Source organism: Melospiza georgiana, chromosome Z, assembly GCF_028018845.1.
Source record: "Melospiza georgiana isolate bMelGeo1 chromosome Z, bMelGeo1.pri, whole genome shotgun sequence".
Lineage (NCBI taxonomy): Eukaryota > Metazoa > Chordata > Aves > Passeriformes > Passerellidae > Melospiza > Melospiza georgiana.
In genome coordinates this window covers 5,912,792-5,984,880 of record NC_080465.1, presented here as the reverse complement: position 1 = coordinate 5,984,880, position 72,089 = coordinate 5,912,792, and the positions used below count along the sequence as shown (strand labels likewise).

General features: G+C 46.4%; 1 protein-coding gene across 1 annotated transcript; it reads right to left on the bottom strand.

Moving 5' to 3' along the window:
* Positions 1 to 49,522: 49,522 nt before the first annotated feature.
* LOC131095723 (serine/threonine-protein kinase PAK 3-like) lies at positions 49,523 to 63,754 on the bottom strand. Its single transcript, XM_058043782.1, has 11 exons — positions 63,647 to 63,754; positions 62,303 to 62,434; positions 58,892 to 59,029; positions 58,031 to 58,310; positions 56,157 to 56,220; positions 55,421 to 55,469; positions 54,536 to 54,648; positions 53,755 to 53,872; positions 52,965 to 53,064; positions 51,521 to 51,717; positions 49,523 to 49,783 (listed from the first exon to the last, which is right to left on the bottom strand). The coding sequence occupies exons 1-11, from the start codon at positions 63,752 to 63,754 to the stop codon at positions 49,523 to 49,525; spliced, it is 1,560 nt and encodes a 519-aa protein (XP_057899765.1).
* Positions 63,755 to 72,089: the final 8,335 nt, after the last annotated feature.

The window sequence follows — 72,089 nt, the reverse complement described above, 5'->3', positions numbered from 1 at the left end:
AGGCAGCAGCAGAATCTTTTGGCAGTAATACAGGGGAGAGGGAACCCAAATTTCAGGGGGCGTTACAGGAATGGTCGGGGTAGGAGACCAGTTACCCAGGGCTTAAGCCTGAATCAATGTGCATATTGTAAGCGGGAGGGGCATTGGAAGTGAAATTTCCAAAGTTTGAATAACCAGTTTGACCAGGGCAGTCAGTTCCAGCAGACTACCAAGGAGATGGTCCTGGGGGAGTATACCAGCTGACTAGACGTAGAAGCGGTAGAACAAGTTAAGGAACCTGTTATAAATATACATTTAGGGCATAAAGAGGTCAGATTTCTAATAGATACGGGAGCTACTTTTTCTGTATTGAATGATTTGCAAGGACAAATTGGGGACAAGGAAACGACAATAGTTGGCGCTACAGGGAAAGAGGAAAAACGGCCTTTCCTGCAACCCCTAGATTTGTGTTTTGGAAATAAGGTCATGACACACGAATTCTTATATGTACCTGAGTGTCCAATTCTGCTTTTAGGGAGAGATTTGCTAGCAAAACTTGATGTGGTAATAACCTTTGAAAATGGAGAGCTTATAATGAAAATACCTGAATCAAAGATGGGACAGATATTAATGATCAAAGAAAAACCTGTTCCCTCTATCCCTAGGGAGGTAGAAGATGCAGTGATTCCCTCTGTATGGGAGATAGATATACCAGGGAAATCTAAATTGGCACAACCAGTGCATGTAGAGTTAAAAGAAGGGGCAAGGGCTGTACAAGTCAAAAAGTATCCCATACAACCAGAAGCACGGCAAGGAATAGTAAAGACTATTGAGAAATTGTCGAAATACCAAATTTTAGAAGAATGTGAATCAGAATTTAATACACCAGTATTTCCAGTAAAGAAGCCAAATGGTGAATATAGATTAGTGCAGGATTTGAGAGCAACAAATAAAATAACAAAGGACATTTATCCAGTGGTAACAAATCATTATACATTACTAACATCCGTAAAGGAGATATATAAATGGTTTACCGTAATTGATTAAAAGATGCCATTTTCTGCATCCCCCTTGACAAAGAAAGTAGGAAACGATTGCCTTTGAGTGGGAAAACCCAGGGAACGGAAGAAAGACCCAGCTCACCTGGACACGATTACCACAAGGCTACAAGAACTCGCCGACCCTATTTGGAAACCACCTGGCAAAGGAACTGGAAATTTGGACTGAAAATGGGCAAGTACCACGTGACCAATACTTATTGTTGCAGTATGTTGATGATATACTAATAGCTACAGAAGAAAGAGTCACCTGTATAAAGGTAACCATTGAGATTTTAAATTCACTGGGGATTGGAGGCTATAAAGTATCCAGAGGAAAGGCACAAATCGCACAACAGACTGTGATTTACCTGGGATGTGAAATTTCACAAGGGCAATGAAAACTAGGTACTAATCGTATCCAAGCTATTTGTGCTATTCCAGAGCCCCAGAATTTACATGAGCTGCGAGTCTTCCTCGGGATGGTGGGATGGTGTCGCTTGTGGATCATGGACTATGGACTGATTGCGAAACCCCTGTATGAAGCTCAGAAGACACAGTCATTCACCTGGGGCAAACAACAGAAAGAAGCCTCCCTAAAATTAAAGGAAGCACTGACAACTGCTCCAGCACTAGGGTTACCTGATCTGTCTAAAGATTTTCAGCTGTTTGTACATGAAAGGCTGGGCCTAGCATCGGAGTCCTGACCCAATGTCTGGGAAGCTGGAAAAGGCCGGTGGGCTACTTTTCCAAACAACTTGACAACATAAGTGCCGGGTGGCCCCCATGTCTGCGGGCAGTCGCAGCTATTGTCATCCTGATACAAGAAGCCAGGAAACTTACTATGGGAAGGCACATAGATGTCTATGTACCACACATGGTAACCACTGTCTTAGAACAAAAGGGGAGCCATTGGCTATCTCCCAGCAGGATGATGAAATTCCAGGTAGTCCTGACTGAGCAGGATGATGTCACATTAAAAACAACTAACCTTTTGAATCCAGCTTTGTTCCTAGGTACCACAACTGAAGAAGGCCCATTAGAACACGACTGTATAGAAGTAATAGAGTTGACCTATTCAGCAAGAGAAGACCTGAAAGACGTCCCACTAGAGCAGCCGGAGTGGGAGCTGTTTACAGATGGGAGCAGCTTTGTGAAAAATGGAATCAGATACGCTGGATATGCGGTACCAACAGTCAATACAGCAGTGGAGGCAAAGGCATTACCACCAAATACATCTGCCCAGAAGGCAGAACTGGTTTCTTTAACCAGGGCACTCGAATTAAGTGAAGGGAAAAAGGTAAATATCTGGACTGACACAAAATATGCCTTTGGAGAGTGGTGCATGTACACGGAGCACGGTGGAAAGAAAGAGGACTGTTATCTTCTTGGGGTACGCACATTAAACATCAGGATGCAGTCCTGCAATTGATAAAGGCAGTACAAAAACCTGAACAAGTGGCAATCATACACTGCAAAGCACACCAATCAGGAAACTCCAAAATCTGTGAGGGAAATCAAAAGGCAGACTGGGCAGCCTGACAGGTTGCTCGAGAGGTACAAACAACAATGGCATTGATACCTTTGAAGCTTAATGTATCCCAATTCAATTTGCCTCCAAAACCAAAATGTTCAGTAGAAGATGAGAGACTGGCACCTTTGCTAAATGCACATAAGAATTCAGAGGGATGGTATGTAACTGCACAAGGACAAATAGTGGTACCCCCCTTGATAATGAGAGAGGTTCTACAAATTAAACATAACGAATGTCACTGGGGAACAGAGGCATTGGTAAAATTGCTAAAGCAGAGTTTAATTTCGGTACGGATGTTAACAATGGAAAAATCAGTAATGTCAAAATGTGATATCTGCTTGAAAAACAACCCAGTGGCCAGGCGACAGGCACAGCTAGGAAGAATTTGGATAGGAACAGAGCCAGGAGACTATTGGCAGGTAGATTTTGTAGAACTACCAAGGACTCGAGAATACAAATACCTGTTAGTGGGGGTTGACACATTCTCTGGGTGGCCAGAAGCCCTTCCCTGTCGCACAAAGCAAGCAAAGGAAACAGTTAAGCAGCTACTACAGGAGATTATTCCCAGGTTTGGGGTACCCCTAGGGGTATCATCAGATAGGGGACCCCATTTCATAGCTAAAGTAGTAAGAGAGGTAAGTAGATTGCTGGGGATAAATTGGGACCTCCACACACCGTGGAGACCCCAGTCAAGTGGACAGGTAGAGAGGATGAATCAGACAGTAAAAAGGCAAATCAGTAAAATATGCCAAGAAGCCAAATTGCAGTGGCCCCAGCCTTTGCCAATAGCAGTGTTGAGGATTCGGATAAAGCCTAGGAGTGGGATGTCAGTCAGTCCTTATGAGATATTGTATGGGAAACCATATGAATCTCCTGAGCCTAACCCTAATGTACAAGTCACAGGAAAGCAGGAAGTGTATAATTATGTTCTGTCTCTTGGGAAAACTTTAGCTCGGCTCCAGAGTATCCTTGTGTGGAATAGACGACTGACTCTCGAGAACCCAGTCCATAACATACATCCAGGAGACGAGGTGTACATCAAGAACCGGAACAAGTAACCGCTGAAAGAAAAGTGGAGTGGACCCATCAGGTATTACTGACCACCTTTACAGCAGTCAAAGTAGCCGGCGTGGAACCCTGGATCCACTATACCCGAGTGAAGAAAATCCATCCTGGATCACAGACTGTATAAACTCTGGAATGAACAAAGGCTGCAGATAAGATGTGTCTAATTGCTTTCACAATGCTATCAGTAATTGTGCTAGCGTTATGGTTATTATTATCTTTAGGATGTGGAATGCAAAATGATCAACCAACCACTCTTCATTCTAGAATGAAGAGAGAGGTACAAACAGAAACACAGGTGATAAAGGTTTCTAATGCAGTTCGGGCTGAGAATGTAATGATCGATTAGTCAAAGATTTTGCCAAAATGCAAAACACTAGCCGAATAACTGCCTGTCTGTCAATACCAAAGGCAGCAGGAGACCCAGTAAATTGGGGAATCATAACATCAAAACTCCCTGAAATACAAAAGAACAAAACAATTACATGTAAACAGGTACCCGAATCGAGGCAAATTACAGAAACAACTCTGGTATGGGAATGTGAGGCCAAGGATAAGAAAGATCAGATAGAACCTTGGGACAGTGCGTGGTCTGTGAGTATTCTTCAAAGATTCCAATATATGGCAAACACCCCTTGGTGTATTAAGTGGGAAGGCCCCGAGAATGAAACAGATCCAGCAATAATGAACACTGACACTAGTAGCAGCATGAGGGCAGACAAAGTAAATTGGTGGGCATGTAACAAAACTTACGACTGCACTTCAGATGATGAAGAGATAAAACAGATGCCACCCCTGGCAACAGCCCTACAAATTGGTTGTGCTTGCAGAGGGATCAAACAAAACAAGGCAGAGTGAATTATAAAGTAGTTATAGGGTGTACCAGGATTACAACCCAAGGTCCAGGACAATTTATAAGTGCAGCAAGTGATGGTACCTGGACAACACATCTGCCTGTAGACCGGAAAGTAAAGGAGATTACTTTAGGCCTGCCAACCTTATGCCCAATTTGGAAAAAGTCCCCATTTAATGGAAAACATGAACTTCTGCAGATAAGAGCAAGAAGAGAAGTTCTAGACAATGAAAATCCAGATGACACTTGGCAAGAACCCTTTAATGGAGTGAAATTTGGATGGGCCCTAGAGTCATTGCTTGGTCCTATAGCAAACTATAAGAGCAGAGAGATGCTGTACAAACTTACAGGTCAGGTAGGTAGACTGGCAAGAGTCACCCGGGAAGGATTTAAAGAATTAAATATACAATTCCAAGCCACCACAAAAATGACTTTACAAAATCGATTGGCCCTAGATATGTTACTCCTGAAAGAGCATGGAGTATGTGGATTTTTAAAGGGACAAGTTGATCATTGCTGCGTTCATATCCCAAATGTAACTGCAGATGTAGAATATGACATCAATCAGTTGAAACAAATAGATCATGGAGCACAAGAAGAGCAAAAGGACTTGGCTACAAGCTGGTTAGGAAAAATCTTTAAAGGATTAGGGTGGAATGTGAGTTCATGGATTAAATCTATAATTGAGAGTGTGATAATCTTACTAATTGTATTCTTAGCAATTTGGTTAGTTTACAGTATCTTAAAGGGAGAGATACAGAAGAAAACAACCTGGAACCTGAGGATAATGAAGGCACTAACACGAGATCCACACCCACCATCTTCTGGTTCTCCAGTTCGTAACAGCATCCACAACAACGTTTACATCAACCCTGGATTTGAAGAACCAAGTACAAACTGAAGAATAAAGGACTGTATCAAGTGAAAACATTTACACCTATAGCGAAGTGAAAATGCTTTCAAAGGGGGGAGAATGATAGTGGAGCCCTGGAAAAAGTTAAAGATTGAATCTAAAATGTTAGGCTTTGTGCTTTCCCAGATCAACTGCACCTGCGTAAGCAGTATGATAAATTATATAATTGTTAGATGTGATGACTGTTTAGTAATTAAATGTAATTATTATATAACCATAAGAAGAATAGTGAGAAGCTATGTTGGAAATTCAGAGAGGGGCAAATTTAAGTATACAATAGAACAATATAAGTTTAATAATTAACATGAAATGTATGTAGTGATAGAGTATAAAACATGATCATTTCAGATGTATGGTCGGAGTCAGATTTGGGTTGAATATACCCCGATTCCCAGAGCTCTTAATAAAAAGCGCCGCATATAATCGCTCCGTGATTATGTGTTTTTGAACGCTAACACCCTGACATTGAGACTGGGGCTGTGACACCTCCACCCCTACCCTGGCAGTGTGCTCCCCCAACTTTCACCATATTCCAAGCCATGTCTGGTTCCCCGCTGTGCCCCCCCTGAACATGAGAGCTCTTTGCTACTTGTGAGAAAAAGTGCAGGGAGAGAAAGAGTGAAAAAATTCTCAACACCAGTATCTCTGCTAGCAAAAGGCAGGATATCTCTGTTAGTATTACAAGACAAACAGTCTCCAGTCACCCTGAAATTCCTCTGAAACAGTCTGTAATTTACAAGGTTGTGAGGGAGGAAAATAACAGTGATAATTCTAGTGATTCTGAACAAGAAGTTAACCTATTACATACTGATCCCACAAAAACAGAAAGAAAATCTACTTTTCCTGCTTTTGATTCAAGAAATAATTCAAAAAGGCTGACCAATTTGGGTAAGATGAGATGTAAAGTCATACAAGATAAAACCATCTCCCAAGTGATCCCAACTTATTACCTCCAGGGGCACTATGCAAATTAACAAATTCCAAATTAATTTATTTTTAAAAAAACTTTTACCATGAATACATTCACATAGGAAATGTATTCACAACAAAAGCAAGACTTTTTAATTATAGGCAAGGACAGTAAGAAAATCCTTCGACTTTCAATTTTTCCAACTGTTGTCTCAGCAAATTATAATGAAGAGCTGATGATTTCAGCTCTTACTTACAATGCTCCAATGGTAATTGAATCAAAACCAGCAATAGCTATCACTATTGCATTACCAATGAGTAGAAATAAGCAAGTTGTATGCTGAGAAATGCCTTTTGAGAGTTCTGGCCCGGTGCCTAATGTCCTTCGGATAAAACATGTCAGCAATGAACGGCCAGAGCTGACGTGCAGTCTAATTCACCTTGGTCAAACTGTTCATATTGCAGGTATGCTGGACACAGGGGCCGACATCACTGTGATTTCTCGTGCATCCTGGCTGTGCAATTGGAATTTGGTGACACCCACGGGTGCTCTCACAGGTGTTGGAGGAGCTATCTTGTGTCTGCAAAGTGAATTCATGATTACTGTTACAGGTCCCAAGGCAAGGACAGCAGCCATCCGTCCCTTCATGGTGCAGAAGCCCATCCCAGTACAGGGGAGAGACGTGTGTCCCAGTGGGGAGCAAAGATAGAAGTGGGGGTTTGACAAAAACCTCAGCAATGCCTGCCACTCTGAAATTATCATGGAAAACCAATCAGCCAATTTGGATTGATCAACGGTTGAGCAGAAAAAATTGAATATTCTCAAAAAATTAGTGAGTGAACAACTGCAAAAAGGCCACATCAGACCTACAAACAGTCCCTGGAATTCCCCAGTTTTTGTCATTCATAAGGCAACTTTTGATTCCTGAAGATTGCTCCATGACCTGAGGAAGATCAACAAGATCATAGAGGACATGGGGCCTCTGCAACCTGGACTTCCCTCTCTTTTGATGATTCCACAGGATTGGCCTCTTGTCATCTCTAGATGCTGACAGAGAGAAAAACAGACAACTTTCCCAGGCATTGTCCTAGGGAAGTTGTGAGAATGCTCAGAGAAAGAATTAAAACAATTATTATCTTAATCTCTGCACCTGATATTTGCGAACATGTGGAATGTTTGTACATGTTTATGGAAAGATATTTTACCAGAAGATGTTGTTCCTCATTAACCACTGGTATGAGGGGCATTCAGGTTCTGGGTGAACAACCTTGTCTATAAATATGTGAAGTTCCTAATAAATCTCACTTTATGCCCTCTGATCAAAGGAATCAATGTCACCTTTCTTCATCTGTTCCTAACTCAACAACAACAGTGTATCATAGGGAAACCTAGTCTTAAGTAAGAACTATGTGTAAGGTTTCATGGTGTCAAGTTTATTGATTTGAGTATAATGTAAGTACTAATAGAATAAGGGGTGGATAATGTCTTAGGTTGGAAAATGTGTCTGGGAGTATGTATTCTATTGTTGTCTGTTAGAGATAGGGCAATTATCTTCTGCTAATTGGGCCACCTGTTAAAACCAGGTGGGGCAGATTTCTTCATCTCTTCCACAACCAATCCTCCCTCCAGAAAATATACTTCTGTTAGTGGGCCACTGAATCTCACTGCATGATGAAAAAATTACATCATCCCATTGGGAGATGCTCTACCCAGGGGAAGGACCCAAGCATTCCTACCTGGATATTATCTGAGATTTGGAACACCACGGCAGCCTTTTCCCACTAGATTCCCAGAAGAGCAGCTATTTTTCCACTAGATTTTCAGCAGAAGACCAAGCGCATCTACATGACCACTGGACATTCAGAGGAAGACAAAACCCTTCTACAGGATCACTGCTTTAAAAGAACTGTTAGCGTTAAAAAACACATAATCACGGAGCGATTATATGCGGCGCTTTTTATTAAGAGCTCTGGGAATCGGGGTATATTCAACCCAAATCTGACTCCGACCATACATCTGAAATGATCATGTTTTATACTCTATCACTACATACATTTCATGTTAATTATTAAACTTATATTGTTCTATTGTATACTTAAATTTGCCCCTCTCTGAATTTCCAACATAGCTTCTCACTATTCTTCTTATGGTTATATAATAATTACATTTAATTACTAAACAGTCATCACATCTAACAATTATATAATTTATCATACTGCTTACGCAGGTGCAGTTGATCTGGGAAAGCACAAAGCCTAACATTTTAGATTCAATCTTTAACTTTTTCCAGGGCTCCACTATCATTCTCCCCCCTTTGAAAGCATTTTCACTTCGCTATAGGTGTAAATGTTTTCACTTGATACAGTCCTTTATTCTTCAGTTTGTACTTGGTTCTTCAAATCCAGGGTTGATGTAAACGTTGTTGTGGATGCTGTTACGAACTGGAGAACCAGAAGATGGTGGGTGTGGATCTCGTGTTAGTGCCTTCATTATCCTCAGGTTCCAGGTTGTTTTCTTCTGTATCTCTCCCTTTAAGATACTGTAAACTAACCAAATTGCTAAGAATACAATTAGTAAGATTATCACACTCTCAATTATAGATTTAATCCATGAACTCACATTCCACCCTAATCCTTTAAAGATTTTTCCTAACCAGCTTGTAGCCAAGTCCTTTTGCTCTTCTTGTGCTCCATGATCTATTTGTTTCAACTGATTGATGTCATATTCTACATCTGCAGTTACATTTGGGATATGAACGCAGCAATGATCAACTTGTCCCTTTAAAAATCCACATACTCCATGCTCTTTCAGGAGTAACATATCTAGGGCCAATCGATTTTGTAAAGTCATTTTTGTGGTGGCTTGGAATTGTATATTTAATTCTTTAAATCCTTCCCGGGTGACTCTTGCCAGTCTACCTACCTGACCTGTAAGTTTGTACAGCATCTCTCTGCTCTTATAGTTTGCTATAGGACCAAGCAATGACTCTAGGGCCCATCCAAATTTCACTCCATTAAAGGGTTCTTGCCAAGTGTCATCTGGATTTTCATTGTCTAGAACTTCTCTTCTTGCTCTTATCTGCAGAAGTTCATGTTTTCCATTAAATGGGGACTTTTTCCAAATTGGGCATAAGGTTGGCAGGCCTAAAGTAATCTCCTTTACTTTCCGGTCTACAGGCAGATGTGTTGTCCAGGTACCATCACTTGCTGCACTTATAAATTGTCCTGGACCTTGGGTTGTAATCCTGGTACACCCTATAACTACTTTATAATTCACTCTGCCTTGTTTTGTTTGATCCCTCTGCAAGCACAACCAATTTGTAGGGCTGTTGCCAGGGGTGGCATCTGTTTTATCTCTTCATCATCTGAAGTGCAGTCGTAAGTTTTGTTACATGCCCACCAATTTACTTTGTCTGCCCTCGTTCTGCTACTAGTGTCAGTGTTCATTATTGCTGGATCTGTTTCATTCTCGGGGCCTTCCCACTTAATACACCAAGGGGTGTTTGCCATATATTGGAATCTTTGAAGAATACTCACAGACCACGCACTGTCCCAAGGTTCTATCTGATCTTTCTTATCCTTGGCCTCACATTCCCATACCAGAGTTGTTTCTGTAATTTGCCTCGATTCGGGTACCTGTTTACATGTAATTGTTTTGTTCTTTTGTATTTCAGGGAGTTTTGATGTTATGATTCCCCAATTTACTGGGTCTCCTGCTGCCTTTGGTATTGACAGACAGGCAGTTATTCGGCTAGTGTTTTGCATTTTGGCAAAATCTTTGACTAATCCGATCATTACATTCTCAGCCCGAACTGCATTAGAAACCTCTATCACCTGTGTTTCCGTTTGTACCTCTCTCTTCATTCTAGAATGAAGAGTGGTTGGTTGATCATTTTGCGTTCCACATCCTAAAGATAATAATAACCATAACGTTAGCACAATTACTGATAGCATTCTGAAAGCGACTAAACACATCGTATCTGCAGCCTTTGTTCATTCCAGAGTTTATACAGTCTGTGATCCAGGATGGACTTTCTTCACTCGCGTATAGTGGATCCAGGGTTCCACGCCGGCTACTTTGACTGCTGTAAAGGTGTTCAGTAGTACCTGATGGGGTTCACTCCACTTTTCTTTCAGCGGTTCCTCGTTCCAGTTCTTGATGTACACCTCGTCTCCTGGATGTATGTTATGGACTGGGTTCTCGAGAGTCAGTGGTCTATTCCACACAAGGATACTCCGGAGCCGAGCGCATATCCAGCGTATCTGCTTCCATTTTCCACAAAGCTGCTCCCATCTGTAAACAGCTCCCACTCCGGCTGCTCTAGTGGGACGTCTTTCAGGTCTTCTCTTGCTGAATAGGTCTACTCTATTATTTCTATACAGTCGTGTTCTAATGGGCCTTCTTTTGTTGTGGTACCTAGGAACAAAGCTGGATTCAAAAGGTTAGTTGTTTTTAATGTGACATCATCCTGCTCAGTCAGGACTACCTGGAATTTCATCATCCTGCTGGGAGATAGCCAATGGCTCCCCTTTTGTTCTAAGACAGCGGTTACCATGTGTGGTACATAGACATCTATGTGTCTTCCCATAGTACGTTTCCTGGCTTCTTGTATCAGGATGACAATAGCTGCGACTGCCCGCAGACATGGGGGCCACCCGGCACTTATGTTGTCAAGTTGTTTGGAAAAGTAGCCCACCGGCCTTTTCCAGCTTCCCAGACATTGGGTCAGGACTCCTAGTGCTAGGCGCAGCCTTTCATATACAAACAGCTGAAAATCTTTAGACAGATCAGGTAACCCTAGTGCTGGAGCAGTTGTCAGTGCTTCCTTTAATTTTAGGGAGGCTTCTTTCTGTTGTTTGCCCCAAGTGAATTGCTGCATCTTCTGAGCTTCATACAGGGGTTTCGCAATCAGTCCATAGTCCATGATCCACAAGCGACACCATCCTGCCATCCCGAGGAAGACTCGCAGCTCATGTAAATTCTGGGGCTCTGGAATAGCACAAATAGCTTGGATACAATCACTACCTAGTTTTTGTTGCCCTTGTCAAATTTCACATCCCAGGTGAATCACAGTCTGTAGCTATTAGTATATCATCAACATACTGCAAGAGTAAGTATTGGTCTCTTGGTACTTGCCCATTTTTTTCCAAAACTCCAGTTCCTTTGCCAGTTAGTTTCCAAATAGGGTCAGCGAGTTCGTTTCATGTCCAGGTGAGCTGGGTATTTCTTCCGTTCCCTGGGGTTTTCCCACTCAAAGGCAAATCGTTTCCTACTTTCTTTGTCAAGGGGGATGCAGAAAAAGGCATCTTTTAAATCAATTACGGTAAACCATTTATATATCTCCTTTACGGATGTTAGTAATGTATAATGATTTGTTACCACTGGATAAATGTCCTTTGTTATTTTATTTGTTGCTCTCAAATCCTGCACTAATCTATATTCACCATTTGGCTTCTTTACTGGAAATACTGGTGTATTAAATTCTGATTCACATTCTTCTAAAATTTGGTATTTCAACAATTTCTCAATAATCTTTACTATTCCTTGCCGTGCTTCTGGTTGTATGGGATACTTTTTGACTTGTACAGCCCTTGCCCCTTCTTTTAACTCTACATGCACTGGTTGTGCCAATTTAGATTTCCCTGGTATATCTATCTCCCATACAGAGGGAATCACTGCATCTTCTACCTCCCTAGGGATAGAGGGAACAGGTTTTTCTTTGATCATTAATATCTGTCCCGTCTTTGATTCAGGTATTTTCATTATAAGCTCTCCATTTTCAAAGGTTATTACCACATCAAGTTTTGCTAGCATATCTCTCCCTAAAAGCGGAATTGGACACTCAGGTACATATAAGAATTCGTGTGTCATGACCTTATTTCCAAAACACAAATCTAGGGGTTGCAGGAAAGGCCGTTTTTCCTCTTTCCCTGTAGCGCCAACTATTGTCGTTTCCTTGTCCCCAATTTGTCCTTGCAAATCATTCAATACAGAAAAAGTAGCTCCTGTAGCTATTAGAAATCTGACCTCTTTATGCCCTAACTGTATATTTATAACAGCTTCCTCACCTTGTTCTACCGCTTCTATGTCTAGTCAGCTGGTATACTCCCCCAGGACCATCTCCTTGGTAGCCTGCTGGAACTGATTGCCCTGGTCAAACTGGTTTTTCAAACTTTGGAAATTTCACTTCCAATGCCCCTCCCGCTTACAATATGCACATTGATCCAGGCTTAAGCCCTGGGTAACTGGTCTCCTACCCCGACCATTCCTGTTACGTCCCCTGAAATTTGGGTTCCCTTTCCCTTGTATTACTGCCAAAAGATTCTGCTGCTGCCTTTTACTAGCTTATTTTTCCCAATTGTTATATACCTTCCAAGCAACCTCAAGTAACTTATCCAAATTCCTTAATTCTTCCCCTTCTAATTTTTGCAATTTTCTACGAATGTCATCCTGTGATTGGCCCAAGAATATGAGAGCAAGCTGAACCTTTGCTTGCTCTGTATCCGTTTGGAGATCTGTATATTTCCTTGCTACCTCCTTAAGCCTCTCCAAAAACGCATTGGGAGATTCCTTCTTTTCCTGTAGAACCTCATATAGTTTGGACCAATTTATAGTTTTGGGTACAGCGTTCTGAACTCCTATTTGGATCCACTCTTGATATTTCCATAATCTTCTCATATCACACATTAAATTAGGGTCCCAATTTGGATTCTCAGTTGGGAAATTCACATCTAAATTCCCTGTTACCAGCCCATTTCTAATATCTTCTCTTGCCCTCTCTTTGGCTGCCTTAAGTACCATTTCTTTTCCAGTAGAATCCATCAGAGTATCTAATATTACTTGTATGTCATCCCAGTTAGGATTTTGAGTTTTTATAACTATTTTTACTACGCATGCCATTTTATCAGGATTTTCTCTATAAGTTCTGGCTGACTGTTTCCAAATTACTAAGTCTGCCGGGGAAAAAGGCACTTTTACAAATACTGGCCCTTCCACTCCGACACCTTGTCAGAAAGGGGCAATCATAGTCCGTTTTTGTCTCCTTATGCCTTTTCTATGCACAATTGGGGCAAGCTTTGACTGACTCCGGGTTCTGTGGGCTCTTGGGGTCACTGATTCATTACCATTGCTATCTTTTTCACTTGCATATCTCTTTCTCCTTTCCATCACAGTTAGGTTTTGCTCCTCTTCCGAGGAAGAGCGATCGGGTGATGATGGGAGAGGAGGATAAAGAGGGAAAGGTGTACTAGATGAGACAGGCTCAAGACTAGGTGGGTGAGGAGCAGGTAGTGGTATAGGGACAGATGAAACAGGTGGGATAGGGTTAGGTTCTCTTGTTCCTATCGCAGCTACTTGTAAATCAATATCTGTATAATTTTCCTTACTCAATCTTTCTCTTAACGCCTAGTGTTCTAAACAATGTTCCTTACAAATGCCACACTTTGCAGATGTTTTAACCACCAATAATCCACATTCATCCTGCCATTCTGGCTTTCCCCGTGAGTAGAAAAACAGATCAACATATGGTACTTCATCCCATTTTCCTTCTTGTTTACAAAACTACATTAAAAGCAAAATAGTGTTATATTGCAGAGTACCGTATTTTAGCCATTTTTCAACCTTCTCCAAGACATATTCTGGCCACCATGAATTACAATAATCAATCAACTACGTTTTACATAATTCTTCCCCAAAGTTACCCTGTTTCCAATGTGCTAATAAGCACCCCAAAGGAGAATTTCGTGAGATAGGGGTGTTACTGTCCAAAATCCCTTTAAGCTTCTCCATTTCAAATACACCACAAATGCCGAACCCGCAACGCTTTCGCGATTGTCTTACGGAACTGTGCCTAGGCTTGTACCAACAGGAATTCCTTTAGCCCAACCAAGCGTAGCTTTCGCTGCGTCTTTTTTGGGAGGCATCCAAAACCAAACCAAAGTAAAAAGCACCTTATCTTTCTCCCGGGGATGTTTGTGAGCACCAGAAGCGGTCGTGGCCAATGGGCTCCCCAAGAATCCCTCAGTGCCAGCTGGAGTGTGATCGAGCCGCGAACTCGCTCAGCAGCACTCACAAGGGGCCCATCTGGGTCGCCAAAATGTTAGTGTTGAAAAACACATAATCACGGGGGATTATATGCGGCACTTTTTATTAAGAGCTCTGGGTGTCAGGGGTATATTCAACCCAAATCTGACTTCGACCATACATCTGAAATGATCATGTTTTATACTCTATCACTACATAAATTTCATGTTAATTATTAAACTTATATTGTTCTATTGTATACATAAATTTAGCTCCTCTCTGAATTTCCAACATAGTTTCTCACTATTCTTCTTATGGTTATATAATAATTACATTTAATTACTAAACAATGATAACATCTAACAATTATATAATTTATCATACTGCTTACTCAGGTGCAGTTGATCTGGGAAAGCACAAAGCCTAACATTTTAGATTCTATCTTTAACTTTTTCCAGAGCTCCACTATCAAGGATAGAGGCAGGGGCACAACCACAGTCGAAGGGAGGCTAGTGGTGGAGCCAAGAGCAGGGGTGGGGCCAGAGTTTATAACAGAGGAAAGGTGGGCAGGGGCAGGGTACAGGGAATCAATGAGGAGAGGGATCAGAGGAGGAGCCGAAGTGGGATGACGAGGAGTACACCAATGAGAGTGGCCGGAGAGGGTGGTCTTAGAGTAAAATCCAGTGGGGAATGGAGGAACACAGAACTTCCTAGAACTGGGAAGGGAGCCACGGTTGATTGACATTCAAAAAGGAGTGTCCTCCTAAGGCATCCCCGTCCCATTCTCCTTGGGTCCCCTTCTGCACTCTTGTCCCGCACCCACAGGAACTGACGGGTGCCGGCTAGCTGCTCCTCGAGTGACCGGTGGAGACCACAAACCCTGCCACTCCCAGGTTTTCTGCGAGAACCCCCGAGTAGTGGCTCCGTCTGTGACGTGGTGACACAGGCGAGAGCAGGACTGCGAAGCACTGAAGTGAAGGAAGGAGCGGACACACATATGGGTGCCAAGGCGCTTTATTGACCCAGGCAGGGCCAGTAAACGGTGTCAGTGAAATAACTGTTGGGGAGTCACTTATAAAGGGCAAGGGCGTGACAGGAGGAGACATGAGGGAACCAATGAACGAAGCCCAGGCGAGGAGTAAGGAACGAATAAGAATGACACAGGGGAGGGAAAAGGCTCAGGAGACAAATCATATCTTCAGTAAGGGATGATTGACATAGAAAATTCTCAAAATAAAGGGGGGGGTGGTTACAATGATGGACAGGTAACTGGCTGGAGGAATAAACCATTAGGAGGGAGAACATGGGGGAACTGAGGGTCAAACCAAAATCTTAACTTATAAGAAATAACCAACTTTAAAATAAAACCCATGTAGAACACACAATGCTACATCTCTCTCTTTTTTAATTAAACAAGGGAGGGGGACACTGTAAAAAGGACAAAGGCCAGTCCATGGAGAGGCTGCTGTAAAAGGAACAAAAATCACCCACATGTCCGAGTTTGGGCAGTTCAAATATGTCCACGTATCGGTGGACACCTTCTCAGGGGCAGTCTTAGCCTCAGCCCACACTGAAAAAGCGGCAGATGCACAAAACAACTTCCTCAAAAAAAGAGAGAATGTTCCAGTGTTAGATTAGCATTTTGCCTGTTCCAGGAAGGCATTTAATATATGCATGATAAGCAAAAACAGAACAGGAACCAGGTGGAAGTCTAGCACACCGGCTCATTTTAAGAGCTGTAACAAAATGATCATAAAGTTGTTGCTTTGCAATTTGGGGATCCCATCTACCATCAAAACGGATAATGGTAGGCCAGCCAGCTGCAGTGATGCTGCTAGGGCATCTGCCCTGCAGATTCCCTCAGCAATAAACTCAGGGAGGTCAGTGTGTGATCTTACATGCATTACAAAGAAGGGTTGCTCTTGGTGGGAAACCAGGTGTATTAAACATGAGAGCAAGCAATAGATGGCAGGATTGGAGACTTCTTTGAGCACTGCATGTTCTGCCTGGGACACTACGCCTGCTACATAGGCCGAATCGGTTACCAGATTAAAAGGTTGTGGAAGCTTCTCAAAGGCCCTGAAGACTGCATCTAACTCAGCAACTTGTGGAGAACCCTCCACAATCTGAACATCTGCTTCCCACTGCTGAGTCTGAGGGTCCTTCCAAGTAATGACTGACTTGTGGGATCCCCCAGATGCGTCTGTAAAAACTGTCAAGGCTTTGAGTGGGCTGCGACTTTGAATCTCTTTTGGAACCAAATTAAATTCAACATTAAACAATTTGTGGCCTGGATGGTCAATTGAAATTTGGCCAATGTAGCTGTCTAGTGTGAACTGCAAACTCTCATTAGACCGGTATAAATTATCCACTGTGTCCAAAGATATCCTCCCCGTGGATGGCTGGATAGGGACGTGAATGCATGCAAAATCACACCCCACTGACACACGCAGGCAAGCCCTAGCCCTCGTTATCAGCTGAGCCATCAGCTCTTGTGGCTTGGTGATGCTCTTGGACAGTTAGTGACCCAGGAACACCCACTCTATAATTAAGAGGGGGTTGTTTTGGTCTGCGTCCCATTGGAAAATCAGCCCATACAGATGTGGTAGCCTACCCAGGATTATGAAGTCAAAAGGCAGATCCTCACGACACTGGTTGGTGTGTCGACTTGAAATGATGGATTGTACCTTCTCAAGTGCAGCCTTAGCCTCCAAAGTCAGGGCCCTCGGGGAATCCAGGGTCTCCCCCCATTTTAACAAGTTGAAGAGAGGGGATAAATCTTTTGTGGTGAGCCCCAACCAGGGTCTGATCCAGTTTAGGGATCCACAGAGCTGGTGCAAGTCTCTTAGGGTTTTAGGGTTAGTGTGAATAAGGATTTTTTGGGGTGTAATGGTACAGCGGGTGATCTCAAGGCCCAGAACTTACAAGGCAGCAGGCGTTGGACTTTCTCTGAAACTCAAATCCTGCCACTGACAAGGTTGTAATAGTGTCCTCTAAGGTGCGTGCAAGCATGTCGCCATGAGGGGCAGAGATAAGGATATCATCCATTGCAGTGGTTCAGCTTGAGAGAATTGCCCGGGCTAGCCGGCCAGCAACCGCTAGCCACACGGGTAGCACTGGTCCCAATAGCTGTGCTTCAGGACAGCGCCTCAGGCAGTGCCCAGTGTTATGGCTAGGGATGCTGCCAGGTGCGGATGAGACCAAAAGCAGGCTGCGGCAGACAGGAATAAAGAGCGCTCTCTGTTTGGGGCAAGTCCAGGCTTTAATGATGATCCCAAGAAGCCAGCAAGTGAAGAGGAAGAGAGAGGGATTTCATGAACTTATAAAGGGTGGAGAGTACATGGCTGGAACCAGGTCGGGAGTGAATGGTAATCCAGGGAGGAGTGGGGTACATCAGATTGACACAAAGAAAGCACTAATGAAAACAACTTAAGGGAGGGACCCTGGCCCCTGAACCAATCACTCCGAGCCCTAGACAGAAGATTCTGGAGAAAAAGGTGGTGGCAGGGAGTGACTGGCAGGGCACCAGGGTGGGGTGGAGGAAGGGATACATTGGGTTACCGGGGAAACTGGGGAATGGTTTAAAATAGATACAATGGTAGTCATCATAACTGGGGTGACTGGCAGTAACTGGGAAGGGAGGGAGAACCAGGGCAGAACCATTTTAACATAGAGGGGGAATGGAACAAACCAACACAACATAAAATCTCCCCCTTTTTTGTTTAAAAAGAAAAAGAATTGAAAGTTCAAATAGAAGTAAACTGAACTGAACTATTGTCCTCTGAGTCTGGGTATTGGTCGCCGTACCAGGGGTGGCTCCTCGGTGCTGAAGCCCATTGATCTTCTTCTGGAGCCTCAACTTCATAAGATTGTTCCTCTTCCGAGGCCACCACCTGGTTGACACTTGGAGTGAATGTTAATTTGTTCAACAGTCTCTTAACTAAGCTCCAAATAGTGGAAAAGGCAACCAAAACTACAACTAAGATCAGGAGAACTAAAACCACAGTTTTTAAAATCAACCCCACCCAACTGGAAAGGCCCCATCCTTTGAAAATGTCCCCCAGCCAGTCTGTCGTCTCCTTTTTGATGTCATGTACTAGATCTTGCATCTTATTCACGGAGGTGCTCGCGTCCTCGGCCTTAGATGACAAGTTCAAGCAGCAGAGGCCCTCAAACTCCTCACAGTGATGGTTATGTAAAAGGAGCAGGAGCGTTGCCTTCCATGTTTTGGAGCATTGCCTTCCTTGTTTTTTCCTTGTCTGATAGGAGGTCTGACAGAGCGGCTGACGTAAAGTTGGCTTGCTTAGAGACCCAACACTCTAGGTGGGCCAATTCACCTAGAGTCTTGGCTGCAGATATCCAAGGCAAAACAAGGTAACTGCAACCGTTTTTGGCTTTGACCAATGAGTAATTTCCAAGTCACACTCAGGGTTGAAATCTGTGATGTCTCTTTTGGGTCTGGCCAAATTTAGTGTGACGTTTTTTGCTTTCCAGTTCTTAATTTGGGACATGTTGGGCATAATCAGCAACAGCTGTCTGATAGCACAGGGACCTCTGATTAGACGAGAGGGGATGCCTGCCCACGCTCAGTCTCCACAAATTGAAAACACACCTCTGTGTAATGCCAAGTGTCTGCTTCCAGTAGTGGATGGTGCACTTATTTTGGTGACAATCTTGCACCACTGACGGGCGGTATATTCCACTTTGAATTGCGGCACCACCTGGAAGCTTTTATCAGAAGGGTCAGGGGTGAAGGGACGGACAAACTGAAAACAAAGAGAAGCATTGGCGGAGCCGAGCAATTCAAATTCAAGGGGTTCAGAGTCCAAAGGGACCAGCCCTTTGACCCTGTTCCTCCAACCTACCCTGGGGTCAAAACTAGATGGAATGGTGACCCTTTTGGGGCCCAAGGGAGCAAAGGAGGTGGCAAGGGTAGGAGGAAAATCACTAGGAGGGAAAGGAATCCACACAAACCATGATGACATTGGGTCCTCTGCTGAAGTGGTGTCCAAGCATATATGGTCCTGGCTGAGGGCTTGAGGAAGAGTCCACCTTGGGAACTCAGCACATCACTCTGGATGTCCAGAGTTGCCGAGACAACCCTTGGGGGGCTTGGAAGTCCTGGAATGTTTCCAGAAGCGCCTGGTGGCTTGACTTTGACCCTTCGAGGCATGTGCCACCTGTTTGAGGACAAGAGAGTCACTTAGGAATGAGCGGTCTAAGAATGATGTATTTACAGGGTGAAAAATAGATTTTAGGATTTTGGTGCAGGGGGGTTATGGAGACAAGATGGAGGGATCAGGGCGTTTTGTCCTTCTTTCTTCTTCTTGTCATCCATTTTCTGTGGTGATGTTGGCACTTCGGGATTGGTCCTTGGTGAAGGTGCACTTGCTAATATGGGTGAAAGGTATTGGGAAATAAAGGTAAATATTATGTACGTAGTTTTTAGTATAAAAATAGATGACCGCCCAGTGGGAGGTCAGAGTGCCCTTGGCTGCCTTGCTGGTCAGACCTCTGTCGGGCTGAAAAAAAAGTTTATGGATAAGAAATAATAAACAATTTGAAGACTGAAAATCTGAAGAGTCCAGACTGGTCCTTTGAAGTGTGGGCTGTCCCAAGGCCATCCTGCGCGTGTCTGTGCAGACACGAACAGCCATAACGGACAGTCCACCAGATGTTTGTCTTCGGCTGAGGGACGATCCAAGGATCCACAGATGTGGAACGAGGAACCTGAGTGCTGCGATCAGCCGGAAGATGTTGACTGGGAAAGGGGCCATCTGGGTGAGGGTCACTAAAACAACAAGAAATATAATTAAGAAACTGGTCTGAAAATTTCCGGTTTGCCCTGAGGGAAACTTAAAGGAGGTCAAAATATAGGGAAAAGGTCTTCCGCCCCCTTCGCCAACAGACCTCCTCAACCTGCGCCACTACTCCGACCTTAGGTGCCTTCTTTGGGAGGAAGGGCCAGACCCACTTGGATGGAACCCACCTGAGACCCGAGGGAGTGGACACGCAAGTGTATCCCCTCCCCCAGGTGACCAGGTCGAACAGCCCTTCCGTCTTCCAGGTCTCTGGGTCCTTAACTAGGACCGGAGGCCTGGCTTTCAGCTGCAGCTGCTCGTGTTGCCTGAAGTGTTGCCCTATAGGAGGGTTCAGATTATCAAATGAGCAATTTTAAAAATTGATGGTAAAAAGTGCTTTGGCAAGATGGACATGGGGGGACTCCACCTTCACAGCTGTTTGTTGTTGCTCAAGAACCCTCTTAAGGCTCTGGTGGGTCCTCTCCACCATGGCTTGGCCTGTCGGGGAATAGGGGATGCCGGTCTTATGCTCTATTCTCCATTGCTGCAGGAAGCTCCTCAGTTCCCTGGACTTACACGCTGGGCCATTATCAGTTTGGATGACCTTGGGGATACCCAGGACAGCGGAAGCCTGTAGGAGATGTCTTTCGGTGTCAACTGCCCTTTCACCTGTGTGGGCTGAAGCATAGATGGCACCGGAGAAAGTGTCCACAGATACGTGTACATAAGTCAGTCGGTCGAAAGAAGGGACATGTGTTACATCCATTTGGCACACCTCACAACTAGAAAGATCTCTGGGGTTAGCTCCGGAGCTGAGTGATGGGAGCTGATGGGACTGACATTGGGGACATGTAGCCAGAATCGCCTTGGCCTGTTCACATGTAAGTTGGAACTGCCGAACCAGGCCCTGGCTGTTCTGATGGAATTGCTGGTGGCTGATCTTAGCTTGACCAAACAGATCGGGGAGCGGGGCCATTTGGACAGGAGTGGCAAGGGCATCAGCTCTTCAATTACCCTCCGCAATGAACCCCGGCAGATCAATGTGTGACCTGACGTGCATAACAAAGGTTGCTCTCGGTGGGAGACTAATGTAACCAATTTGGAGAGCAAGTTAAACAAGGGGATATTGGACATCCCTTGAAGAACTGCATTTTCTTCCCTGGACACTACACCTGCGACATACGCCGAATCTGTAACTAAATTGAATAGTTCAGAGAACCTCTCAAAAGCCCTGACGACTGTGTCCAACTCAGGTACTTGTGGAGAACCCTCTACCTTAGTGACATCAGCCTTCCACCGCTGAGTTTGAGATTCCTTCCAAGTCATTACTGACTTGTGGGATGCTCTGGACACATCACTGAAAACAGTCAGAGCATTCAAAGGGTTCCAACTCTGAACTCTTTTTAATGATAATGAGAACTGAACAGTTTGATTAAATAATTTGTGGGCCGGCCAATCCACAGCAGTTTGGCTGGGGTAAATGTCCACGCAAATTGTACCATTTCATTGATCTCAAGCAGTTCATCAAAGGTTTTCAGGTTGAACTGGCCTGATTCCAATTTGACGGGGATGAGAATGCAAAGTCACACCCTGCAAGCTCCCTGATCTGCGATCTCGCCTTCCAGATAATTCTGCCACCAGCTGTGATGGCTGTGTCATCCTTTTGGACCTATGATGGCTGAGGTAAACCCACTCTATAATCAAGAGAGGGTCCCCCGAGCCTTGGTCCTTGCCCTTGATGGATTCGTCCCATTGAAAAATCATCCCATGGAGGTGTGCCAACTTTCCCAAAATGACAAATCTGAACGGCAGGCCCAGTTGGTATCGGTGGGCCTGCCTGGCCAAAATGTACTGTTGGATTTTCTCCAGTGCTGCCTGAGCCTCTGGGGTAAGTGACCTAAGAGAACTAAGCTCCTCTCCCCCTTTCAATAAATTGAAAAGGGGGGCTAGGTCGTTGGTTGGAATTCCTAGCCCAGGCCTTACCCAGTTCAAAGACTCACACAGTTGATGGACATCCGCCATAGTCTTGATGTTAATTTTAATAGCCAATTTCTGCAGAACAATGGTCCGCCTAGTTACCTCCAGACCCAGGTACTTCCAAGGTGGCATCCTTTGAATCTTATCCTGCTGAAGCTCAAACCCTGCAGCAACCAACGCATTGATTGTAAGGTCAAGTGCGTGGGTAAGTATGTCATCTGTCGGAGCACAAACGAGGATGTCATCATTGTAATGGTTGATGATGGCATCCTCGGCAGCTGTATGTATGGGGGACAGCAAGGAAGCAACACACCATTGGCAGATAACAGGGCTGTTCTTCATTCCCTGCGGAAGAAAATGCCAATGGTAGCAGTTGCTTGGGGCTCCACTGTTGATGGCAGGAACCGTAAAGGCAAAACATGGGGCATCATCCGGGTGAAGGGGAATTTGGAAAAAACAGTCCTTTATATCGATAACCGCCAGATTCCAATCTTGGGGGAGCATCGTCGGGGACGGCATCCCTGGTTGGAGGGGACCCATATCTTGAATGATGTTATTAATTTGGCGGAGATCGTGAAGGAGCCGCCACTTATCTTTGTTTGGTTTCTTAATGACAAACACTGGGAAGTCCCACTGTGACATGGTCTTCACTAGGTTGCCCTTAAGCAGCTGCTCCTTGACGAGCTCGTTAAGTGCCTTCAATTTTTGTTTATTGAGTGGCCACTGCACTAACTTTTCTGGTTTATTGATTTCCAATTCATTTCCAGGTAAGGCGCTCTTCAGTGACCTCTGCCCAAAAAGCCTGGGGAGCTGCTGGAAGGTCAATTTGGGCTCCCCACTGGGCAAGGTGGTCCCTCCCCCACAGGGGTTCCATATAATCTAGAACGAATGGACGTATAGATGCCAATTGCCCATCCGGCCCGAGCAAATGCACGGTGCTCTTGGATTGTTTGGCCAATTGTAAACCCCCACCACCGCTAATGTTACCAGCCATGTCTTGCAATTCCTAACGTGACGGCCATTCCTGAGAAGGAATGATTGTCACATCTGCCCCTGTGTCCAAAACACCCTTAAGGGGTTTCTGATCTCACACATGTTCAGGATCCGTCCTAGTGAACAGATGACCTGATGGTTCGTAGGAATGATCTCACAGTGCAAAAACCAACATGGTACAAGGGTGTTTGCAGTGATAATCAAATCAAATGCAGTTTTATTGAAATAACCACAGCAAAAATGCGATACAGGGATCAAAGGAGAGAAAAAGATGGAGAAAAAAAAGAGACGGAGAGGGGATATAGCTACCAACACAGAGACGAAGTCCTTTGGTGCAGTCGAGTCGAAGGTCTGCCTGCTACGCTGGGGAGATCTCAAAGGTTCTACCTAACTCAGAGGTTTTTATTACTGAAAATTTTGGGGAGGGGGGGGGAAACAGATACAATAGGGAACAAATGTAACAGGTAGTCTATGTTCTCAGCAGTAAACGACAGCATTGTTTTCTTGGTTCAGTGATCACAACCTGCAGGCAAACATCTCAGTTTGGTCAGCTTGCCTCCCCCACACACCTCCCCCGGGTTGACTGTTTCAGTCCCAGTCCTTGGAAAGAGCAGAGGGGCCTTTTAGGAGTTTCATGTCTCAGTCCTTGATGGAGAAGCTTCTTACATCTCAGTCTGTCTGTCACGGTGGTTGTTAAACAGGTGAGGGTCTTCTATGGGGGACCACCTGAAATTCAGGAGAAGTCCAGCCAGGCCGAGAGGTGGGACAGCTTCCAAAGCTGCTATTGTTGCAAACGGGACACGGTGCCCCCTTCTTAGCATACAACAAACACACCTGTGGAAACAATAGCTTAACACTGAGCTTTCAGGTCTCAGGGCCCGTGGCATGTGACTTTTCTCCTTCAGAGCCAGATATTCTAGACGGGGGGGGGATCTTCTCTTCAGTGGTCTCCCAAGGACAATCGTGAGGCAGATGAGGGAAAATTAGGACAGACTCTCACACACCCTTGAAAGCTGACTTGTTATTCTAGGTTTCTCCCGCCCAAGGACCTTAGCCCAGGCCACCGTAGGATTTATGTCTTGAGCTGGTGTGGAAGGCGGTCCTGGGACCCAGGTCAGCTCAGGCACTGGAATGGCCTGAGTGATGATCTGTCCCTTGGGCAGGAAGAGGGGAGGATGGACACAGTACAGCTCCATCGAAAATTGCCCTGGGTCTCATGTTAAGAGACCCGTGACAATGTTTATCTCCAGTGATGTGAACTTTGTGTCTCCGACAACTACATACTTACAGCTGATCCGTCCCCAGTTACCTGGGCACTCCAGGCACACGATGACCAGATGGAAATTGGAGTCCTTGAGGTGTAGCGGCTCCATCAGCTGCAGCCTGAAAGGTACTGTTTTAGATGAGGTGGTTAATATTGGCACAGATCGGAGGCATGATAAGCAAGACAAGTCCAATATATAAAAGTCATGTCCATTTGTGGCAGCAGGCAGTTCTTCCTCTTTCCCCTCCCCGCAAGATGGTAACAAACCCACCTTATTTATATCTTCGCACAGGGGGGACTGCATTCTGATCTTAGATTTTTGCAGGGGGTCCCCCCGAATTCCCTGCTCTTTCCTAAATTCACAAAATTGTCTCCTTAAAGGACAATCGGGCATCCAGTGCCCTAACTTCCCACACAGATGGCATGGGGAAGGCTTCCTTTGGGTTGGGCCAGGGGTACTCCGGGAGCGGCAGATTGTCCAACAGAGGAGTAGCGGAAACAGGATCGTCGGAAGCGGCGTCTAAGGAGAGGCAACGCGCCGAGGCAGTGGTCTGGCCCTGTGGTTGAGGTCTCCAGAAGTGGTGGCGACTTTTCGCGCACAGATCTCTAGCATGCATTGCAGGGTGGGAGGAGGATCCAGAGGCAGGCTGAGGATGGCATCCCTGCATGCTGGGTTGGCATTAGTGGAAGGTACTTCTTTAAGCAGCTTCCTTCTGGTCTCCTCACCCTGCACCTACGCTTCAATCACCTTTTGGAGACGCTTGACAAACTGGATAAACGGTGTGTCAGCATGCTGCAAGATCTTAGAGTTGCCGCCGGCAACCTCAAGAAAGCCCTCTCTGCCGCTTTGGCACTCTCTTTTAAAACCTCAGGAGGAATGTCTCTAGCCTGGGATTGCCCATCTGCCCAGTTCCCCTCCCGCACAGGTGGTCAGTGGAGACAAGCTCCCCATTCTGGTCTTGCCCTGTGTGAGGATTCCCCCACAAGGATGGGAGGATCCCCACCACCTCACTGTTATATACCCCCTCCCACACCACGAATTCCAAGGGGTTGAGGAGGCATTAAAAAAGGCTCTGGAGATCACAGGGTGTGATCTCTGAGCCTGATAGACTGGCCCTCAGGATCCCCTGGAAGTATTCACTCTCCCGGGAGAAATCCTTTTGGGCCTTGCAGAGCTCCTTTATTTGGTGGTGGGGAAAAGGGGTCCACTGGGCCCTTCCCTCTCAGGGTGGTATGTGACCGGAGCCCCAGATGGAATGGTAACCAGCTCCAGATCACCGTTCTCCAGCCACTCCCCCTCCCAGTCCCCAAAGTGTGGGAACCGGTAGGGGGAGGGGGAGGGGAGAGGCTGGAGGACCGGGCAGAGGTCGAGGTGGGGATATCAGGTGACAAGGGTCCCGCCCCTAGGGAGGTGTCAGGGGGTGTGGCTTGGAAAGAGGGAGGAGAGCTGGGAGGAGTCACTGAGGGAGGAGGAGTGGGAGGAAATGGGGAGGGGTCAAGGAACAGGAAGGGGATTTTCCTGGACCTAAAAGGATTGTGGGGAGAAGAAGGATAAAAGGTGGGAAGAACCATGTGGCTCCCTCCATCTTGGGCTCCATGGGACCCATCTTGTGGAGGAAGCTGAAAACTAACTGAGGGTCTTCTAATGGTGCAGCGGCGACAGCCTTGATATTATTTGCCCAGGCTAGCCAGCCAGCAACTGCTAACAGCACGGGGGGCACCCATCCTGATAGCCAGGCTTCAGGACAGCGCCTCAGGCAGACATCCAGTGCTATGGCTGCAGGTGCTGCCAGGTGTGGATGAGACCGAGTAAAAGCTGTGACGAACAGGAATAAAAGAGTTCTCTCCATTTGGGGCAGGTCTGGGTTTTAATAAAGTCCAGGGAAGCCAACAAATGAAGAGACCAGGGGAGTGGCAACATAGGTTTATAAACGGAGTGGGAGGTAGGGGTGGAACCGGTACAAGGATGAATGGGAATCCACGGGGGAGTGGGGTACATAAAACTGACATACAAAGTAAACCAATGGATACAACTCAAAGGAGGGGCCCCAGTCCCTAAGCCAATCACTCCAAGGCCTGGAGAGAAGTTTCTGGATGAAAAGGTGTGAGCAGGGAGTGACTGGCAGGGCCCTGGGGTGGAGTCGAGGGAAGGATACATTGGGTTGCTGGGGTAACCGGGGGAGGAGTATAAATGGATACATTTGCAACCATGGGGACCAGGGAGATTGATACATAATGGGGAGGGGAGGGAGAACCTGTGCAGAACCATTCTAATATAGGGAGAACAGAACAATCCGACTTAAACGAAGTTAGGAGAGAGGGGGAAGGGAAAGACCCCTAAGAGTCTGGCCAGGACTCTTAGGGCGGCGGGAATGGGATATTTGAGAGAAGTCAGGGGAGGGGTGGACACCCTGCACTGTGCTGGAGTGGGCTGCTCCTCCCAGAATCCCAGTCTTGGGGCAAGCAGGGAAGGGAAAAGGGCTAGGAGCAGGGCTAGAGGTAGAACTGGGGAACAAACTAGAAACTGAGCGTTGTTCTCCCAGTTTCAGCCTGGATAGTAACTGGGCTCTGATCTGAAGGGGCCAATAAGAAATTTTCGCCAGGGAGGAATCCCCTGATTGTATCAAATTTTGCAATCTGATAGAAACAGCTTCCCAGAAATCAGAGTCAGAATTTTTTTTCAGGGAAATCTCCAGAAATTGGGAAAACAACCATTTAAATAATTTCCTTTTTTTTTGGGAATGACAAATCCCTCTCCGGCAAGGATACCCACAACTTGGTTAGTAGCTCTCTTTTGGGTTGCAGAAAGTCGAGCACCCATGGCTAAGAGATTTTAAAAGGGGCAACTCAATCCGCCCACCACTCCAGGGAATTGTAAAGAAAACAGCACAAGCCCCGCACCGGCCCCTGTCAGAGACAAGTAGCTGTGCAGCAGAAAGAGAAAATATGACCCCGAAGGGTAAATAGATTAAAAAGACAGGGAGAGAGAAAAGAGAAAGACTTACAAAACTCCGGCAGGGGCGAAAAGAAAAACTGGAGTCGTGGTCCTGTTGGGGGAACGACTCCTGGGTGCATGGAGCTGCCGTTCCCGATTCCGTGGGAGCCCCACCCACTAGAACAGGGTCTCCTCAACCCAGGGGTAGTTCCGCGGCCAGAGAGGCTAATCAGCCTCGTCCATGGGGTCCGGCGAAACGCTCAGGTCCACGATGACCCGGATTTGGAAGCCTTCAGGGCCCCACGTTCGGTGCCAGAACTGCAGCTGTCTGGCCAGAGAAATGCGTCCCAGCTAGCTTGTCAGCACAGCTAGCAGCACAGGGGGCACTTAACCCGATAGCCTGGCTTTGGGTCAGCGCCTCAGGCAAGTGCCCAGCGCCATAGCTGAGGATATTGCCAGGTGCAGGACGAGGCCAAGGAGTGGCTGTGGTCAACAGGATAGAAAGAAGAGAGCGCTTTCCGGTCAGGGCAAAGTCCAGGTTTATTGAGTGTCCCAGGGAGGACAGCAACTGAAGAGAGAGAGGGAGGGTTACATGAACTTATAAAGGGTGGGGAGTACAGGGGTGGAGCCAGGTCAGGAGCAAATGGGAATCCAAGGAGGAGTGGGGTACAAAGATTTGACACAAAGGAAACACCAATGAAAACAATTTAAGAGAAGGGCCCCAGCCCCTGAACCAATCACTCTGAGCCCTAGACAGAAGATTCTGGAGAAAAAGGTGGTGGCAGGGAGTGACTGGCAGGGCACCAGGGTGGGATGGAGGAAGGGATACATTGGGTTACCGGGGAAACTGGGGAATGGTTTAAAATAGATACAATGGTAGTCATAATAATTGGGGTGACTGGCAGTAACTGTGAGGGGAGGGAGAACCAGGGCAGAACCATTTTGACATAGAGGGGGAACGGAACAGACCAACACAACTGTGTATCTAGTTCTTTATGTGTAGTGTAATATCTGTGTTTAGATTTCCATCTGTATACAGTTGTGTAGGTATGTATTTCTATTGATGTAGTTTTTGGTGTATGTCTTTTTAAATAGCTAAATTGGTATTTTTATTGGTATATATGTTTGGTTTTATATTTTTAGATGTATATTGATCTATTTCTATGTATACTATATTTACATATATATCCAGATGTATAGCTGTATATTTCTATTTATATTTGCATATTTGCAGCTGTACAGATATTTAGATTGGTAGTGCTGTTTGTCTCTTTATAGATAGGTTTGTGTTATGTATCTGTTTCTGTAATGTAATAGGTAACATTTAATCTGTATTCACATCAATATATTGTGGTAGTTGTATATGTATTCAGTTCAATTTAAATGTGTATGGCGTAACTCTATTTGTTGAGTTCTTGGTAATAGAGAGAGATACTGATATTTTTTGTATTTTTATATGGGGTGTATACTTGTTGAAATATGCAAGAAATTAAGTTCTTAATTTTCCCTTGATCTCTGTGTATAGTGAGTGTTTGTAGGGGTTTCCAATAACTTACTTTTGTTAACAGAAGTTGTTATTTCTATGTGTTTAAATAGTGTGGTGTAACAATTAAATATTCTTTAACTGAGATCTGTTCTATGTTGTCAGCGCTGGTGTAGCAATTTGTAAGAAATGCCATTTGTCAACTGAGATGGGTGTCTTGTAATTTGTGCTACCCAAAGCCATGAGCAGATGTAAATGCTGGAGGATTCTGGCCATGAAAATATCCAGCCATGCCCAGGACAAGCCCCACCTGCACTCGGGCTGGGAAAGGGAAGCACAGACTTGAGCTGGCAGCAAACCCACATGTTGGCTCAGAACTCGCTACAAAGGCCTGCTGGCTTAGAAAAAGATCAAGTACAGATTTTATATATTCTATTTATTACAGTACATATATTAAAATATATATATTACATAGTATATTGTAGGAATCCTTTAAATCAGAGGGTTTTGGGAAAGCTGCTCCTCAGTGAGGAGGATTTCTAGCCTAGAGGAACATAAAAATAAAAAGAAGACCATGGGCAGTGCCATTGCCGGAGGCCCAGGCTTTTAAAAGGAGGAATGGGTCGTCCCCTTCGTTGTCTGCATCCTTGTCAGTAATAAGTAGCAACTTTAGGGGCTCCTGGGCAGCGAGATGGAAAACCATCTCTCTAAACCAGAATGGGACATCTTTTACCAGAGGCAATTTTAGGATAAAGGATGTTCAGACATCTCAAAATATGAACTAAAAGACATTAATCTGGGTAAAAGTGAATAATCAAAATACAGACTTGAAGTCTATTACAGCGACCTGTGTGGGTCGCTGGGGATGGTGAGAGATGGACGAGAATCTTGTTTCTTGATCAGAAGGTTGGATTTATTGATATATGATATATAATACATTATGACTATACTAAATAGAATAAAGAGAGAAGTTTGCAGATACTTGCTAAGCTAAGAATAGAAAAGAAAGAATTTGTAACAAAGTTGTGTCCAGGGACTCTGTCCCCAGCTTGCTCCTGTGATTGGCCTTTAATTATAAACATAGAAACATGAGCCAATCAAGGTGCATTCCATTGCATTCCACAGCAGCTGATAACAATTGTTTACATTCTCTTTCTGGAGGCCCTCAGCTTCCCAGAAAATGCAGAAATCTGAAAGAAAGGATTTCTGTGAAAAAATGTCTGCGACAGAAGTCTGCTTTTACCTTTGATTTCTGGAACCAGATCAAGTGGAAAATTTACAATCTAGTCCCTCTCAAAAAGGAAGAGACTTTGGTCAAACTTATGCCTGTCTCCAAAGCTTTAATGAAGAGCTTTAAACAGAATGATTGTAACAGAGACTTTCTCCAACAACAAAACAGAGCACCTGGTTCTGAGACTTTAATTCCGAGTGGTGCTGGGCCTTCGTCCTCCTCTGGGGGGATCTCGGGTTTTGTTCGGGGTTCCTTCCCTTCTCATGGCATGTCCGGGGTTTCTCCAGGCAGTGTGGACAGCACCCTGAAACCCGGGAAGGAGGAATCAGATTAGCTTCCAGCTTCGGTCATGTCCTCTGTTTTTTCTGGGATTCCCTGAGTTGCTGATGCTGTGACCAGGCATCCTCCCACTCCATGGCAAAATCATCCACCCCCAGAATTCCCAGGAAAGCGTTCCAAATTTTTGTTGCATTACAAGAATTTGAGGTGTTTTGTGGAGAAAAGAAGAAACCTTACAACTTTATAAAAGTTGTAAAGCCCGGTATGCCTTTATTACGACGCGCGTCGGGATGCAAGCCTCCCCAAAAGGCATGCGTACCCCTGAAGACCTCAGGTCTCCTTTAATCCCCCTTCCAAATGCATATGCATACAGTTTCACAATAGGTTCATACATACTCATTCCGCGTGACATTTATCGCCAGTTCTTCTTTATCAAAGGAATTCCTAGGTCGGGGGCAAATTGACCTCCTGGTCATTCCTGTTTTCTTTTCTCTGTCTCCTCACTGTCTCCGGCATGCAATTTTTCCTTCAGCTTTGGCCTCACAAACTTTTCACGTCTCCTAGACACTTCACCTAATTCAGACTGGATCTCTACTCTGTCTCAGAGGGGTCAGGGGATGTGTTCTGGGGAGGCTGGGAATTGAACGGGTCCGGGAGATCAGAATTTGAAGAAGGTTTGCAGAACAGGAGCTGCTGTTCCTGTGCCCTGCTCCTCTTCCGAACGAGATGAGGCTGGATCTTGTTCAGAAGTTGTGCAGGTGGGGTCTGCCAAGGGAGGCTATGGATCCGCTCTGCCTGGCCGAGGGGCTGCAGGGTCGCTCCTGTCACTGTTTGCCCTTCCCAGGAAACCATCCCCTTGGATTGGGCTAAGGCAGGCAGTTTGCTTTGCAGCTCAGAGGACTCTTTTCATACAGATTCCTCTGCCAACACTCTTCTGGGATTTTCACCACTTTTGGCTCCCCAGCCTCCCATTACAGCAGGTGGGGGGGCTTTGGATTTGGCTCTGCCGGCAGGGGAGCAGGCAGTGGGCAGCAGTCAGGGCTTGAGCAGGGCAGGGAGGGCACTGCCCAGAGAGGTGGATGGGGTGGAGGTGGAAGAGCTCAGGAAAGTTGCTGTGGAGACACAGTTTGTTTAGAAGCCTTGAAGCCTGTCTCATTCGCTGCTGGGCTGGGGGAGAAAGAAGGCTGAGATTGCAGATCAGACCTGAGAGTTTTCCAGCTGTATCCCTGTGGGCAGGGATACGGGGTGGAACCTGTAACAGTCCATTGGAAAGAGTTACAAATACAAATTCAGGATCTACAGCTGGAGAGCAGCCCAATTTGTATGAATCTAAAAGGATCCAATTTAGTGAATCCAGATGTGAGTTAGCAGGCTCTGGCTTTCTTCCTGTCGCCAAGAACTTGGAGCCCTCCTCCCCAGCCCTTCCTGGAAGGGCTCCTGGAAAAGTTTGTTGCTGTGGTGACATTATTGCCAAGAACTTGGAGCTTCCTGGCAGAGTTCTTGGGACAGCTGATTGCTGTGACAACACTACCTGTTCTTCTGGATCAGATACAGGAGTGATGAAAGGGAAAAACAAAACACAGTCTGAATTAGTGGTAAGCCTTCCATTGCAACTACTTAATTGGTCTAATATTATTCAAAATGTAGAAAAAAAATTGGATTCAAAACAACAACTCCTTGCCTTACCTGTAAGACATGGTCATAATGATGTAAATCCACAATAGGAAACTCTTTCTCACCATGATATCAAAGAACTTATAGGAAGAATGTAAAAAAATTATAACTTCACCTGATCAGCCTCCAATGTAACAGAGATGCTAACAGCTTGCAGTAAGTTCATCTCTGCACAACATCTTGCTAATGTGCAAATCAATGCTTTTGGAAAGAAGATTGCAGAATCTCAAGGAAAGGTAGGAAAAACATTGGGAGATAATTTGGGAAAGGCTTGGGGAGAAAATTTGGGACAAAAAATGGAAAAGCTTGAAGGCTTTTCAAAAGGCCCTTGAAGCACAAATAAAAATTTTTGCAAAATCACTTGGTCCTGTACAGTTGGACTCTGATAAAAAGTCTGGTTGCTCTGCTTGTGGTAAAGCAGGACACGTGAAAAGAGATTGTCCTACAACAACAATCCAACCTAAACAGCCTTCTATTTGCCCTTGATGTGGGAAAGGGAAGCATCTTACTAAGTACTGTCGTTCTCAATTTGACATCAATGGCAAAGCTTGGTCGTTAAACTGAAAAAAGAGCACAGATTATCACCGCACCTCGACACAAGTAGTGGTCCCTCCTTACAGTCAAGTACCCAGTCAAATGGCATTGGTACCTCAGTCCTTTACTCCTCAGTCAACCATCCCTCAAATGGTCCCAGCTCAATACCCTCAGGTACAAGGTTCGAATTGGCCTCCTCAAAATCGATACACCTTTTAAATAATTTCTGTTATGAAAGTATTTCTATTGGAATTACCAGTTTTTTTTCAACAAAGACAGTACCTGTAGATTCTAGGCAAAGCTAGCAACAAAATTTTTAGACTTTCAGGCCTTCCAGCTGTTGTTTCAATAAATTGTAACAAAGAGCTAGTAATTTTAGCTATTGCATTAAACGTTCCTATGGCGACTTCTCCAAAAACACCTATTGCTATTGTCCTTCTTTCAGCCATGAATACAGCCAAGCAAAACAACTTTCCAGACATTTCAAAGATGTCTGTGCCATTTGGAACCTCAAGTCCTGAGATCTTTTGGATGCAATGTTTGGACCGCAACCAAGCAAAACTGACTTGCTGCCTGACTGACTGTGGTTAAACAATTTACATTACAGTCATGCCAGATACTGGTGCAGATGTCACTGTAATTTCTCACATGTTTTGGCCCAGCGATTGGGATTTGGTAGCTCCTGCAGGTTCCCTCACAGAGATTGGAGGTGCTACCGTGTGTTTGCAAAGTGCATCCATGATTAACATTACAGGTCCTGAAGGAAAGACAGCAACGGTGCATCCTTTTGTTCTTCAGAAGCCTTTCACCATCTGGGGGAGAGACGTCCTGTCCCTCCTGTCTGGGGGAGCAGAACTGGAGGTAGGACTGTGATGGAAATCACGTTGAAACCTGCCACTTGAAAGCTGACCTGGAAAACCAATCATCCGATATTGACTGATCAATGGCCTTTAACAGAGAAAAAATTAAATAGCCTTAAAAGATTGGTAAAGGAGCAATTACAAGAAGGTCACATCACAGCCACAAACAGTCACCAGTATTCATCATCCATAAGAAGATATCGGACTCCTGGAGGTTCTTTCATGACCTGAAGAAGATCAATGAAGATCAATTGAAGACATGGGACCTATTTAACCTAGACTTCCTTCTTTATCAATGATCTCAAAACACTGGCCTCTCATTGTCATTGATTTAAAGGATTGTTTTTTCCACATCCCACTTCATCCCAATGATGCTCAAAGATTTGCCTTTTCAGCTGTAGTCATCAATCGAAGAGATCTCATGCAGAGATACCACTGAAAATCATTGCCCCAAAAAATGAAGAATTCACCTATAATTTGCCAACATTTTGTCACACAAGTTTTGTCTCCAGTTCAACAGAAGTATCCAAGATCCATGATTCTACACTACGTGGATGATTTGCTCATCGCTGCTCCAATGCAGCCAGAGATGGAGCAAACCCATCCTAGTGTTGTTACTGAAATCCAACATGTAGGACTTAAAATTTCTATAGCCAAAATTCAAGAAGTTCCACCCTGGAAGGATCTAAGATGGAAGATGACTGAAAAAACAATAACACCACAGAAGATACAGCTCCGGACCAGTGTCACCAACCTGCAAGATTTACAACAGCTTCTAGAAGAAATCTATTGGGTCACACCTGGTTTGGGAGTCACCAACAATGAACGGGGTCCACTTTTCAATTTACTGAGAGGAAGCTGTGACATCAATTCTCCCAGAATTCTAATACCTGAAGCTTGTGCAGTCTGTGACAAGGTCATGGAGGCTCTCCAAAGATGACAAACTCATCATTGTATTCCAGAAAAGCCTTTCTTTTTTGCAATTTTAGGAGAAAAAAATGCAGCTTTGTGGTCTCATTTTTCAAAGGGACCCTTCTGAGAGACATCCTTTGTTGATAATAGAATGGGTTTGCCTTCCCTACAGGTTTCCAAAGATTATTTTCACAGTTTTAAAGATGATAGCAGAAATTGTGATTAAGGTCAGAACAAAATTGTTAAGTTTAGCAGGTCAAGAATTTGGAGCTCCCTATTTACCACTGAAAAAAGATGATCTTGACAGGGCAATGAAAATGCATTGCAAATGCAAAATTCTGCAAAATTCTGATGATTTGCAATGAGCATTGTTAAATTTTCCGGATATTTCTTCTGTTCATTACCCAGCTCACAAATTATTGCATGTAAAATTGAGTTTTAGAGAGAAACCTATGTTAAGTAAAGAACCTTTTAACGCAATAATTCTCTTCACTGATGGATCTGGCAGAAGTCACAAATCGGTCATAACTTGGTTGAACCAAACAACTAGAACTTGGGAATCAGATATTCAAATAGTAGAAGGATCTCCTCAGATTGCTGAACTTGCTGCTGTAGTTCAGGCTTTTCAGCTCTTCCCACAACCTTTTGATTAATTAACACATTTTGCTTATGTTGCTAATGTGGTTAAAAGAATAGAAGGATCAGTTCTAAAGAATGCTAGTAATGACACTTAGATATCATTGGCTTTCATGGCTTTATACAACTTTGCAATAATGAACTAATCCATATTTTGTTTCTCACATCAGGGCTCATTCTTTGCTTCCTGGATTTTTAGTGGAAGGAAATGCCAGAGCAGACAAAGTGACAATGCTTATTTCAAACACTTTGCCAAACATTTTGGAACAAGCAAAACTGAGTCATGCCTTTTTTCAGCAAAATGCACAAGCACTTGTGGGAATGTTCAAATTTCCAAAAGTCAAGCTAAGGCTATCATTAGTACTTGCCCTGAATGTCAGCTTGTGCACCCTCCTGTTTCTACAAAGAGTGACCAACCCACGGGGTTTACAAAACCTGCAGTTATGGCAAATGGATATCACTAAATAGCCTTCCTTTGGTAAATTTACCAATACTCATGTTTCAGTGGACACATTCTCTGGTGCAGTTTTTGCTTCTCTTCACACAGGTGAGACAGGTAATCATGCCTGTCAACATTTTTTGCAAGATTTTGCTTCATGGGGTGTGTCCCAAGAAGTAAAAACTGACAATGATGCTGCATGTACAGCTCAAAAATTTGCCACATTTTTAAAGATTGTGGTGTTCATCACATCGTTGGTGTTCCTCACTCTCCCACAAGTCAAGCAATTGTTGAGAGGGCACATCAGACATTAAAACACATTCTAGATCAACAGAAGGGAGAGTAGTGGTCACACCACAGATGCGGCAGAACAACAGCTCTGTGTCAGAACACAATCCACCAAATTTTAGGCATTTTTCCAATAACACATAGGCAAAACTGAAAGAAAATCCCCATTTTAATTAGAAACCCTGGGAAAGGACCCACTGAAGGTCCTTTCTGATCAATCCCTTGGGGCAAAGGGTATGCTTCTGTCTCTACAGGTGCAGGAATTAAGTGGGTCCCAGCCAAAAACGTCAAACCATATCGCAGCCAAGAATGTGTTGACGAGTTCAAGACTGTAGAAGCAAGTAGGCAGACGTGAGTGAAACAGAGGGATCATGGGTCATGCCTGATGTTCCCTTTTCATCAGCAGGACCCGCAAACTCTTATTGGATGCTATTTATAAATGTTTCAATTGTTGGTTTCATTGTTGTAAGTCTGGTGAAATTGACAATGGGAGCAATCCTGTATTGCATAGGAACATTTGGGCCAAAGAACTTCCCAAAGCAGTATCTGAGCCCCAAGAATTAGAAATCCTTGGCCCTTTAACAATGGATTTCTGCCTTACGTTTACAGCTAATGATTGGTGAGGTGATCCTCCACAGTACATTATTTTGCATACAAAATTTTGTTAGTCATTTAACAGATGACTTTTAACTTTAAAAAAGTGTCTTGGTTTGAAAAGACAGGTGTCTGCTAAGGAAGGCAGGAGCCTCCCCTGAAGTGGAAAATGTAAACCCCCTCCCCTTGAATTGTTATCATTTTGAAATTAAGGAGGCCTCTCAGGCAAAGATATGGAATAACAGTTATTAGGGAAGAAAATAAAAGTAAAGTAAACAATGCAGTATTTGCAGTAGGACAAACCAGAACCCCCAAAAACATAAGGAGGCCAAGTGATGGCCCTGGCCTAAGAACCTTCTGAGCCAAACGGCCTAAGCCAAACTCATAAGGAAGGCTGTGCATATCCACAGGCCCGAACCCTGCTGCCAGCACAATGGCAGCACGGGTAGTGAGATGCTTCCTTTCCCCTAAACCACTGAGGCATGCCAGCAGCAGGGAAATAGAAGCCTTCCCCAGCAATCCCATCTGGGGCCTGGAGATGTTTGTTCCCCACAGCAAACCAGCTATGGTCTCCTCCAACTGTGCCCTCTCCCTCTGCAATGCATCGGGTTTGTCTCTCATCCGCCCCGCGGCATCATCCCCGTCCCCTCCGGGCTGGGGATCAGAGGCAGAACTCTCTGGATGCACCTGCCCCCCCATGCCACTAAGGCACAAGAGAGGCGGCAGCCTCCATGGGACAATCCCCGAAAAACCACCCCCAAACCGCCGAGAATGCTGATCTTAAAAACAGGCAGCTGGACTGCCACAACAGTGAGCTGGCGGGCAGCCCCCGCTCCACGGAAGGAGAGACCCCCTGCCGGGGCGACTGCTGGGACGTCCAGTGGAAGCAGCGGGGAGGGAGCCGGAACTGGGGAGGGAACCGCGCTGATCCGCCGCGGGCTGCTCCGAGGGTCCCGCAGGTTCAGCGCTGTTTTCTGCCGTTGACTCCGGGGTCTGCTGCGGAGGCGCAGTCGCAGTCTCCATCGCAGCGCAAACTGGCAGCAGCGGAGCTGGGAGAAGCGGTGGAGCATCGCTGTTGCTTAGCAACAGGTCAATCGCCGGAAGTGCTGTCTCTTCTGCCTTCTCCGACACAGGCTCTTGCGGGGGCAGGGAGGCCTGTGAAACCGCGGGCGGGATCTCCTGGAGTGACAGCTCTAGCAGGGGCGTGGAGGAAACCTCAGAGACCGGTGCTGCCCCCATGTCTGAAGGAGGCGGAGTCTGAGAGGCCAGCGCTGGCTTGAGCGGCCACTCCCATCCCCCCGGAGAGAGAGAACGGGGGGAAGGAGAAAACTCCATCTGAGCATGCTCCGGAGCAAGAGTAAAAAAAACTTCTTCGCCCGGCGAAGTTTCGCCCCCCCCCCGCCGTGAAGCAGGGGGGGGGAAAAACCCAAAGCCATCCCCCACCGGGTCTTCTGCCAAAGGTGGTGGAAACGGAGCTTGGCCATAACAATTAGAGATCCATTGAAAACAAGCTGCTCTGCGTTTCAGGACTGGGAAAAGCTTTATAAATGCTGGGTAGATAGAAGGCAACACACGTCCCTCAATGTAGACGCGCTGGATAATGGAGTCCATGCACTCCCAGACAAAAACATCTAAAGCATATAAGACATCAGCAAAGAACCCAAAAAGCTTTGCCCATCTAAAGAACTCATAGATATCTGTTTCTGACAAAAGGAAACCGTCTTCCCTGCACCAATGTTTCCAGAGGGCTATGATTTTCTCCTCTGAAGGGGAGAATTGAATCTCTTCTGGCAAGGCATGTGTTTGCCATACGAACAGCCACAAGCTACGAAGGGCTGGTTCATCAGGGATAGAAAAGTGAACAGTACCTTTTGAAAGAGTCCAGCTTTCTCTGGCCAGCTCCACAGGTCTGCTGCTCTTTTCCGTCATCTTTCCTGATGGTTTTCCAGAAGAAAGTTCTGTTGTGGTCAGCCTTGGCTGTGAACTCTGTCCATATCAGGATCTTCAGTTCTTCAGCTCCTGGCTTGAATCCACTTTCTGTGGTGACTTCAACCATCAAATGCCACACATACAGGATTTTTACCCAGTGCAGCAATTTGCTCCTCTGGTCTTATTAGATTAATTTTTGCTCTTACACGAGAGGTCACCAGATATTACCGGGCCTGAGTGGGCACGGCTGGTGAGAGAGAGACGGTGAATCTTGTATCTTGATCAGAAGGCTTATTTATTAAGATATTATATATAATACATTAAGACTATACTAAATAGAATATAGAGAGAGGTTTGCAGAGCTGCTAGCTAAGCTAAGAATAGATAGAAAGAATCCCAAACAAAGTTGTGTCCAGGGACTCAGTCCCCTAACTTGCACTGGTGATTGGCCCTTAATTATAAACATAGGAAATGAACCAATCAAGGTGTCCCTGTTGCATTCCACAGCAGCTGATAATAATTGTTTACCTTCTCTTCGGAGGCCTCTGGCCTCTGGCCTCCGAAGACGCAGAAATCCAAAAGAAAGGATTTCTGTGGAGAAATGTCTGCGACAATGCAGTAATAGGAAACAACACTGACAGAGTCAGGATACAACCTGACACCTGTCAGGGATGGAGAGAGATGGGAAAGACTTCCTCGGTGATCAGAATCCAATTTTATTGTGGGATACAAGTGCTTATATACTATTTCAGGGAGACTAGTAATGTGTACTACAATGATTGGGTTAAAATCACATACACAAAGTTATGCATATATCAACATCTCTTGCTTGCAGAGTTTAATGGGATTTTCTTTTTCCAGTAAATCCGTTTGATTTCATCTTCTGGCAATCTAGGTCTGATTTTCAAAGTTCTGTTTGCTTTTGTCAAGGCATCCCGTTATCAAATCTCTGATGTTAACCAGGTCCAAAGTCCTTCATCTGTCTGGTGTCCTCCAACATTCCAACAGACACCCTGTTGATCAGGGGACTGGTAGCAATCCAATTGAAATGGTGGCTGCCATCCTCCTGGAGAGGCAGATGTGGTTCTGTTGAAGCAGTGATCCTGTAGAAGGGTGTGGTCCTCCTCTGAAGATCCAGTGGTGGTGTAGATGGGCCTGGTCTTCCTCTGGGAATCCAGTGGAAAAGGCAGCTGCTTCTCTGGGAATCCAGTGGAAAAGGCTGTCCTGGTGTCCCAAAATCTCAGCTTCTATCCAGTTAGGAATGTTTGGCTTCTCCCTCTGGGCAGAGCTTCTCACAATGTGGGATGATGTAATTTTATCAGTCATGCTGTGGCACTCAATGGCACATTAAGAGAAGATGTCTCCCTGGAGGGAGGACTGGTTTGTGGAAGAGATGAAGAAAACTGCTCAATTAACAGAAGATAACAGAGACACACCTCTAACAGATGCAAACAGAATATACACATTACCTTGCAACCTAGGACAAAATGATGACAAGTGGCAGAACTTCAGTTAAAGAACTTTGCAACTAAAATTTGGCTATGATAAATAGATTTTTTTTTTTTTTTTTGTAGCTTAGTAGATATCCCTTGGATCTTAACAATCCTTCTTGAAACAAGGCAATAATAATGAGTAGGAGTATTAAGAAAACACTTCTTAATACACACACAATTAGACTTCCTTGATGCACAGCAGTAGTTGCCTGAGACAGAAATATAACATTTTCTAAATCATAGGCATATTGATTTTGGTCCTAACATCGCAAACACCCATAATGTGTATTTTACTACAAACTTTTAGGCATATTTTACAAAGAGTTGTACATTTTCCTAACTTTTGTAGGATAATCCTTCAGTGTGTTTATATTGGAGTTTTTGGAACATGACAGCCTTGATTTTTAAGGAGCTAAGGTGGTTGTGAGGTTTTGAAAAGGTTAATAGGGAAATGTTGGCTTTCTCTTGCACTTGGTGAGAGAGTGGCTCTCTCTTAGCTGCTGTGAAATGGCTGTGGCATGTGCCCAGCACCATCTTCTCAGGATGGCTTGGTTGCTATTGCTGGCATGGCCCCACACCCTCGCATGCTCCTTTACACTGTTTTTTGCTGGTTGGGCCCTCCACAGGGGTTTTTCCCACACTCTGCTTCTGGGTTTGGTGTCTGCAGCTCTTCTCAGATCCGTCCTTGGAGGAAGGCTCCGGGGCAGGGCCACTCCCGGTGCACACACGGCGAGGCTCCATAGAGGTGTGACTTTGGAGCCAGCCCACTTGCTTTCCATGGCGATGGGAAGTGCGAGGGACCCGGTGCCAATGGCAGGGTCGATCTCAGTGGCCACGTGGCACGGTGCAATAGCTGTGGAATTGCCCTTCAACCCAGAGGGCTCGGAGCAGCTGCATGGTGTGGTGTACCCAGAGGGGCAGAAGTGCCCACCATGTGCTCTGCTCCCCCAGAGCAGGGCGGCATGGTGTGCCCACCTGAGTCAGCTGCCAGAGCTGTGGGGGCCCTCATCTCTCCGCGTGTCTGGATTGTGCAATCGGCACCACCTGAGGGGTGTGGGACTCCAGGCGGCTCTCCAGGCGGCTCTCTGGAGCTGTTAGCTCCAGCTGCAGGCAGGCCTGGAGACCCTTTGGTTTTGGTTACATTGCATTATGTACTTTTCTTTGCTTAGCATATTAATACAGTACAACCAATCTATACCTTAACTATTATCTATAGCCTATCATAACTACTACAATTACCATATTCATGTTACTGTTCTCCAATCACTAAAAGTTAGTACATTACAGTTTAAGCTAGGAGTTGTTTTTCAGTTTTCTTGCAGTGGAAAATTCTGAGACCTTTTTTCTACTTGCAGTTTTGCTGACTTGTTTGCCTGTGCTATCTTTCTGCTTGGTAAAAACATCTTCTTTGAGGTGGGTTTTTCAGACTTTGCTCTAAGTCATAAAAACCCCTTCTAACTAACATACCCTTTGCCTCCTTGGTTATCCATTAAGACTGGCTCAGCAATTGTTTTCTTCTATATCAAAACTTGTTTCCATCTCTATTCCTTCACCAGACTCTACATTTAAAAATCTTTCTGCTAAGCATGCATGTCTGTGTGACTTTCTTGTCAGACTTTCATCCTTCCCAACAGCCGCCGGCTCTCTGGACATCGTTGGTGTCCTCGGCTTGGACAGCCCCTGGATGCTCTCTGTTTTCCGAGATTCCCCCACTCCCTGGGGCTGTGCTGCTTTCCATGACCACTCCGCATCGGTCAGCCACAGTTCCATTGTAGTAGGACACGTTTTCTCAGCTGCTGGGGCCCACTGGCTCCTGCGGCAATGCTGCTCACGCCCAGGGTGGAACAAAGAGGTGGCTGCGCTGCTGCCCTTCCCCCTTTGCCCTTCATAATCCAATTTCATACGTCCAGAACAAGCATCCATGGTTTTATAATACCGATGGCTGCATCATCACCAAATGACACTGCCTCAAATATATTCTGTCCAACCCTCTCCCAAAAGGGCAAATCTAAAATGTCCCCTTCTGATATGTGCAGCTCATGGTTTTTGCACCAGGTGAATAAAGCTTATAGAGCTGGTTCATCGTGGTTTATCCCTCTTCTTTGAAAGAAGAAAATCAGTAACCTTCGTTACGGAGTTTTCTGGTCCTGACATCCAAGCTCCCACGGTCTCTTAAGTGGTTCCAGTCCACAAAAACAAGGCTAGCAACCTCACAGCACTTCACACTACTTAGAAAACTCCTGGGTTTTCACCATATTGGCTCTGTCCCCGTTTCCAGCTCCCAGGCTGTATTTCTCCAGTTCCAAACTCCAATCCAGGGTTAGATGTCCTTGTAATCTGGTTCCCACACTGCTTCCCAGCTCTCAAGCTGCTTGTAATCCAGTTCTACACCGTTTTCAGGCTCTAACGTCATGTGTCTCCTTTGCTCTGTGCTTCTGAGTTCTTATCATTTCGGAGTTTACCACGTGTTAGGCCACATGAGGGGGCTGCGGGTGCAGGAGACAGAGATTGCTCAGCCTCGAGGTTCGTGTGGCACAGAGAGCGTTTATTTCCCAGGTTACCCCTAATACAGAGCATTTGAAAGACCCGGTCTGCATATGCTCATTGGTCTGAACTCCACACCCCCTGGGGATCTGGCCAGTGAAAAGCTTGCAGCTTCCTAAGAGACCTGACTGGGAGAAGCCCCTGGCAGTCAGTCCTGAGGCTTGGTAGCAAGCTCATCCATGACATTTGGTAACACCAGCCAACGGGTGCCTTCTTTCTGCTCAATTGTGTTAGGTTTCACTTTGGTTTCATTTATGTCAGGTTGAGATTAAAGGCATAAAAAGGATGCAATTTTTACAATAAACAGATCTCCTTTGGATGCATGACGGGGTCCCTGTTGCTTTGTTCTCCACTGCCACATGCAAATCTGCCTTTTGGGAGTGCTAATTCAATAAATAGTCGCTATACATAAACAAAGCTAGGGCTATAATTCTCAAAAAAACTTAGAACTGTCTCAAGGTGTTTTGCTTTGTTTGACAGAATACCTTAGGTGTGGAGTTGTGGTGGTGTTCACAGGGGTCCCATGACAAGGGAAGAGACGAGAATCTTGACTCCATGCTTCAGAAGGCTGATTTATTATTTTATTATATATATATTATTAAAATGATATATTAGAACTATACTAAAAGAATAGAAGAAAGGATTTCATCAGAAGGCTTGAAAGGAAAGGAAGGGAATGAATAACAAAAGCTCGTAACTCTCAGAGAGTCCAAGCCAGCTGACTGTGATTTGCCATTAATTAGAAACAACCACATGAGACCAATCAAAGATCCACCTGTTGCATTCCATAGCAGGAGATAATTATTGTTTACATTTTGTTCCTGAGGCCTCACAGCTTCTCAGGAGGAAAAATCCTGGCCAAGGATTTTTCAGAAAATATCATGGCTACATGGGGTAGAGAGTTATATCTTACACGCTGCCTTAAAAGAAGAGATACTGCAATCCCACGAAATCACATCAACCAAAGCACTCCCAGTCTATTAGTAAGAATTAACAAAGTCTGAACTTCGAGATATTTTCTATCTCAAAGCTTTGTACATACATCCATCCATACAATACCACTGTGATTAACTACACTGACACACAGGTTTGCATAAGTACTATTTTCTCAAATACATTGGAGTATGGTAGAGCAAAAGAAAACATCAATTGCAGCGTCTAAAGCGTGTGGTTAAATATTCCTTTTGTGATCACAGCTTTAAATTAAAATTTACCCTTATAAATAAAGGTATTAGAGGTTCCCCATGAACTCCACAGATTTTAAAAAGGTGTTTGAAGGCTAGGTCTGAAGAAAGAGAGGTATTTCATTAGAAGGTTTCAGTTGCAGAGTTTTCTGACTATTTGCCACCCGTCACTTCTGTTTACAGTGTCTATAAAATCATTTCCATGCTGAAACTCACTAACAACTACCTTCCATATTTATTTATGGTTAGGCACTCATGCCAACTCCTGCTGAAGTCAAGAGCAGGTTTCTAAATATAGCAGGAATAAGATTAAACCTAAAAGATCTGCCAGTGCTATCACTGAAATATTGATTTGTGTGTTTTCTTATTTTTTGAACCAAAATATGACCATAGCAGCTGGTATGCAGTTGCAATAATCACAGAACTGAAGTCATTTGAGATTACAGAAAGGTTAAAAATTATGCACGGGAAGGTAATAACAGGAATTTCTAGCTAACAAAAAATGGTTTCTCCTGCAGCCTTGAGGTCATGTCCTTACACCCTTCTCAAAAGCAAACTTATTCATTGAACTCTCATCATCAACCCACACATATTTAAATTAATTGGAACTGTTGATTAGCCCATGTCAATTAGCATCTTGCTTTTTCTTTCTGCTGACTAACTCTGATTCACTTTCAAATCATAAATCTTTCAAGGAAAAATATACCATGCAGAGGAAAACCCAAGGCATAGGCTTCCGTACATGCTATTGCCAATCCCTGTGTGACAGCCTCCTGCTAGCTTCCTACATCAGACACAGGGCAACTTCGCTGCAGCACTGACTTTCTTAATATTGGTGACATTTTAAAAAACCAAAGACACTGCTTGTTTTAAAAGTCCTAAAAAGAGCATTCTGAGTTCCTGATAGCAAACATAGAGGGACTAATTTGGTTTAGGAGAGAAGGTGTTTGTGCAGTTGGATAACAGCTTGTATGTTGACTTGTCTGGGGGGATTTATACGTTTGCGCTCCCCTTGTTTGAGGCAATGAGCGCAATGTCACCTGTGCATAGCCAACACCACAGTTTAAGACTATATGCCTTGAAGGTGCAATGCTTTATTTGTAATCAAAGGGGAAATGTATCTAAACTTATTAGGATAAGCAGTTCCTTTGCAAATAGACTGATCTAGAAACTTTGCGATTTTTAAGGAGTAAACTCCTAAGGTTATAAGGAAAATGCACATATGCTTTTCATCGCCTTACAGAATTTTCTTGGACACGATTTCATTTTTTTGAAACTGGACTTGTACACCTGCAAATACATATGAAGGGTCTTGTTAAATTTATTTCAAAGGTATTTCAGACAGCAGGAGTAGCAGTAACATCTTTCATTTCAACAATGCTTGTTGGTTTCTTTTGTACTTAACTCCTAGGCTACTCATTTCCTTAAAATAGGATTTAATTTATACAGAGATATGTTATTGTTTTAGTCTACAACTGTTACTCAGAATTAGTTTTGCAAAATGAATGCTCACAGAAGTGCTGATTTGACAATCTTAAGTACTGCAGCATTTTAAAGAGATAGGATATTGGGATCTGTATTCCACATCTACTCCAATAGATGTGGAATAGAAACCACATTACCTGTGACTTCCTTTCTCAGTTAAAAAGAAAAAGAGGAGAGAAATAGCTGGGCTTTAGCTGTGTGTCTGGATATGAAGCCATGTGAGATTTTTGAATGGCTCCACACAAGTTTTTCAAGTTTTCTCTGTGTCTCCGAGTGCCCCAGCCCTTGGACCACCACTGTCTGGTTTTGTTGGTTTTGCATGGCTTAATTTTTGGAGAGGAGGAAAGAGGGCAGCCACCAAAGTGGGATTTCTCTGAGGAGCTGGTAAAAGCTTTCTCCACGCAGGCAAAACCAATCACTGACTGGCTCTGAAAATAGGCCCACTGCTGAACCAATTAGAAAAGCTGGTGACGCCTCTGGGACAACATATTTAAAAGAGGAAAAAAGGTGCAGGAAGCTCCTTCTGCCTTCCAAGGGGGGCTGCGGGGACAGCTGAGCCCCTTCCCAGTGGGGTTGGTGGCTCTTTCCCATCAGGGCCGCCGGGCCCTGCGGCCGGGGCCCATCCCAGCGCCGCCAGCAGCTGCAGCCAAAGCCGGGAGCCGCCCTGGGGACAGGAGCAGGAATGGCCCCGCTGCTTGTGCCGGGGGCAGCCCCGGGACCCATGCCAGGGGAGGCCCCACGGCCGAAAATGCGAGGGCCAGGGCCACAGGAGCCCACGCTGCCGCCGCCACCTGGGCGCGGCCCGCGACACACTTTGCCTGCCAGGCCACCAAGAGCCTGCTGCAGCGCAAACCAAAGGACAGAAACCTTCTTAGCAGGACCACTCTCTTTGTTCTCAAGGCTAAGACAACCATTTGCATGCATTAGTCACTGCACTAATAGAATAGTGACTAGGGGGAATAGAGGGCTCAACAATGTCTGCTACAGCTAAAGGAATTCAGCATTTGTTACAATTCAACTTTTTCTCAACACCTTCCTGCTCTGGGAATTGCTCACAAGCATTTCATCAATGCACCTCGCAAAAGCTTTTGCTGACTGAAGCTGCTTTGCCTTTTTCCTTCAGAAATTAATGAAGAAAACACAAATTGCCTTCTGAAACCCTTCTGCTCCCTTCCAAATCAGTTCACTACCCAAGCAAAAGCCACAGACTCATCCCTGATTCCCTCTGGGAGATAGGAGGTAATATTTTGCTGCAGCCAAAAGGTTATTGGAAAAAAAAAAGAAAGCTGTTGGCGCTAGGTGGAGTTAATTATGCTTTGCATTTGTTCCAGTTAATTTGGTGGGTATTGCTGTGAGCTGGAAAAGGGGAGGGGCTGAACACTAGACAAAAAGGGAAGTAGAAGTGGAGAGGGGACAGAAAAGTAGGCTGTCAGTAGAGAACAGACTTTTCCTTTGGCTGGGTACTCCCTAGTACCCAGCCAAAGGAAAAGGGGAGAGGGATCGTGCAGGGCTGGAAAAAGCAATAAAAAGCAGCATTATCTTGGCGTGTGTATGTTCAGCTCTCAGGAGAGAGAGATACACAGCTGGCTCAGTTGAATCCTTACTGATAAGGTTCTCTTTTGCTTTAATAGCTTTGTCTCCATTAAATTGTATCCAAGAGTTTGTTTATTTCTAATACCTCTCTCCCAGCAGCTCAGAGCTGCACTGCACAGCGCTTGCTGTGCGCCAGAGAGCACAAAGCAGGCTGGCCTGATGGGCCTGAATATTTCTGCAAAACACTCTGCATCTCACACCTTTGCGCTGGCTCAGTGCAGAACTGCAGGATTGCAGGCGCTTCCTCCCAGAGCTGCGTGAGGCGCTGGCTCCTGCAGATGTGCCCTGCCAAGCTGTCCCTGCCTCACGCTGGCCTCGCTTCCCCTGGCACAAGAGCCGGGCCTGAAGGAGGCTGCCCTGTGCTCCAGCCTGCCGAGCAGCCCGGCTCCCTGCCCCCGTGCCCAGAGTGCTGCACACACTGCTGACCTTTGCCAGGAGTTGCAGGGCAGCCGGCAGAAGAGGAGGAATCCTCAGGCAGCCCAGTGGCCCTCGGCTGCCCTGGGCCTTTCTCTGCTCCTGGGCACACTCCAGACGGCCAATGCCTCCAGGCTGGGCTGTGCCCAGCACGGCTGCGCTTCCCCTCGGCAGCAGCCAGCTGCCACCTGGGCTCTGAGAGCGGAGGATTCACCCGCTGCCAGGAACAGGCACCCAGGGCCCAGCTGCTGCCTCTTGCAGCTCCAAGGGCCTCCTTCCAGCCTGCCTCTGCCAGGTCTCAGCCTGCTCTGGCCTCTGCCGGGGCTCTGCTGGGGCTCCACCCCGGCCAAGGCCGGGCCCACTCTCACCTCATGTCGTCATCTTATTTCAAAAGTTTCATACCTTCTCAGTGATTTCTCATGGTTAACTCCTCACATCACTGATTCCTTCTTTTTCACAGCACAACCAACAAAATCAATCTCTCTCCTCACCCAACTAACCCACTCTTTTGTAGCACTCGTCTTCTCATTGGACACAGCTGTGGCCTATTAGGGGCAGGCCTGTTCCTAATCTTTGGTGATTAGTACAGCTGCAACTCCTCAGGGGTGAGATTGCCTTCTGCACTATTCTCTTATATTCTATCCCTCCACAACCTCCCAGGTGCTGACAGCTCTGCACCACAGAAGACCTTCCCGAGTACCCTCTCTGATCTTTCTGCTTTCTAACTTGAGCAAGGCTCTCCATCCGCCAAAGACACTGCACTTAGGGATACAAATCCAAGTGGCAGGAACCCAAATGCTCTTGAGTCACAGGTCAATACCTTCATCTGCACCAGGGGTTTGGGCTGCCCAGTTCTTCCTTTGGTTTTTCCTTCAAATGCCATTGGTTTTTCTGCCTCAACTAGAAATACCACAGCTAGGCAAAAACCAGCCAGTGGGCCGTATTCCAAAGGCAATGTGCTCTGGGTAGGATGAATGAAGAACATCCTACCCCCAAAAACCTGCCAGTGGGTCGTATTCCAAAGGCAATGTGCTCTGGGTAGGATGAATGAAGAAGATCCTACCCCCCTTTCAAAGCACACCAAAGAAGCCGTAAGTGTGACTGAGGACCAAGAAAAAACAACTGGCAGTTCAAAAGGAAGTGTTGAGTTTTCTGAAGGGGTCAGAAGGAGGGGAATCTTCCAGATGAGTTGATATTTCAGAAACTTTATTTAATAATCCTAATCTATAATCCTATTCTACAAAATTCTTCAACAATCCTACTCTAGAATCCGACTCTACAATCCTACTCAAAATTGGCTATGGAGATAATGTCTTGACACAATTGTTACGTTCTCGTCTCCTACTGATTCTTGATTGAGTTGATGAGTGGTGCCAAAATGGATGCTGGTTTGGCTGTTGTAACAAATGGATGCTGTCCACAGGAAAAAAAAAAAAACAACAAAACAATATACAACAATGAACCAATACTTTCCAAGCTCAGTGCTTCACAGCCTCAATCAGGATTCCTCTGGGTCCTAAAAAGACTCAGAAAGGAGAACAATGGAACCATCTGCTCCCCAGTTGTCATGGGCAGGACCTTGCCATCACAGGCGAACCTGGCCCAGAATCCCACTCATCTGTTGATTGTGATGTCTTCATCTCCCTGGGATTTTTGCCCTGCCAGTGCTCTAGAAATGGTGCTTTCTCTCCCTGGGGTTTCTTCCTTTCAGGAAACTCCAAGGACTCACATAGGTCCCTACCTTTGCAAGACAGGCACTGTGCTGATTCCCACAGGGAGACAGAGCAGTGTCTACCTTTCCATGCCCTGCTCCTCATGTGCTGGATGGCACCTTCCTTCCCAGCAGGGCCAGCCCAGTGGCACTGGGCCCTGCAGTTCCCTCTCTGCCACACAACCTGGCAGTAACCCTGGCACAGTTCCCGTCTGCTTGAGCATGCCAGGCAGCAGATGGGGCTGGGACAAATCCCTCCCAGCTGTCCCTGTTTGCGTGGCAGAAACCTCAAAGGGTGGGCTGGGAGGCACAAACCAGGGCCCCTCAGAGGCTCACAGTGAGCCCCCCACAGCCCCTGCTGCCCACAGCCAAATCTCTGACCCCTAGGCTGGGACTGGCTTCCTTGGGTTCCTGCACTACCATTTCATGTCTCTGTACCCTGCATTGCTCTACTTCAATTCTTTTGCCATTAGATAAAAATGAACACCCCAGCAAATTACAAAACAAGGTGACAGAAACAGTCAGGAAACAGAGCACCTCTCCCCTCAGGAAATGCAGAGAGAGGTGGAGTTATTCAGATTTGTGAAGAACAGGCCCCAGGGAGACTTTGTTGCCACTTTCCAAGACTTCAGAGTGATTTTGAAGAAAGTGGTGGATAGCTTTTTTACAGGGCCACTTAGAATAGGAAGTGGGCGAATTTTTTAAAAAACAAAGGACATCTAATCAGAGTAGGTCTAAACAAGAATTTGCTCACTCAGAGCATGGTGCCACCCTGGCACAGGTTGTCCCAAGAGCTTGTTGGTGCCCCGTCCATGGAACCATTCCAGGTCAGGTGGGAAAGGGCTCTGAGCAACCTGATCTCTTTAAAGATGTCCCTGCTCATTGCAGGACACTTGGACCAGAGGACTTTTACAGGGCCCTGCCAGCCCAGCCCAGTCTAGGATTCCTCGCCATTTTCAGTTGAAGAGCAGCAAGAGTGGAGGTGAGGAGGAAGGGGGCTCAGCTGATGCCTTGGACTTCAGCGGAGGAGGAGCCCATCCCTCAGACCCTGTTTCACCTGCAGCCCCTTCACATTTTACCTTCAGGAGCTCCTTGGCAGACCAGCGCTGCTGCTCATCTGTCTGCAGGCAGTGGCTCAGGAAGTCACGCAGACAAGGCGAGAATCGGTTGGGGTGCCGCAGCCTTGGGGTCCCTATTACGGCGATCAGGAGTTTAACCTGGGAAAAAAGGAGACACGAGGCTCCACCTGCTGCTTTCACATCTCTAGGTGCTCTCCCAGATCCCTTTGTTTAACTTCTGTTCTTCAGTGGCAGTTCCTACCCTGGCAGAGACCCAGAGATGACTTTCCTTTACCAACCAAAAACCCAAACCCCAATGCAACCACAGTTTTTCCACCATCCCGTAGATCTTGCCTTGGCAGCTGATTTCATTGACCGACCTAGTTAGTTGGAAGGAACTACATCAACAAAAGCATGTTTGCTTCTCCAAGGATTCATACCAGCTTGAGAGACTTTTTGGAAGAGGGACTTTGCTGTAATAATGTCACAGACATCTTTTGTGAAAAATCTTTTCTTTAAGATTTTTCCCTCTTCTGAGAAGCTGAAGCCCCAGAGAAAGAATGTAAACAATAGTTATCTGCTGCTGTAGAATGCAATAGGTGCACCTGTGATTGGCTTATGTTGCATGTTTACAATTAAGGGCCACTCAAAGACCGAGCTCTCTCTGAGACAAAATCAGAGAGAGCTCTTTTGTTGATTAATTCCTTTTCTATTCTTAACATAGCAGCTTCTGAGACTTTTCTCTCTATTCCTATTAACATAGTCACTAAGTAATATATAACATAAAATAATAAATCCAGCGTTCTGATCAGAGAGTCAAAATTCTCGACTCTCTCTTCAACCGTGAAAAACCCTTGCAAGCCCTGTAACATCCTAACTAATTTCAAGGATTAATACATGAAAAGCATATCTGCAGTGCCTGTTGGTCCCGTAAGTACAGCTGCTGTAGAACAAAATTCATCAAGATTTTTGGGCTGTTCTTGAAAACAATGGTAATTGGAAGAAAAGAAAGGAAATCCATCAGTTAATCCCCAGGTAAGGAAACAAACATTTACAATCTCATCTTCTAACACAGACACATTAAGATGCATGCACAAATGTATTTGGATTAAAATGCCTGCTTGGACACACAGGAGTCACCTGCAGTTCTGTCTCTCAGCAGTCTAAAAAATTTCAGCTTCCCATTTTTCAGCAAAAGAAAAATTGTTATGGTCAGAAGAAGAAGAGGTGCCATCCCTATGGTCACCCTCTGCTCATTTGGCTACTCAAGTGAATGCATTTATGGTAGTCCCATCCCAGAAAGTGCCAGGAAACACTGGGAGGTTTTGGCAGGCTCTTTGCATCACCAGGCTCTGGCTGGGTGATGTGGAGAACATGCCTTGGGCTACGAGAGAAACACGGTCACTGAGTGTTTCAGCAACACTGCACAAGAAGCAGAAGAGACTCTGTTGCCTTCACACCCTCATGCCCAGGTTTCAGGCATGTTTCCCAGTGAGAACATACTGCACAGTGGGCAAAGTTCCTCCCTAAAAACCAGTGCTTTAGAAACTTTGTTGGGTTTGGGTTTCCTTCCTTCATGTCTGGAAAGATAACAGCAGTTCTAAGGTGCTTGTTTCCTGTTACTTGGGGCCATCTTCACAGACAAAAGAACTGGAACCAAAGGGAAGTGCTGCCTGAGAATAGAGTTTGTTTGGAGTTTGTTTCATGTGGTAAGGCTTGTGCTCCCCCACTGATGCAACCAAAACTACAGCAGATGCTGATGTGTTGCAGGGACATTTTAGGAGAGGACCTTGGTGGAAGTAGTTCCAGCAGATGGCAATGGGATTTTGTCCAATGGCACACAGGACATGGGGCAGGTGAAAAAGACAGTAGGATCAGTGAGTATTTGCTCCTTACTGAGGCAGGACTTCGGTTCCAGTAAGGAGGTCCTTGTTCTACCATTTCGATGCCCACGATTCCAAAAGACCATATATCCACTTTGGGGCCATATGGTTGATGCGTCACCATTTCAGGCGCCAGCCACCAAGTTGTCCCGGCTACTGAGCACCGTCTGCTCTGCTCAGGTGTGAGCTGAGTAGAGAGGCCAAAATCAGCTGAGGAGAAAACAAAATACGGGTTTTATTTGAATTCTGTGCAATTAGGAAAGCAAGCCAAAGAATTCCCCAGTAGAAGTTTGAAAATGTGCTGTTGAATCTCCTGGCATTGGTGACTTAAAAAATCCCCCCATTTTTTACACTGCCTCCAGCAGTAGCTTTTGTTCTTTGAAAGCTTTACACTTGTAGCTCCCTCCCTCTGGCAGGGATACACACAGATGTAGAAGTCCATCCGAAAATCTTTCATTTTTTGCCTCACAATTGTCATGAGAAAAGACTACCGAAGGGTTAAAACTGCTGAGCCGGTTGGGAAAGAAAGTCTCCTGCTTATCTAGTGTGTTCACAAGTGATGCTTGCAGAACATGCCATGCTGTACTCGAAGGGGGCATGCTGCCCTTTTCTGGACAATTGAACTGGACTTTCTTCCAAACTCCTGAGCTGGCTGACTGAGCTCTGGGGTGGCTCCCCCCCCGCTCCATGAGAAGACCCCTCTTGCCTGCCTTCAACCACCGTGACGGACCAACAGAGATGCAAATCCCCTCATAAAGGAACCAAGAACCCCTCTGGCACCCCAATGGCACCCCCATGGCAACCTCCTTCCAGAGACTGGGACTGTACTCCCTCCCAGCTCAGGGAGGGGAAAAACCTAACGTACCTGTGAGCATTCGGCCATGAAAACAATGGACTTCTCCCCTCCATGGAAACCTAATTTCAGTCACCCTTCCCCCAACCAAGAACAGTATATATATTGGAGTTCGGTCCGACTGCCCTTTGAGTACTCCCCAAGACGTGTACCAGCGAGTTTCGGCGGCGGGACCCTGAAGACATCACGTTTTGGTAGCTATACCCCATTCCCTGACCTCCTTTCCTCCCTTTTTCCTTGTCTTACCCTTCTCTTCCCCGGATCCCTTAACCAAACGCGTATTTAGCTGTGGTTATAATCAATAAATTGCACCTTGTTGATTTGTTACTGCAAAACCCCTGTGCCTTGTGTTGGCTATTTTTGCACCCAAAAATCATTCGTCACCCGGTTCATTTCGGGCGTACCTTCACAACAGAGCAAGGCCACTCCTGACTGCTTGTTCCTTCTCATACCTCTGTGCACGTTGCAACCGTGTCACCAGCTCATGGTTGACATGGTGTCCCTGCGCTGCCACCAGCACTATTTCTGGGGAGCTGGCTGTCACTCCAAGCAGCCCTACACCCCACATCCCTGGAATGCTGCACGTGACCAAGAATACACTGACCCAGCTTTACAGAACCGTCGCTTCTAAGAAGGATGTTGCCGCTCTTCACATCTCGGTGGATCACGTGGTTTGAATGAAGAAAATACAGTCCTTGCAGGCACTGAGAGAGAAAACAGAAAGAGGAAGGAAAAAAATAAGTGATGGGATTTCATCACATAAGAAAGGAAACAAAGAATCTAACAGATTCCCTTTCCGCAGGGGAATGGGGAGTAATGGCAGAATACAGTGCCACTGAGAGGAAGAGCTTGCTGCTCCAACACTTGCAGAGCAGGACCTTTCTGATGAAAGGCACGTCAGCTTTTGAAAGAGCAACAGCACCTGCTGTTATAGACTGTCCCCTGCAAACCAGCCAGGATGACTGCTGCTGCAGTGCATGTGTTCAGAAGCAAAGAGCATTTGGGCTGCACTCCTGTCCTTTTTAGCTGAGGACTGAAAGAAACGAGTCTCTCTCTTTTTTCCTTTGCTGTTTGTTTCAAACCCTGCCACCAGCACCTTTGCTTTCACAGGCAAGAAATACAGTGAAGACAGGCAAAAGTTTAGCGAGGTAAGATGGACAACAGCAAATACATCAGGCAGAGTGAGAGTACAACAGCAGGAGATAAGAGTACTGGACCTGAGTACAGTGAGTGCAGGGGCACTGGCAGGCCTTTCACTTGAAGTGCTTTTACTTGCCCATAGCATACCAGCCACACAGAAACAAAACTTGGCAGATGAAACCTCTCCTGATGTGAGCCATTGTTTCCCAGACAACCCTGCCCAAGCCCTTGGAAACACATATTGGATTGCTGACCTCCCGACAGATGGCTGCCATGTGGTCTTCAGACAGGCAAGTCTTGGTAATGACGTCGCTCAGAGTGCCTCCGTCCATGAACTCCATAACTAGCCAGAGTTCCTCACCCAGAAGGTAGCTGAAAGAAGGAAACAAGGGTGTGGAGATAAATATGCATGGCTGTCTTGATTTTTTCCTTCTGTGTTTTTTGTTTCCAGGTTCCTTTGTGACTAGGACAGAATCAAAGGAATAGACATTCCCTCTCAGCTGTGCATTGTTTGCAGTCTGTGCAGTCTGGAGGAAAAAGACACAGCTGTGAAAAAGGAGATGTCTTAGATGGACAGCAAGTGAAAAGTTCAGTTTAGTAACAGCCCAGATAAAAATATGTCAGGCATAGTGTTTCTGGAAATAAGCACCTAGTCTTCCTGGCATGCACAGCATTGGCATCGAGCGCTAACGATCTAAGGGAAATCCACTTCAGGATGGTTCATCAGCATTTAAGAAACTTAAAAAATCTATCCCAAAAAAGTGTGGAGGCCATGTACTTCGAAGCTATTGACTTAGGAAGATACAGCTGATCCAGGTTTTGAATAATTTTGGAATAACTTTCAAACTAGGAGTGCCAGGGAAGACTCAGGCAGACAAGATGCACTCTCTTCTCATCCATTGGAGATGAATAGACAAATACGAATGAATCAAAATTAACAGCTCTACTTTCTGCCACTGACCAAAGTGGGTTTTCAACCTCTCATGTTTGCTGTACGTAAATGCCCATTGATGGGATAAGACCAAGACCTCTCACCTGTCTAAATAATTCACAACACTGGGACTCCTGTATCTCTTCATAATCATGATTTCATTAACAGTTAGTTGCTTGCTCCTCAGTCCTTTTAGATTTATTTTCTTTATGGCCACCTAAAATGACATTGAAAATCAGTAACTTGAGAAGTTGGTGGCACAAGACCACAATGCAATGGAGCAGGTGATTTTACAATGACACAGCTGAGCTGTGCCAAACTGCCTTGTGATTAGGCACTGCAGTAATTAGGAACTGACATTCCAACAGCCCATTTCTCTGCTCCCTTGGGGGCCAGTTACAGGACACCTGCAGCCACCGACGTTTTGCCTTGTCCACTTGGTAACAGTGGTGTCTCAGCTATGACCCACAAACCTCTGACCACAATCTCTGCTGCTTTGTTTGGGATTCAGAAGAAATAATCCATGCCTTAATACTCTGTGGATACATCTTGCAAAGGCTATGGGTGGGTCTTAGGGCTTTTGGGGAAACCTTGCAGATCTCTCCCTATGTGCAGTTCCCAAGTGCAGCACTGCAGGTGGCTAAGGAACTAGCAGTAACTTTCAGATGGATTTGCTGGCAGCCAGAATCGAGAATTCCTGACTCCAAAGCTGTAGCCCCAAAGAGCAGTGAGGTGCTCTAAAGCACCACCTTTGTTTTAGCAATGGAGAGCGAGTGAGCGCATCCTTCTCTGAAAGGAAGCGCTGCCCTCCGTGCCTTCCTTCCGGCAGCTGAGGAGGACAAAGTCCCAAATGTATTTTGCAGGCTGGCACCAGTCTGTGCTTCTTGTGCCTTTTCAGCACGGCTCTACCCAAAGCTCCAGCCACAGCTCACACCAGAGGGGAAAGCCCCGCAAGAGCAGCAGAGTCTGCAGGGCCTGTTGATATTTACCTCTCCTCCTGTGGCATTGTTGAGTGCTCTGACCACTTGTCCAAAACCCCTAGATACAAAACAGAAGGAGAGAAAGGAGAAGCTCTTTAGGTCCTAAAGTGAAAGCCAGCCCACACAGGAGATCTGTGCTGGCAGTGTCAAAAACCTGCAGGATGCAGGAGGGCTCTGCCAGAAGGCAGATGATGCATTTTCCTCTCAAGTGCAGGCACTGGGCCTGTTCCTGAAGCGCTGGAATTCAACTTCTAAAGGGAGTTTATTCTTTCCTCTTGGGTTTCACTTTCTAAACTTTGTGGTTCCTATCCTGACCACAGAGTATTTCCTTCTGCCAATGAGGGGAAAGAAATGCTCCTGGCAACTCTTATCTCAAACAGCTTTGATAGGGGATAGGTTGCTCTTTGAGGCAAGCAAGTTTCTTCTTTTTCCATTAGTATGCCAGAAAGATTTTGAGACACAGAAAAATGCTAAAGAAATTAACACTGAGCATTCCCACACTTGAGAGACAAGGAGATCTCCCAGATCCTGTTCTTTGCTGCAGGCAATACTTTGTCAGCATAGAGATGTCTCTGACAGTGCCTTCTGAGCACACTCATAAATTCTGAGCAGCACTGAGAGATGTGATTATCTATCTCCAGTGTCTGAACATGTTTGCAGCTGGCCTGACTTCATGCTGCATAGACATTTCACCAGAAAAACACCTGGCCCATGACTGTGCAGGGGTATCTGCGGTTGGACTCACCCGCTGCCAATACGTTCCTTTTCAGTGTATTTCATCACAGGATTTTCCTGGTTCACCATTTTTCCTGAGAGAAACAAATGCAAGATGCTGACTTTAAAGCAGAGATGCCAGCTTCCAGGAGATACAAAAGGCAGCCCCACTCTCTGGGGCTCTGAGCCCTTTGGGGTCAGCTGGGTAACAACCACTACAACAGCAAAAGGACAGGTAGCCCTGCAGTGCAGATTGCTGGCACAGAGACTGATTTTGTACAGTCCTCTGAGAAGTTCTCTTAACAGGAAACAAAAGCACAGGGACATGCATTTCCAGGAGAGAAGGATATCTTCTCTACTTGCTGTTTGCCAAAATAATGCCTTTCTGTTTGTAAAGCAGAGCAGCTCATGCTAGAACCAATCCCAATGGAGTTTCAGCATCAGGACCGTGACCTGTTCATGAGCAGGCTGAGCTCAAAGATGCCCCTCTCCCAGCTAAGGAAGGTTCCAGCCTCTGCAGTCAAAGCAACCCTCAGGGACAGGGCAGCTAGCACAACAAGGCTGGCAAAGCCCAAGCATGAGCACTGACAGGCAGTAAGAAGCCACAGCCAGCCTGAGCCCCGTACAAGCTGTTGTCCCCATTCAGGACACAACAGGATGGGCTTTGAGATCAGCCCCACCGAGGTGTGGATCAGTGCCCTTTTTGTCCCAACAGGTGATGGTAGACACAGAATCCACTGGGCTCTGCTCTCAGCCCCACCAGGTCTTATCTGAGAGCACAGCACTGGCAGCTGGTATGGGCAATAGGCAGATTCATTGGGTTGTGCTGCAGAATCACAAAGGACTTGATGTGTTTTCCTAGAAACTGACCTGAGCAGGGCTTGGCCCAACAGGTAGGATCCTAACAGTCAGGGGAAAGAGTGGGAATCGGGTATGGAAAAGTGCCATGGATCTGAGGAATATACCATGGCTGGGCTGGAGGCTCTCTCCTGAGAAATGCCTGCAGTACAGTTTTATCTGATCACACCACTTGGATGTGTCTCTTAGACACATCTTGATAAGCATAAAACTAGAAGATTAAATTAAGTTTGTTACAAAAGTATCTGTTTTTTTGGGGGGGCACAAGGAAAACACCTCTTGCTTTCTATTTTCCTGTAACCTGATGTTCTTTCAAAGTAGGTCGTATTGACAAAAATATAGCATTCTCTTGTTGACAAAAAATAGAGCAGTCTCATGAAAATAAACTGTGGGTGTAGTAGATGTAACAGTAACAGTCATAAAAATGCCAGCAGTTAGACGTGACACAGAAGAGCTCTTTCAGGACGGAGAAAAACCAACTCCACCAAAAAACCCCCACAAACCATCAACAAAAAAAACCCCAAAACACAACAAAAAACCTCACAAAAACCAAAACCAAAAAATCACCACAAAAAATAAACAGTACAAAAACATCCCCCCTCAAAAAAAAAAATAAAAATCCCCAATCAAAAAGACAGAACTCCAAAACCAGTCCATTTCTGTGAAGTTTTTTTGCTCTGATGACTGGTTGGAAGTCAGGAGTCTAAGGAGAATTTAGGAAATTGAAAATTCTGTTCAGTTTGGCCACTAGCACACAGTACTTTCCTAGATCATTTGCTAGGTCACAGCCTTCTGCTGATGCAAGAACAATCCCTGCTTCAGCCTTTAGCAGAGAGGGAAGCTCAGGCAAACCCAAGCCAGTCCAAGGTGCCCTCAGAGGCAGCACGAACACCCAGAGCGCTCTCTCGCTGCCTCGGAGCACAGCACTGCCTCTGGGGAGTCCTAAATGGCCCTGTGGCACCAAACTCAGGGGGAACATTTGGTACAGCTCTGCTGATACCTGCACACAACACACTGTCCCTCAGACAAGAAACAGCCCAGACGTACCCAGCATCTCCAGGTACCTCTTCTCAGTCTCCTGTTTCGGAGAGATGAAGGAACTGCCCAAGCTTGAGGTCCCAGGTTTTACAGAATGGCTTCTTCCAGGCAATGCTGCTGCGGCAGCAGATTCAGAGCCCTTGATGTGCTGGACCTGGGGCACTTCTGGTGCCTCACTGGGCACTGGTGGGCACTGTTCCTGTGCCTCACTCTTAACTTGGGGTCCTTCATTGCCAGACATTTGCTGGAAATCTTTGCAGGCTGCCCGGTCAGATGTCAACTCTTGCACCTCAAATGAAACAGAACAAAGGAGTCAGACACTACAGGTTGTCCCTGTCAGCCAGGAGTCATCAACTGTGAGGAAAGGGAAAGAACAGATTGACAAGGAATACAGACAGCTTGTTTCAGTCCCCCATCTGGGTCTGAGAACAGGCCAGCAGGAATCAATTTGGATGACTGCTGGCCAAAAGGCCAGAGGAAAAAATTCCACTATCCAGGGCAGCACAGGAGATTGAGCACACCAGGAAATGTCCTTCGGAGTGATTGTGATACACACTACAGCAGGATGGCACTCAGAGGCATGGCCCCACTCCCTGCTGCTCTGCACTGGAAAGGCAAAAATGGTAGAAACCACCAGTTTGGTGACTGAAGTGACTGCATCCCTCTTTCACTCACTTGCTTTTGTAGAGAATGAGGGAAGCAATTAAGTCTCTCCCTGATGATTTTCATTTCTTCCTCCAGCCTCTTCTGCCTTGTCTTGATCCTAGTGTCAGCTATCTGAAGCTCAGCGTTTAGCTGTTCCTTCATGTTCTCTAAAAAACAAGCGAGAGGATGTTTCATGAGTGAAATGCCTGCCACTTTTTCACTCACCTGGTTTTGTTGATCGCCCCTCTGCTGATGGAGATTCTCCTCTTGATTTCTTCCCATGTCTTCCTTGTTCATGTTCTTCACGTCCATGATGGCACTCTGAGCTTCGGGCAGCTCTGCTTGTGGCTCTGCCTTGATCTTCTGTACACACAAATGCAGGACAAGTGACTCTTGCTCAGGCTCAGTTTTTTTCCTCTTGCAGCCTCAAAATCACATTTATTCAGCCACTTCTTTCTACCTCCCTACCCACATCTGCTTCCATTGCAAACCTCCTGTCCCAGGGCTGATCTCTGCAGATTCCAAGGCTCTGTGCTTCCAGTGCCTGTGGGACTCCTGGCCTCCTCAGTCCCAAGAGCTCTGGTTTATGCCCCTCTTCCTGCCGTTCCCTCTGTGCCCTGGCCAGTCAGGCTTACCTGGCCATTCTCCTGTGGCTCTTCCACCTGCTGCCCGAGCTGCACTTCCTGCTCTTGGGCTGGGAACAGCTCTCCCTTAGTCTGCCATGGCATCTCTGTTGAAGCAATCTGCTCCTGCTCTTTCTCTAGAAGCACCTGCACAGAAAGCAAGAGAAGATGGGTTTCAACTTCCCATACAACCTTTGTGGGCCAAGACTCAAAGACTGCTGTGCTCACACGTTCCCAAAGCACTGTGCTGCTGCTCTGCTGGGTCATTCTCTGTTTGAGGGGAGGAACAGATTCCAAAGTGACCCTGGCCCTACAATCAGGGGCCATCTGAGACTGAAGCTGCAAGAGCCTCTCAGGCAGCTGACAGGGAAGGTGTGGCATTTTTCTCAAGGGTCTGGTGAGGGCCTCCCTCTGCTTCTGCCATGTCCTGTTTGTCTTTCAATAGCGACTGACACCCTGCCCTGTCCCACAGCTCCATCCTGGCTCTGCAGGTGGCTTCAGCCCTTGTGAGACACTTTTGGAGTTCACTTTCTCTTCAGGCCTGCACCAGCATTCCTGCCTTTCTGACATCCACACTCTTGTTAGAAAACCTGGTCCTTCAGAAGATGAGGATGAATGCAAAGTTCTCTGATGGGTGTGACTGAGCCCCTATGGCCACTTCAGTATATGGAAGAGGACCAAGGTGTTTCTTCTCCCTCTTTTGTCAACTGAGAATTCTGACCAGCAGTAACACAGACTCTCCTAAGGCCCCATTAATGAATGCACTTACACAGCCCTGGGGATGCCAGTGAAGGAAACCATGCGTCATGTAATGCATGGCACGTATGAGCAGAGTCACCAAACACCACCTAAACCTGGAATTGTTCCACCTCTCTAGGACAGGCAGAAATTTAAAGAATTAACTGGGCACTTCAGGGCAGAAGAGGCCAGAGGACTAAAACAACTCTGAGGGGAAAAACTATCATATCTGGAAGGGAAAACATCTCTGCCTGCTCAGAATTGGTCAAGAGAACATGTCTCTAATCCCCTCCTGAGAGGGATGGTTTAGGTGACCTTTACATCTCCAAATGCCTTGGACCAGAGCCAGGAAGATTCAATTATGTAAATGTTGCATAGATATATAGATGGACAGATAGATGATAGATAGATAAATAGATAGATGATAGATAGATGGATAGATGGATAGATAGATAGATAGATAGATAGATAGATAGATAGATAGATAGATAGAGAGATCTCATTACTGAAATCTCTCTTTAATGTCCTCTCTATTGCTACACACATCAAAACTTGATAGCCAGTGCCCTGATCAGCAGCAATCCTGAGAATGCTCTCCTGTAGCTTCAATAAAGCACACTCTTGGGGAATCTGGAGCATGTAGGTCCTATGGAAAGGGGTCAGACCCAGAGCATTGCACTGGGAACTGCACTCTCTGTGCATCTGTGCTCGAGCAAGTTCTTGTCTTGGACTCAATCACACTGACGGTGCTGAAGTGGCTGGAATCAGAAATGCAGCCCAGCCACTCCCAGCTCCTGTGATCTCTGAGGAGCACGTGGAATGCAAGGACATTGATCTTCAACTTAATTCCCAAACACAACACACACTGATTACCTGGGCAGCAAAAACGCATAGGCACTGCTAAGCTCAAAGTGATCAGAAAGACCCTACTGGCTGGAATAGAACCACAACAGCTCCTTCTGCACCAAGGTCCCTGCACAAAATGATGTGTTCTCATGCAAAAATACTGCATTCTCCAGAAGTGCTACCGCGGAACATAAAAATTCAGCATAGCCAGGCCCAAAGATTTACAAGGTCAGGAAATAATTACGAAAACACAATGATTGGGAGAAAAAGAAAATGAATAGGCCTCCGCTTCAAAGCAAACCAAAATATAACAATTAAAAAAAAGGGGGAAAAGTCGCTAGAAACATGGCTATAATATTTGGATATACTGAGGAGATGCTGAAAGCCACTCATAAGCCTCTCATTATCCAGACAAAAGGTCCCTTAGCACCTCTTCACTGTCCTTCTGCTGCACTCCCTTGCCCCGCTCCCCTGTCCTTCTCTGCACACACTGCAGCCCCTCCATGACTTTCTGCTTCCCAGGGGCCAACAGCTGCACACAGCACTCCAGCTGTGGCCGCAGCGCTGCCCAGCACAGGGCCACGCTCACTGCCCTGCTCCTGCTGCCACACTGCTGCTGCCACAGCCCACCATGCCCTTGGCCTTCTTGCCCATCTGGCCACACGCTGCCTCATCTTCAGCTGCTCAAGAAGGGCAGAACCCCTGGGTCCTTTTCGCCCACACAGCCCTCAACTACAAAGTTGTCTATCTGACTTAAGGTACAGCTTTCACCATTTCAAGATGGCCTTCCCCTTTGGAACTGCACAAGACAGCAGTCAAGGACTTGGAGCTTCAGCCCCACTCCAGGGTCACATGCACTTTCCAAAGCGGCAGACTACATCACAAAATGCATCCAAAGAAACTTGCCCCTTCTGCTTTTTGCCTCACAAGAAGGCTTCATAATAAGCACTTTGTTTCTTTGGCCACATGGGAGAAGAATGAGCATGCACAGCTTCATGGACATCTCCTTGCAGCTTATCAAAGCAAAAAGTCAGCTAGGCAATAAGACATGGTAGAACTGAACAATTACAGAAGTAAACTGCAGAGCAGTCACACAAGCCAAACACACCTTTACAACAAGGGAAAACAAAGAAAGCCCCGTAACCTCCAGCACTACCACATGTGCGCTCAGCCACAGCGCTGCAGAAGCCCAGAGACAGAGCTTCCCTGAGCCAAGCAGCCACATGCTCTCCCAGAGGCAACAGCCCTTTGGGCCTCAACATCACAGGTCAAAGGCCAAGTTCTGCTGTCGCTGCCTGCAGGAAATCCCGAGCTCCTGGCAGCACTCCAGCACTCAGCATCCTCAGCCAGCAACAGGAAGCGCTGGCTGCTCTGAAACTTCCACCTCTGCCTTGCTCTAAAGACAGCATCACACACAACTGGCACTTACGGGCTCACAATATCCAGGCTCTGGTGTGAGCACTGATGGGGCCTGGTGCTCCTCCATCTCAATTTGCTCCTCTTGGGCTTCTTCTCCGGGAGCAGCGGGAGCCAGGGGAGAGACGGCTCTTGGTTCTGTCAGCTGTGGCAAGAGAGAAGCATAAAGGACAGGCTGTCACCCTATCACTCAAAACTTCACTTCTTTTCAGATCTGCCACCTAATGTTTTTAGGAGAAATCAGACCATTTTGTAGCCACACTGGGATTCTAAGTTTCACCGACCAAGTTAATATGGGCCAACTCAACAGAATTCTAGATGGATATGAAGTTGATATTTCTCCCTGGCTGCTATCAGCAAGCTATGTTGTCTCTGTAAAATGCAGCTTTTAGTTCTTGAAAGCTCCGATTTGGAAGAGTAGCAAAGAGATAGTGATCCATTGCTATTGCTGCTGCAGACGTGGAAAACTCGAATTGGATCACAATCTCATTCAAGGCATCAAAAGGGCAGGAAACCATGTGCAGAAGCATCTTTGCTTGCAGGAATGGGAGAAAACAAACAGGGCTTCCTCTTCTGGCAAAGCAACTGTTGCACATTGAGCCATTTGTCAGGGATGAGTGTTTTGTCGCTTGCAGAGAAAACTTGGGACACTCACTATGAGAATTAGCAAGCTTCCTTTATTGAAGAGAGCATCAGATATTTATACAGCAAGTAATAAGCTCATGAATATTCTGTAATTTACACTGTCCATTGGCCACACCACTACATCAGCTCTTCTCCATTCTTTAGATGTTACATCACTCTTTTCTCATGTCTCTTTAACTATTTGTTATCATACTACAGCTGGGCGCAAGGACACACTATCTTGCAGGTGTAGGACTTGGAATTGGCCACGGCCTGGTACTTTTTCAATTGTTAGCTACTCTCTCAGCAAACCAACTAGCCAGAAAACACATGATGGAAGTATCACCTATTCCGGTGTCTAAAGCACTTGGATTTAGTGAGGGCATGTTTGGTAGGAAAACAGCGACTGTGCTGAGCACTGTCGTGTAGGGATTGATGGAAATCTGCCCGAAGATCCCTCATGAACCTCGCATTGTCCAGACTAAAGCTCCCTCAGTGCCACCTCACTGGCCTTGTGCTGCACTCCCTTGCCCAGCTCCCGTGTCCTTCTCTGCACACACTGCAGCCCCTCAGGGACTTTCTGCTTCCCAGGACCCACAAGTGCACACAGCACTCCAGCTGTGGCCGCAGCGCTGCCCAGCACAGGGCCATGCTCACTGCCCTGCTCCTGCTGCCACACTGCTGCTGCCACAGCCCACCATGCCCTTGGCCTTCTTGGACACCTGGTCCCAACCTGGCTCTTGTTCAGAGGATCTTCTACGGCACCCCTGCGGCCTTTTAACCCATTATAGTTTCCCAGCCACAGCATGGCCTTTTTGAGTTCAAATACAGCATCCACCATTTCTACATGTACCTCTTCTGAGCAACACAAGGCAGCAGTCAAGGACACGCGGCTTCACCCCCACTCCAGGGTCCAAGGCTCTTTCCAATGCAACAGACTTCATCACTACATGCATCAACAGAAACTTGCCCCTTCTGCTTTTCGCCTCACAAGAAGGCTTCCCAACTGCGTGCATACTTTCTTTGGCCACAAAGGACAAGAATGGCCCCCACAGCGCCATGCACATAACATCCATCTCTTTGCAGCTTATCAATAGACAAAAGACACCTGGCCCAAACAAATTGTTGAACTGAAAAATAAATCAAGAAAACTGCTGACCAATTTCACAAGCCAAACACACCTTTACAACAAGGGAAAACAAAGAAACAAAGCCCCGTGCCATCCAGCACTACCACGTATGCCCACGGCCACAGTGCTGCAGAAGCCCAGAGACAGAGCTTCCGCGAGCCAAGGAGCCACATGCTCTCCCACAGGCACCAGCCCTTTGGGCCTCAACATCACAGGTCAAAGGCCAAGTTCTGCTGATGCTGCCTGCAGGAAATCCCGAGCTCCTGGCAGCACTCCAGCACTCAGCATCCTCAGCAAGCAACAGGAAGCGCTGGCTGCTCTGAAACTTCCACCTCTGCCTTGCTCTAAAGACAGCACCACACAACTGGCACTTACAGGCTCAGGATATCCAGGCTCTGGAGTCAGCACTGATGGGGCCTGCTGCTCCTCCACCTCAATTTGCTCCTCTTGGGCTTCTTCTCCAGGAGCAGTGGGAGCCAGGGGAGAGACGGCTATTGGTTCTGTCAGCTGTGGCAAGAGAGAAGCATAAAGGACAGGCTGTCACCTAGCACTCAAAACCTCACTTCTTTTCAGATCTACCAGCACATGTTCTTAGGAGAAATCAGACCATTTTGTAGCCACATAGGGATTCTAAGTTCCACCGAACAGATTAATATGGGCCAACTCAACAGAATTCTAGATGGATATGAAGTTGATATTTCTCCCTGGCTGCTATCAGCAAGCAATGTTGTCTCTGTAAAATGCAGCTTTTAGTTCTTGAATTGAAAAGTAGGAAAGAGACAGCAATCCATTGCTACTGCTGCTACAGGCGTGGAAAACTCCAACTGGATCACGGTCTCAGTAATGTGCTGCAACAGGGAATGAAACATTGTGCAGAAGCGTCTTTGCTTGCTGGAAAATGCGAAAATGATGAAAGCCTCCTCTCCTAGCAAAGCAACTAGTCCAAAAGCAACAAGATGGGAGTGTCTCCCACTGCAGTGTCTAAAGCACTTGGATTCAGTGAGGGCATGTTTGTGAGGGAAACGGCCCTTTTGCGGAGCACTGTCATGTAAGAATTGATGCAAGTCTGCCTGAAGGTCCCTCGGGTGCCTCCCACTGTCCATATTAAAGGTCCTCAGCACCTCCTCACTAACCTTGTGCTGCACACCTTGCCCAGCTCCCGTGTCCTCCTCTGCACACACTGCAGCCCCTCCATGACTTTCTGCTTCCCAGGGGCCAACAGCTGCACACAGCACTCCAGCTGTGGCCACAGCGCTGCCCAGCACAGGGCCACGCTCACTGCCCTGCTCCTGCTGCCCCACTGCTGCTGACACAACTCCCCATGCCCTTGGCCTTCTTGCCCATCTGGCCACACGCTGCCTCGTCTTTAGCTGCTCAAGCCCGGCAGAACCCTTGGGTCCTTTTCGCCCACGCAGCTCCCCAACTACAAAGTTGCCTATTTGACTTCAGATACAGCATTCACCCTTCCAAGATGGCCTTCCCCTTTGGAACTGCACGAGACATCAGTCACGGACTTGCAGTTTCAGCCCCACTCCAGGATCACATGCACTTTCCGAAGCAGCAGACTACATCACAAAATGCATCCAAAGAAACTTGCCCCTTCTGCTTTTTGCCCCACAAGAAGGCTTCATAATATGCACTTTGTTTCTTTGGCCACATGGGAGAAGAATGAGCATGCCCAGCTTCATGGACAACATAAGCATCTCCTTGCAGCTTATCAAAGCAAAAAGGCAGCTAGGCAAAAGGACATGATAGAACCAAACAACTACAGAAGAAAACTCCAGACCAGTTTCACAAGCCAAACACATCTTTACAACAAGGGAAAACAAAAAACACCCCATGACATCCAGCACTACCACGTGTGCCCTCAGCCACAGCGTTGCAGAAGCCCAGAGACAGAGCTTCCCTGAGCCAAGCAGCCAGATGCTCTCCCAGAGGCAACAGCCCTTTGGGCCTCAACATCACAGGTCAAAGGCCAAGTTCTGCTGTCGCTGCCTGCAGGAAATCCCGAGCTCCTGGCAGCACTCCAGCACTCAGCATCCTCAGCAAGCAACAGGAAGCGCTGGCTGCTCTGAAACTTCCACCTCTGCCTTGCTCTAAAGACAGCACCACACACAACTGGCACTTACGGGCTCACGATATCCAGGCTCTGGAGTCAGCACTGATGGAGTCTCCTGCTCCTGCACCTCAATTTGCTCCTCTTGGGCTTCTTCTCCAGGAGCAGTGGGAGCCAGGGGAGAGACGGCTATTGGTTCTGTCAGCTGTGGCAAGAGAGAAGCATAAAGGACAGGCTGTCACCCTATCAATCAAAACCTCACTTCTTTTCAGATCTACCACCTAATGTTTTTAGGAGAAATCAGACCATTTTGTAGCCACACTGGGATTCTAAGTTCCACTGACCAAATTAATATGGGCCAACTCAACAGAATTCTAGATGGATATGAAGTTGATATTTCTCCCTGGCTGCTATCAGCAAGCAATGTTGTCTCTGTAAAATGCAGCTTTTAGTTCTTGAAAGCTCCGATTTGGAAGAGTAGCAAAGAGACAGCGATCCATTGCTATTGCTGCTGCAGACGTGGAAAACTCCAGCTGGATCACAATCTCATTCAAGGCATCAAAAGGGCAGGAAACCATGTGCAGAAGCATCTTTGCTTGCTGGAACAGGAGAAAACAAACAGGGCTTCCTCTTCTGGCAAACCAACTGTTGCACATTGAGCCATTTGTCAGGGATGAGTCTTTTGTCGCTTGCAGAGAAAACTTGGGACGCTCACTATGAGAATTAGCAAGCTTCCTTTATTGAAGAGAGCATCAGATATTTATACAGCAAGCAATAAGCTCATGAATATTCTGTAATTTACACTGTCCATTGGCCACACCACTACATCAGCTCTTCTCCATTCTTCAGATGTTACATCTCTCTTTTCTCATGTCTCTTTACCTATTTGTTATCATACTACAGCTGGGCGCAAGGACACACTATCTTGCAGGTTTAGGACTTGGAATTGGCCACGGCCTGGTACTTTTCCAATTCTTAGCTACTGTCCCAGCACACCAACTAGCCAGAAAACACATGATGGAAGTATCACCTATTCCGGTGTCTAAAGCACTTGGATTTAGTGAGGGCATGTTTGGTAGGAAAACAGCGACTGTGCTGAGCACTGTCGTGTAGGGATTGATGGAAGTCTGCCTGAAGGTCCCTCATGAACCTCGCATTGTCCAGTTTTAAAGTCCCTCAGCGCCTCCTCACTGGCCTTGTGCTGCAATCTCTTGCCCAGCTCCTGTGTCCTTCTCTGCACACACTGCAGCCCCTCAGGGACTTTCTGCTTCCCAGGAGCCCACAAGTGCACACAGCACTCCAGCTGTGGCCACAGCGCTGCCCAGCACAGGGCCACGCTCACTGCCCTGCTCCTGCTGCCACACTGCTGCTGCCACAGCCCACCATGCCCTTGGCCTTCTTGCCCATCTGGCCACACGCTGCCTCATCTTCAGCTGCTCAAGACCGGCAGAAACCCTGGGTCCTTTTCGCCCACGCAGCTCCCCAACTACAAAGTTGCCTACTTGACTTCAGATACAGCATTCACCCTTCCAAGATGGCCTTCCCCTTCGGAACTGCACAAGACATCAGTCACGGACTTGCAGCTTCAGCCCCACTCCAGGCTCACACGCACTTTCCAAAGTGGCAGACTACATCACAAAATGCATCCAAAGAAACTTGCCCCTTCTGCTTTTTGCCCCACAAGAAGGCTTCATAATATGCACTTTGTTTCTTTGGCCACATGGGAGAAGAATGAGCCTGCCCAGCTTCATGGACAACATAAGCATCTCCTTACAGCTTATCAAAGCAAAAAGGCAGCTAGGCAATAAGACATGATAGAACTGAAGAATTACAGAAGAAAACTCCAGACCAGTTTCACAAGCAAAACACACCTTTACAACAAGGGAAAACAAAAAAAACCCCGTGACATCCAACACTACCACGTGTGCCCTCAACCACAGCGCTGAAGAAGCCCAGAGACAGAGCTTCCCCGAGCCAAGCAGCCACATGCTCTCCCAAAGGCAACAGCCCTTTGGACTCTCAACATCACAGGTCAAAGGCCAAGTTCTGCTGTCGCTGCCTGCAGGAAATCCCGAGCTCCTGGCAGCACTCCAGCACTCAGCATCCTCAGCCAGCAACAGGAAGCGCTGGCTGCTCTGAAACTTCCACCTCTGCCTTGCTCTAAAGACAGCACCACACACAACTGGCACTTACAGGCTCAGGATATCCACGCTCTGGTGTGAGCACTGATGGAGCCTGGAGCGCCTTCACCTCAATTTGCTCCTCTTGGTCTTCTTCTCCGGGAGCAGCGGGAGCCAGGGGAGAGACGGCTATTGGTTCTGTCAGCTGTGGCAAGAGAGAAGCATAAAGGACAGGCTGTCACCTAGCACTCAAAACCTCACTTTTTTCAGATCTACCACCACATGTTCTGAGGAGAAATCAGACCATTTTGTAGCCACACTGGGATTCCAAGTTCCACTGACCAAATTAATATGGACCAACTCAACAGAATTCTAGATGGATATGAAGTTGATATTTCTCCCTGGCTGCTATCAGCAAGCTATGTTGTCTCTGTAAAATGCAGCTTTTAGTTCTTGAAAGCTCTGATTTGGAAGAGTAGCAAAGAGACAGCGATCCATTGCTATTGCTGCTGCAGACGTGGAAAACTCCAGCTGGATCACAATCTCATTCAAGGCGTCAAAAGGGCAGGAAACCATGTGCAGAAGCATCTTTGCTTGCTGGAACAGGAGAAAACAAACAGGGCTTCCTCTTCTGGCAAAGCAACTGTTGCACATTGAGCCATTTGTCGGGGATGAGTGTTTTGTCGCTTGCACAGAAAACTTGGGACACTCAATATGAGAATTAGCAAGCTTCCTTTATTGAAGAGAGCATCAGATATTTATACAGCAAGTAATAAGCTCATGAATATTCTGTAATTTACACTGTCCATTGGCCACACCACTACATCAGTTCTTCTCCATTCTTTAGATGTTACATCTCTCTTTTCTCATGTCTCTTTATCATTTTATTTGTTATCATACTACAGCTGGGCGCAAGGACACACTATCTTGCAGGTTTAGGACTTGGAATTGGCCACGGCCTGGTACATTTCCAATTCTTAGCTACTCTCCAAACAACCAACTAGCCAGAAAACACATGATGGAAGTATCACCTATTCCGGTGTCTCAAGCACTTGGATTTAGTGAGGGCATGTTTGGTAGGAAAACAGTGACTGTGCTGAGCACTGTCGTGTAGGGATTGATGGAAATCTGCCCGAAGATCCCTCATGAACCTCGCATTGTCCAGACTAAAGCTCCCTCAGTGCCACCTCACTGGCCTTGTGCTGCACTCCCTTGCCCAGCTCCCGTGTCCTTCTCTGCACACACTGCAGCCCCTCAGGGACTTTCTGCTTCCCAGGGGCCAACAGCTGCACACAGCACTCCAGCTGTGGCCGCAGCGCTGCCCAGCACAGGGCCACGCTCACTGCCCTGCTCCTGCTGCCCCCCTGCTGCTGACACAGCCCACCATGCCCTTGGCCTTCTTGGACACCTGGTCCCAACCTGGCTCTAGTTCAGAGGATCTTCTACGGCACCCCTGCGGCCTTTTAACCCATGCAGTTTCCCAGCCACAGCATGGCCTTTTTGAGTTCAAATACAGCATCCACCATTTCTACATGTACCTCTTCTGAGCAACACAAGGCAGCAGTCAAGGACACGCGGCTTCACCCCCACTCCAGGCTCCAAGGCTCTTCCCAATGCAAGAGACTTCATCACTAAATGCATCAACAGAAACTTGCCCCTTCTGCTTTTGGCCTCACAAGAAGGCTTCCCAACTGCGTGCATACTTTCTTTGGCCACACAGGACAAGAATGGCCCCCACAGCTCCATGCACATAACATCCATCTCCTTGCAGCTTATCAAAAATGTTTTGGTTTGACCGGAAATGGGACATCTGGGATATGTTGTTTTTGCTGTGGTCACCAATGGGTTTTCGGATTTTAAGATGACCACCTGGTTTGACCAGTGGGGCATTGGATCCGCCTCTTGAGACCACAAACCCAAGGAGTTAAAAGCAGGGCTCTTTTTCTTCAGAGCTCTCTTTGGATTTCTGGCGGGAAGGAGTTGGGTCTCTCCCCCGGCCCAGTTGCTGGCTGCGCTGGGCAAGGGGAAAGCCACGTGGCCCATCTACGGTAGGCCGGACCCGGTGGAAGGGTGGAGGGGGCACCGAGTGACCTGTTTACCCCCCCCCCCCCCCCCACTTTTGGAGACGGAGAGAGAATGCAGCCTTTGCTTGAACTGTTACCTTGAAACTTGATATCATGTGGTGGCAGCACGGCTGGGAGGAGAAGGGGGGGTGGGGGGCAGCAAGCTGCCCAGCCGCCTGGGAGAGTTTTAACCCTTGTGGATAATGAGAACTTCACGGAACATTACCTTTCCTAGGAAAGGGATAAGAGTGGAGGATGAAGGAAGAAATAGGCCAGTAAGGGCGTCTGGCAAAGAGAAAGAGAGATGTTGAAGGAATGGAGGAAGATGGAGTGGCAATTTTGCTGGACTCTTTTGTTGTATATCCATGGACTGTTTCCTGGTGATACAGAGGCTGTATTCCAGGGGGAAGTGGAGGCTCGGAGCCAAGAGAGTTCGGTGTTGAGACCCCTCGGCCCCAGGGGGTGTAGAAGAAATGGGGGGGACAAAGGTCCCAGAGATGAGACTGTGCTCTGCTTGGAACGAGACGAGGCATCCTTAAAAAGGTCTACCCTGAAAGCAGGCCTCTGCCCCATCCCATGCCTGGTGGTGAGAGCACCTTGGCATGGAAAGAAGATGTCACGAGATAGCAGGACTCCGGGCAATGCTAAATGTGACAAGAAGTCCGTGGCACAAGGAAGGACTCCATCTACTCTTCATGAGCTGAAGATTTGATTTTCTAAAAGGTGGTGCCAGACCGCGAGTGGATAATTTTGGGAAATGTAAATTTACTGGGGATCTGGAGGAGGAGGGGGAAGTGTTTCTGTGTAGTTTTCATTTTCCTTTTGTTTTTTTTTCTTTCTCCTTTGTGGTTTAGATTTTTGCAGTCTAGTTAATAAAGATTTTTTTTTTTCATTTTGCCTTAAGCAGGAGCCAGCTTTCATTATTTCCGGGTACCACCTCACAGCAGATGCCAGGGAGAGGGAATTTTCATGGGGGCACTGGAATTGTGCCGGTTTCGAACCATGGCAACATGATAGAACCGAAGAATTAGAGAAGAAAACTGCAGAAGAAACTAGAGAATTAGAGAAGAAGAAGAATTAGAGAAGAAAACTGAGAAGAAAACAAGCCAAACACACCTTTCCAACAAGGGAAAACAAACAAAGCCCCATGACCTCCAGCACTACCTCGTATGCCCTCAGCCACAGCGCTGCAGAAGCCCAGAGACAGAGCTTCCCCGAGCCAAGCAGCCACATGCTCTCCCAAAGGCAACAGCCCTTTGGGCCTCAACATCACAGGTCAAAGGCCAAGTTCTGCTGTCGCTGCCTGCAGGAAATCCCGAGCTCCTGGCAGCACTCCAGCACTCAGCATCCTCAGCCAGCAACAGGAAGCGCTGGCTGCTCTGAAACTTCCACCTCTGCCTTGCTCTAAAGACAGCATCACACACAACTGGCACTTACGGGCTCACAATATCCAGGCACTGGTGTGATCACTGATGGAGTCTGGCGCTCCTCCACCTCAATTTGCTCCTCTTGGGCTTCTTCTCCGGGAGCAGTGGGAGCCAGGTGAGAGACGGCTATTGGTTCTGTCAGCTGTGGCAAGAGAGAAGCATAAAGGACAGGCTGTCACATATAACTCAAAACCTCATTTCTTTTCAGATCTACCACCTAATGTTCTTAGGAGAAATCAGACCATTTTGTAGCCACACAGGGATTCTAAGTTCCACTGACCAAATTAATATGGACCAACTCAACAGAATTCTAGATGGATATGAAGTTGATATTTCTCCCTGGCTGCTATCAGCAAGCTATGTTGTCTCTGTAAAATGCAG

Bases quoted from the DNA above. Each gene is read 5' to 3' on its own strand.
- LOC131095723 (XM_058043782.1), bottom strand. From the start codon at position 63,754: ATGGTGGATGCTGTATTTGAACTCAAAAAGGCCATGCTGTGGCTGGGA. The intron at 54,649-55,420 runs GTAAATATCAAC...ATGTCATTTTAG, and splicing joins ACAATGCCACAGGAGGAGAG to GTGGCCATAAAGAAAATAAA. The intron at 49,784-51,520 runs GTAAGGAGCAAA...CTTTTTTCCCAG, and splicing joins GGAACCGAAGTCCTGCCTCA to GTTAAACTCCTGATCGCCGT.